This window comes from Arachis ipaensis, chromosome B6 (assembly GCF_059453495.1).
Source record: "Arachis ipaensis isolate K30076 ecotype BB chromosome B6, ASM5945349v1, whole genome shotgun sequence".
Classification (NCBI taxonomy): domain Eukaryota; kingdom Viridiplantae; phylum Streptophyta; class Magnoliopsida; order Fabales; family Fabaceae; genus Arachis; species Arachis ipaensis.
In genome coordinates this window covers 18,639,468-18,710,136 of record NC_142441.1, presented here as the reverse complement: position 1 = coordinate 18,710,136, position 70,669 = coordinate 18,639,468, and the positions used below count along the sequence as shown (strand labels likewise).

Sequence of the window (70,669 nt, the reverse complement as noted above, 5' to 3'; positions counted from 1 at the left end):
CTATCATTTCTTCTTACCAATTCGAACTGCGGGTTGTTTGTTTCCAAATCAATAGCACACAACTTCCAATTCACACTGGAATCTCATCTCAGTGACTAATAATTGCTCTATGTGTTGAACTGTTACTTAGTTTAGGTTAGGTTATGTTACTTGTGTAGTGTGGAGTGTGTGATTGTGATTGGTGCAGTGTGGTTCTACGTTGACTTGTTTTGGTGAAATTGCTGCAGGGTGGTGACAGGAAAGATGTGTTCTTCTATCAGGCTGATGATCAGCATTACATACCACGAGCTCTGCTCATCGACTTGGAGCCTCGAGTTATTAATGGCATTCAAAATAGTGATTATCGTAATCTCTACAACCATGAGAACATCTTTGTCTCAGACCACGGAGGCGGTGCAGGAAACAATTGGGCTAGTGGATACCATCAGGTTTGCCACTACTAGTCATAACATTGTCCCACAATCATGATTTGCATGCATATCATCCTAGAACTGAGGATTCTTGCTTCCTGCGATTGGTTTTCGTCTCGTTGTTTATGAGTAGTTTATAGCAAGTATTAATTTTGTGGGGTGAAAGAATGCTTAGCTATTGTTGTTGTTGCATTTGATCAGGGAAAGAATGTTGAAGAGGACATAATGGACATGATTGACAGAGAAGCAGATGGCAGTGACAGTCTCGAGGGTTTTGTTCTGTGTCATTCAATTGCTGGAGGAACAGGCTCAGGTTTCTTTCCATCTCTTCTCTATCTTAAAAAATCCCATAGGATCCATCTTTTATTCCTTTTTGTTATTGAGCATTTGTGTAGTTGGTTCATCTGAAAAGCTAAAGATTTGTGAAATGTTTGACTTAATTTTGCCCTTGATGCATAGTTTACATTCAAACAAAAGTTAAACTAATCTCACCCTTAAGAAAAGAAATTGAACAAGTCTGCACCTTTTAGGTTATTGTGAAAAACTTGCCTGTACAACATAATGTTTGGGTTCCCTGATGATCCTTGAACTTACTTCATAGCAGAGAAGACTGGATATTTTTCAAGTACTTCTCAGTGGTGTACCTTTTTTTATTATTATTTCTTAAAATATCCTTGCTTTTGTACTAGTTGCTTATCTTACTTGAATGCAGGTATGGGCTCATACTTGTTGGAGACCCTGAATGATCGCTACAGCAAAAAATTGGTTCAGACATACAGTGTGTTTCCTAATCAAATGGAGACAAGTGATGTGGTGGTGCAACCATACAATTCGTTGTTAACACTCAAGCGACTAAAGCTTAATGCGGATTGTGTTGTAGTTCTTGACAATACTGCATTGAATAGGATTGCTGTGGAACGGCTTCATTTGTCGAACCCAACATTTGCTCAAACTAATTCCTTAGTTTCTACAGTGATGTCTGCCAGCACAACCACTCTTCGGTATCCGGGATACATGAATAATGATTTGGTTGGTCTTCTTGCCTCATTGATTCCCACGCCAAGATGCCATTTTCTAATGACTGGATATACCCCTTTGACAGTGGAGCGTCAGGTGAGACCATTGTATCTGTTTTTCTTATATAAGTTATCTTTGAAGAATAAAATATTAGTCTAGTTAATGTCTTCTAAATTTTTCTGTTGTTAACTTGTTGGACTTGAAGAATCTTACAGAGAATCATTGAATTAATCTCACTATCTTACACACTCTATCTCTCCTCTTTCTTCCCATTTTACCCTCCTTTTGTAATTTAATTAGGATATAGATAAGTTGCTGCCTAATTGTGATTTCCTATTACACTTCAATGAAACATTTAAAAGTTTGATGATATCTACTTGCAGGCTAATGTAATTCGTAAAACCACTGTACTCGATGTTATGAGAAGACTTTTACAGGTATAATTACTACATGAACAAAGCGTCAAACAAAATTCCTATGTGTTCTACCAACTAAAACATTAATTCAATTGACAGGCAAAGAATATTATGGTGTCTTCATATGCTCGGACGAAAGATGCCAGCCAAGCAAAATATATATCAATTCTGAATATCATTCAAGGAGAAGTTGACCCAACTCAGGTATGATAAGCAGCATTAATAGCATTTCCTGGATATTGTCGGTTTGCAAAGTGAAATTGTTATTAAAACAATAGAAAAACAAAAATAAGAATTGCTAGTCATCTAGCTGTTTGGCCTTGTGATAAATTTTGCTTTCCAAGATCAAATTTTCTTAAAAAAGTAGTGAGAGCGATTTTGTGAAAGTCAGTTTTGTCTAAACATCCTTATCCTTGAGAATTTAAAATGAGCTTATTTGAAACTTAAAATGACATTTCTTTCTGATTTTTTCCCCCTGATAAATGAAATTTGTAGGTGCAGCCTGCTTTGATTGACTTGTTCATAGATAAAAATATGGTTCTATACAAGTATTTTAACAGTTTATCTCTCTGGATTTAGGTTCATGAAAGTTTACAGAGGATTCGTGAAAGAAAGCTAGTGAACTTTATTGAGTGGGGTCCTGCAAGTATTCAGGTCTCTCTCTCTCTCTCTTGTGTTGTGGCAGTGCAAATTGAAGTTTTAGGCTTTTAGCAGCTGCATCAATTTGTCTCGTTTATATTACACACATGATCTCGTCTTGTTTCCTGAACATCTGATAGGTTGCTCTATCTAGAAAGTCACCATATATTCAGACTGCACACCGGGTATGACCTCTTTAATTTCAAGTTTTCAAACCCCCCCCCCTTCTCTTCTCTCTCTCTCTCTCTCTCTCTCTCTCTCTCTCTCTCTCTCTCTCTCTCTCTCTCTCTCTCTCTCTCTCTCTTGTTATTGTTGTTGTTGTTGTTGTTGTTATGTGTGTGTATGATGTTTCTTTCAATTTATGTGATTGTATTGGAGAAAAACCAATATACCTTTTGAAAATGCTTAATAGTCTGAAGTTAGATAACAAGAAATCAGTTAGGAAATAACATAATATCATCCATTTTATAGGTCAGTGGTCTTATGTTGGCAAACCATACTAGCATCCGACATCTTTTCAGTAGGTGTTTGAGCCAGTACGAGAAGCTGAGAAAGAAACAAGCCTTTCTAGATAACTACCGGAAGTTCCCAATGTTTGCTGTAAGTGCCAATTTCATGTGTACAATCTGATCAGTCTTTTGAACTACACTGCTGCGTCTGTTAAATATGCTTTTGGTTTGTACCACCTTCTTGTAGATTCTTGTTATTCAAATCTAATATCAGTGAAAAATGTACAGGATAATGACCTCTCAGAATTTGATGAATCAAGGGATGAAGTTGAGGCTTTGGTTGATGAATATAAGGCCTGTGAGTCCCCAGATTATGTCAAATGGGGAATTGAGGTTGATTCTCTACTAGCCAACTTCCAATTTTAAGTTCATGTAGCATATTGCAAATGGTTTTATTTATTTATTTATTTATTTTTCTTATATAGGACATGAACAATATGCTAACAGCAGAAGGCAGTGCTACATGATCCCTAGATCCAATATTAGTAGTGTGAAGACTCCACGCAACCCAAGGTCAGTTAATTTTTTAGGATTTGACTTCTTGTAAAATCATTCAACAATTTACACTTGGGGAGAAGAATACAATGTCAATGATAATTTATAAACACATGCGTTCCCGCGCATACACTTCCTTGTAGTGCAAAATAAGAGGCCAACAAATGTCTAAAGATACTTCTCACAATCCTGAACCAAATTATTGCAGGCACTACTATAAGGGAGGGAACTGAAGACTTTATGTAAGCTGGGAGAGGTTTCAAATGAGCATTTTCAACTGTTTTGGGGCTTCAATGGTTTGCAGTGTGATAATTTTGGTTTGTATGGTCTGTTGATAATCATTTGGACATCCAACCAAGCGAGAATTAGTACAGACTCTCACTGTATTAATTCGTTTTAGGAATATATTATATGATTGATTGATCACTGATGCTTAGGAAATTAGGAATCACATTTTATTATCTGGATCGCTACTTTCGAATGAATGTTGAAATATTTAAATTGATGTGGTGCATAGATTTACGTGATTCAGATTTGCATATTATACGGTCCTCTTGAACTGGTCTTGAGTTCCTCGATTATGAACACCGTGATTGGTGGTGTTTGTCTCTTAAATAATTAAATTTCGAAAGGGACTTCAATTCCAACTTTCAAGTGAAAAAGGAAAAAGAAATCCATTCTATTATGGTGAACCAATAATACCCCGTGTATTTTTATTTAGAAACCTAACCGTTATATGTACAAAAATATAGTTCCCAAAATGTACTGCAACTCTGCAAGAATATTGAATACTTGGATTCGGTGGCGTGATTCATTCCCGAAAGGTCATATCGTGAGTTATGGGCACGTGGCATGTTTCTCCTTGCATGTTCACTGCTCAGTTCACCGTTACACATGCCATTAGTTATGGTGTATTTTCACGTTCAAACAACATTTTGCAATAAACCAGATTGGAGAATATAAAAGAGTCTTTCCTTTTGCTTACATGGTGAAGAACACGTAAGAACAGAGATATCTCGGGATACCACTTGCAATGTTATTCATTTGCAGCTTTGGTTGGAAAAAATTTCAGTCCAACATTAATTGCCGACCCTGATCCATCCTAAGGTTAATAAACCGAAGTAGTTGACCACCAATTTAAGAGAAGAGAAAAATGGGTCAAAACTGCCAAAACGCTAGAAAGCGGAGGAAACAGGGAATCCAAAGCAACTTAGGCTATATACTTTTTTCTTAAACAGACACATAAAAGACTACATCAAAATCAGTCAATTTAGGAAATATAAATCAAGAGTAAACGAAAACTCGGTGAATATTCTAATATAAGTTTGACTGATGGGGAAAACAGAAGAGGTAACTACCGCATGGCCCTTGTTAGCGGCAATTCAAAAGAACGTGCCGTAGTTGTAAGTGGTCCCCATATTAGAAGGAAGAAAGACACTCAAGTATTTACCAAATCAGTTCACTCACTACAATTGAGTTTCTATATAAATGTGATATCATATCAGTGTATGCTAAATTGCTAATCACATAGTATCAAATTGATACTTGGTTTTGGGGTTCTGAAGTTTCCACATTGTCTCAGCCTCTCTTGACAGTATTGGTTGTGAAAGCACCCAAGAAGAGAAGAAAAGAAAATGACATTTCTCATAGCTCTTGCTTCTTCTTCGTCAGGTGTTTTGGCCTTATATACTCTTCTTGCCATCTTTCAACCAGCTATTATTGAAGCCCAATCCCTTTCTCCTGCACCTGCACCTGCTCCCACCAGAGATGGTGACTATCCCTTTTTCTTATCTCCTTTTTCATTTGATTTCTGAACTTAGGCATATCATAGAGTGTAAGGTTGCCTTCAAACGCATTGCATTTGGAATTTCGTGTTAGAAAAATGTTGTTATTAATTAATGCGTTTGCTATTAAACAGGTACTTCAATAGACCAAGGAATTGCCTACGTGCTTATGCTTGTGGCATTGGTTCTCACATACCTCATCCACCCTCTTAATACCTCTTTCTACAATTTGTGAATTATCCGTTTCCCTACTCTTGTATTTTTACCCTCATAGAAAGTGAACATAGTAGGGATCGATGGTTTTTAATTTCCCATGCTCTTAGGCTGAATTGTTGATGCAGGGGCTGTTATCAATGTGTTTGATGCGATGCTAATTTTATTCTTTTTTAGTTTCTAATACCGTTCAGATCGTTTCAATGTTTATAATTAAAATAATTAAAAATCCATCAGCATAATCTAAGAGAGTAAAATCTAACATAATATAGTTGAAAGGTTATGATCTTCCGTACATTTTTTGCTCTTTGAAATATTTCACATTGGAAAATAACCAGCTTCAAATTTTAAATGTTACTACTTCCAAATTCAAACGCATGCTACCACTTCAAAATCGTCCATATGTGTCTCATTTAGAACAAACTTTTTCATTGACGAAAAACGAGTTGGAAACTCAAATACAGCTAATTTCATGTGAAATTAATAGTTAAAAATTGTTTGATAATTTAACATGTTCAACTAAATTATCTTTAACTACCAACTTTACATGAAGGCCACTGCACCAAAATTTCCAACAAAAAAAGAACAAAGTCTATGAAAAATTGTATCTTCTACAACATTCACAAACAGATTTCCAGATCTTAAACTTTCGGCCAGTAAATGAATTGGATTTATGATAACGTGACAAAGATGTACTATCACAAGAATTTTGTGAATTCGTAGTATTTATTCTATAAAAAGAAAAGAGAACCACCTATTTTTCACTGCAAGCTTATCACTTTCCGGTTAGAAGCCGACTCATGGTCTCAAATTGTACATAGGCACTTTATTGACTTTCCTTTAAAAAAACGTTGCAAATGCAATAACTAAAAATGTTAAAAACCCTGTATCCAAAAGAAAGTCCTATGCATGTGGAGGACAATTAATGGATCATTCCATCATCACTTATTAGGAGGTGCCAACTGCAGCATGTTCTGTTTTGCCAGTTGACCCTAACTTATTGATATGTCAGAAACATCTTTGGTCTTCTGGGATCTAGTTTGGTGTCTTTGATGTATTCTACACTATTACGCTATAGCTTCAAAAAGTAGAATTCGAAGTTTTGAACCACTCCAGCAAATAAGACTCAATGATGAATGCAAGTATATGTTACGATGAAGTCTTCTGTCTACGATGCAAGGCATGCTTGACAACTTCATAGAAGGAGACAACTATACCAACTGATGGACCGGCACGGCCTACACGGGGACCAACACCTGTGAATAGCCCTCTCAATCCTCCATCCCTGTCCCAAGAAGAAATGTTCCAATGTCAGTCCAAAGCTTATGTGCTAAATGTAATGATATGGGGAACCAGTCATCAGCTTATAAAAATGCACCTACCTCCAAATCTCTATCAGTGTTGTTCTTGTTGTCATCTTTAATGCCCTTTCACGATCCTTCTGTGAAAATGCAAAAAGGATCATGTTAGAGAACATGGAATACTCAAAGGCTCAAACTATGAGTTCATTATTAATGTGCAGTAATTAAATGCATACCTTCTAAAATAAAAATTAGTAATCAGGACGGGGAAAAAGAATTACAGCAAACCATTACGAAAAGTTAATGCAAAGAATAATTTTTAATCATCATGCATTAAAGAGGGTCAATTATGCAACTATACAGGTTTGTCTGAGACAAACCAAACCTCAACAACTTACTAATGCATAAATATTCCAGCTGCATTCCACTTACATTCAAATTTTCATCATTTTCTAAATCCAATGAACATATTAGCATATAAAGGCGGACATTTGAAAAGTGTCCCCACAGACCCAAAAATAATCATTGAATAAGTCTGTATTACTTGTATACATGGCATATCTAATTGTGTCTACTGCTTAGCTAATTGGAGTTAAGAGCCAAATCAGCATAATGATGCTGCAAGTTTGATTTTAGCCAGCAATTTGTGCTGTATCTAATTTCAGCTAGTTAACTACTTCTATTGATGATCTACCCAGCCTCACCGGTCAGGAGCCTGTCTTGGCTGGTCAAACAGGCAAACACTAGTGCCAGTCTGCCTGGCAGACCTGACTAGAGGTCTGTCCTGGCTGGCAAGACACTAGGGCCAGTCTGCCCAGCCTGACTTTGCTAGAGGCCTGTCCTGGCCACCCAGGCTGTAGGGCTACTCTGCCTGGTCAGACCCGACCAAGGGTGTGTCCTGGCCGGCCAGACACTAGGGACAGTCTGCCTGACCTTACTCGGCCAAAAGCCTGCCTTGGCCGGCCAAACACTAGGGCCAATCGGCCCCGCCTGACCCAGGCAGGGTCCTGTCCTGGCTTAGTTATCATCTAAAAGCTTAGTTTTAGGAAACCACCTCTATTTGTCGTCGAGTTTTTGCCACATCAAGTGGACATGTGGCAGCAGCTGCGACAGTTCCTGCAACAAAACCAGCAGTAAAATTTGCCCCAAGGATAGCGGCTGCTGTTGCTTCATCACCCACAAGGCCAAGAAGTTTTTTCCTTATCTGTAAAGAAGCTGTATGGTCAAAAATAAAATAAATCAAATAAGCAATACATTTTATTCATTGAATATAGAAATCCTACTGGCTCAAGGGTTAACCAGCAAATTCCAGAATAAGGAACATCGCGAGAAAGTTGAGCTCCAAGGCCAGTCCACCAATAACGGTATCTATGTACTGTTAGAAAAACATAATCAAAACCACAATAATTATTAATTGAGGTAACAAAAATTATAACAGATATAATCATGTGCAACAGTAACAGCATACGAACTCCTTTGTAAAAGACATGTTGGAAAAATCTACCATAAAATGTATTAACTCAGAATGAAATGAGAGAAAGATGCCAGAAGAACACTTACAACTTTGAAGTCTCTCTGTACCCCTGATTGGGTTGATGGCTCCAATCAATGTCTTAAAAACCCCTGGAGGCTTCCCACTTCCAGTTGTTTTAAATGCCTAAACAGAGAGATATATAACACGCAAGAAGAGCCCGGGGGGGGGGGGGGGGGGGGGATGAGTAATTCAATTCAGCTTGACAGAAAAAACTCAAATACTTTAGAGGAGCTATTAAGAATCTGTAGCAAAATCATGCAATGAATCCACATTTAAGGATTTCAAATCAACTACCTGCATGCGTGTCCTTGCAAGCTCTACAGGATAACACAAAACACAAGCCAATGAACGTGCAACTGATCCGGCAACTAATGGAACATAAGGTGTTAAGTTTGGAGCATTCTGAGTAGTAAACTCCTCCATGAAGTTGCGAAAGATGTCATAACAAGGCATATAAATCCCAACCTGTTGGACAAGGAAAATATGAGGCCATTAGCATGTAACTATGTGTTGGACAAAACAGATTGTAGGCAAAGTATGAAGGAGAAAACGGATTTCCAAAAGGAAAGGGAGCTTACAGTTGGCACAGCCAATGCTAAACTTGCACTTGTGCCTCTCCATAATCTTATAAACCCTTCCTGCATAAATTCACTCCTGTGAACCCTCTTATAGTAAGTTATTTTCATGGAAAGTACCAGATAAATACAAATAACTTCAATTCAAAAACGAATCCATTTCAGTGTTTGCTACATAGCTTTTATCATACCTTTTTTGGCGATGATATTATCAGTTATATCAAACAATTAAGGCAAATTTAATTGAATTGAATTGAAATTATAAGATTGGAGGTAGTAACTAACCTGACGCGCAACTTTGTGAAGGACATCTAGCGTGCCTTTATAGCGGTTACAGCCGGAATGACATGGCGGCGGCGCGGCAGCAGAGGTTGAAAGAGATTGACAAACGGCGTTTGGTTGAAGACAGATGTAGTGGTAGGGATAGGGAACCCCGGCAGCCTGTGCTTGCAGCCTTGTCTTGGCAACATCGAGGGGATTAACGATGATGGCGGAGATGACAGCAGCACCGGCGGCGGAGAAGGCCCTCTCTCCAATACTCAATTCCGCATCGGAAGAAGATGATGACGAGGGTGACATCGGTGAAACGTTTCTTTCAAAATCAACAACATTGGTTTGTAATTGTTCTTAGCGAAAGCGCGATATTCGATTGAGGGCGGGCGCCTAATTAAGTCCTAACATTTGGTCACGCACCTACATATTCCATTTCCTGCCTCACGTTCAGAATATACGAGAAACTTTGTTATATTCTACATCTTGAAATTTAGAATTTTTTTTATTTAAATTAAATAAATATAGTATTTACAAAAACAAACAAACCGTAAGATAATTATAAAAATACATTTTGGGACACATCTCATGTAATAAAAGGGTCACGATAAATCATATTACGAGTGCATTCGTAATATATACACATGCGGATATCGAATATTGAGCATGTGAAATAGGCATGTTTTGTGGAGGGAGGTTCAGCATCTAAGATAAATATAATTTTTGTGCATGGAGACTCGACATTTGAGATAAGCCCGGATGTATATTTAAGCCATATCATCCAGAAATTACGTGAATTATAACCATTTTTTCAAATTTTGTGACCTTTTAGACACGTGTATCTGAGTTCTTTCAGAAAATATAGCCCCCGATAATATGTCTGCGAAGGAGACATAAACAGGTTGAATGCTACTTGACATATAACTGAAATTTTAGATTTTGAGATTAGTAGTTTAATCTTTTTTTATTATTGTTAGTGAATAATAAGTTTAGATATTCAGTCTTAAGTAACTTAGTTAATGGAGTAGGTATATTGAGTTGACAAAATTAGAAGATCTACATTGGTTTATTTGGTATAACTAGGATTGTTGTATATTTTGTATAATTGATTGTAATTATTTAAGTTAAATAAATAAAATAGGTACCTAATTGTATGTTAAGTTAAATAAATAAAATAAGTAATTCTCATTTAACCTGTAAGTCCAATAAATAGGTATATGTTATATTTAATATAAATGCTTATTTAGGTGAATTATAAGTTTTAGTAATGTTTAGTAACAATTAATGGTTTAGATGTAATTAATATGTGCTAGTAAATGTTTTGGGAATTGCAGAGACCACGGTTACTGTTGTCACTATGTGTGACCTTGGGTCTTTCACCGTCGGCCATCCTGTTGCCCTATATAAGGGAGATGGGATTTGGACATGCAGTAGAATTGAGGATTTTATGTTTGACAATTCATTGATCTCTGCATTTGTCGAGCGGTGGAGGCCTGAGACCCACGTGTTCCACCTTCCATGGGGAGAGGCCAGCATTACGATCTAGGATGTTGCCTACCACATTGGTCTGCGCACTGCTGGAGAGCCCATTGAAAGTTGTACCAGAGACTTACAGTGATGGCATGGACACCCGACGAGAGTGGATTGAGGATTTATTGGGCGTCAGGCCGCCACCACAGCTGGAGGGAGGGAAGTAGGTTTTTGGGGGTGAAAATGATGTGTCTCAGGGGCCAAGTTGCACACATTCCCGATGGAACAGTCCCAGATACACTCCGTCAGTATGCCCGATGCTACTTGATGATGCTGATAGGAGATTTCTGTTCACAGACAAGTCTGTTGCACTTGTGCCTTTGAGATGGTTGCCACTGCTGGATGATTTTCATCGTTGCAGCCAATTGTCATGGGATCTACACTACTCTGTCATATCTACCACTAATTGTGCACTGCGATATCGCGTGATGTGACGGACAATGCAGGGTGTATGCCGCTTCTTGTCTCGTGGATCTACCATCGGTTCCCATCTTTTAGTCCGGTGGGATACGACATCGTTAGGTTCCCACCTTCTTCTAAGTTCGTACATATTGTAAATTATTTTTTACCTACCAAGTAGTCAACATTGAACACGTGTTTTGTTATGGAACATAATTAATTAAATTCTGTTAAACTATCTTTGTTGTGTGTAGGTTGGCAGGACTAGAACAACTAGGCAGAGATCATCATGATGGCAAGATATCTGCATATTCAACGCCTTGCACCTCGATGTTATTTTCAGTCCTGCAAAGAATTTTTCCTGGATGTGCGCATTAGACCATGAATGCTTCCTTGCATACATGCAGCTATCCACGGATGGTGCTCTAACCCGAAATCTACCACGCTATCCGTCCGTATTCTCTCCAATTCGTCAATCTCTAGATCGCCCATTAAGCATAAACGGAATTTTTAAAGAAACCCGGGCCGTCCAACCTTAGCAGTGGCATTCCTTAACAAATGCCAGCTGCACAACCTATGATGTGCACCAAGAAAAATTGCACCAACCACACTCTTCATTGCAAGATTTCCGTCCGTCATGACGGACTTCGGCTGTTTTCTTTCATTGCCTCAAGAAATGACTGCAACAACCACACACAGCTATCTTCTCTCTCATTGCTCAAAATTGCGCAACCAAACACCACCATCCTCATATAATGGTTCACCCCTGAGAATATTACCAAATGACATTTGTATTTGTTCCGACCATACGCTGCATCAAATCCCAGGACATCCCCGAAGACACTATAGTCATAACGACTTGTACCATCGCACTAGAAAAGATTTTGAAGCCTCTTCTCACCATCCAGCAAGTACTTCCAGAACATTCCACAATCATTACTCCTTAAACTTGACAAAAACTTCAACGCGGCCTCAACATCTATCGCGTCAACCCTCCTTTGCTTCTCTATTGCATTATAGATATCTTTTATCTCGAACCCAACAATCTCGAAACCCCTGACTGATTGGCAAAAGTGCAGAATATCGTTAGCACTCGTAAGCTAGCTTTCCTCACTGAATTGATTTGGTGCAAATCACCTTCCTTGACTAATCTGTGTGACCATATCAGACCCCTAAACCTCGCATCCAGCATGGCATGATTGTGGTTATCACAAAATTGTTCAACATACCAACGCCCACTAGTATCATCAACATGCAACTTTATCCGAGCTTCACACCCGCACGTGTGATAGATCGAGGATCCATCTTCCTGTCTTCCTGCTGCATGTGTTTCGCCTCTCGCTCTCCTTCCCTCGAGCACATGAATATCTGCCAAATGATTTCAACCTCCGACCCTTGCTTTGTTCTGCGACCTACCTTCAACATCCTCATCGAGAATCCCTTAATGCGACCGTATTCGTTGTAGTAGTCATAAGCGGCTTGCAAATTTATGAACTCCGTCATAAGGATGTCGTTCGTTGTCAGGGATGAAAAATCAATTGCGTCAAAACGACCCAATCCCACCAACAATCATCACTGATTCTTCTACTTCTATCTCTGCATCTCCTTCTAACAAATCCATCGCTTCTGTTTTCTTCTTAGGAATGGTTTCGCCACTCATCCCATCTTTTCCAACCTAAAACACATAACATAGGCCATGGGTTACACTAAGCAACGGGGCACATCAACATAAATCGGACAATAACATATTATAAACTTCACAAATGAGCAAAACACACACACACCCCTGTAGCGCATGGACTCGATGAAAATCAAATGACACCTTGTAGCTTTGTTCTGCAAACCCATTCGCCTGACACAGTTCATATATCACACTAACTGAAACTTGACATTATCAATCATAAATATCAACACACAGTTATATCACACACCTCAGAAAAAATCTCGTACATATGTCGGATCTACCTCCACTTCATAAATTATAATACACAACAATTTCAATACAAATTTTAATAACTTTCAATTCGTGTGTATAACACATGAGGGCCACGTCAAACATGGAAAACTTCAAACTCTTGTCATCAGAGTCAAATAAACTACACACATCGTACCGTGTGGAGAAGAATTAGAAATGGGTCTAAATATACTCTTCTCTTATTTCATTAGTTTATTCATATCAGATAAAAGTTTAAAAGTTGAACACATTTCATTAATAGGACGAAATTTTCTGTAAAATTAATTTTTTTCATTTTAATTTTAATTTCGACAACTTAATAACAGCAATTACCAACGTTACATGCTTAACAAAATCAAACATTTAAATTCTGTATATTTGCACTCACATCACACACTATAAACATTGCAACATCAAATTTGTCGTCAATTTAGAGCCACGGCTAAGGCACGATCCCCCAATTGAAACCAATTTCGACAATATAGGTTCACCAATCTCCAGAGACATTATCGAATTGTAAATAATTCAAGGTGATCGACACAACGTACTAGATCTCAATTTTTGCTACGGTGGCGTTCAGACGTGCGGTGCTGTCTGTTTCTAAGTGGTCCAAACGAAATTTTTTTGTGACCTCAATTCAATTTAACCCTACCTATTAATAATCTTCTATCTAGAATATTGATAGACTTAGGTGAGTTGTAATAATCAAAAGTTTTTATTTAATAAATAAATTAGTATACTTTTCTCAAATTTACTCTGGCTGTTATTATTCATTATTTGTGAATCGATTCCCGTATTTTTTATTAGGGTATAAAATCATATTAAATCAAATAGAAGAAGAATTTATACAATTCTACCAAAGCAAAAAATGTGACATGGATCACCCAAAAGTATATTTTAATGTAATTCAAATTAAACTCATTTGAACTAGCTAAAGCAATAATAATTCGAATTAATAGAAAAGTTTAATTCGAATTTATGCATGCATTTGGTCCTAGGTAGTTCGAATCAACACGATTCAAATTATGCATGCATCTTGTATTAAGGTAGTTTGAATCATACCGAATTAAGCAAGGAAGCCACACAAAACATAAATCTAATTCATGCAATTATTTTAATACACTAACAATTATATCTATATGGAGCTAATTCTAAATCGAATTCAATTAGTTTGATAATACGTGTCTATAAAAAAATTACATTTTATAAAGTTTAAAAATTTTTATTATGTAATAGGTTAGTAATAATAACGAGTACATTACAAATTAATAATTGTTATTAAAATTTTAGTTGTACTCGTTACAAAGTAAATAATTACAATAATTTTTTTTTATAAAACTTCCTTAAAAGATGCCATGAGTATTATAAAAAGTATCTTGAATCGATTTACATAAATTGACTTATTAATTTTTATAGTACTCATAAAATTTTCTAAAAAATTTTCACATTTTATAAAATTATTTACAATAAGAGAATATAGATAATAATAATAAGGTTTAAGCATACTTTATTATATTAGATTAGATAAAAATTAAACTATTTAAATAAATAATTCGATATTTAGAAGTTAAGTATTAGAATAACTTTTTGGAAAGTATTTATCATATTATAAATTCACAATTATGTAAGTATGTGAAGGATTTATTTTTTAAATTAGATGGCTTTCAATATTATTAGATTGTCCTATTTTTAAATCGGTCAATTCATTTTATATTTATATATTGTAATTATTTATTTTGTAATGAATACAACTAAAATTTTAATAACACTTATTAAATTAAACATTGTTATGATGAGTACTATAAAAATTTGTAATGTAGTTGTTACTAATCTATCAAATAATAAAAATTTTTAAACTTTATAAAATACAATTTTTTTTTCATAGACTCGTATTATCGAACTAATTGAATTCGATTTAGCATTGGCTTGTTGGTGTATTAAAATAATTGTATGGATTAAATTTATGTTATGTGTAGCTTCCTTGCTTAATTCGAATCAATATGATTCAAACTACCTTGATATAAAATACATGCATAATTCAAATAGTATTGATTCGAACAAATTAAGACCAAATGCATGTATAATTCAAATTTATTAAATTCGAATTAAACTTTTCTATTAATTTGAATTTGATTAATTCAAATTACTATTACTTTAGTTAGTTCAAATTAGTTTAATTCGAATTACATTAAAATATACTTTTGGATGATTCATCTTACATTTTTTATTTTGATAAAATCGTGTAAATTTTTCTTTCATTTGATTTAATATGGTCTTTTACCCTTTTTATTAATTTCGTTACTATCTGATACTTCAAAATTTAGAAGATAGTTTCCTTATCGAAAAAAATTTCTCATAACATACATTCTTTAAAGTCAAAATGGATAGTTTTTTTATTTTATTTTTCAGTTCCTCCTAACGTTTGCCCCCTCTTTTATATAGAAGGTTAAAGTAGAAAGGGTTCGTGGCATACTATTAGCCTCTCCTTATGTTCACAAGTGTTGGATAAATAATGGCTTAAGCCTTAAAATGACATACCTTGAAGTTTATTTAATGAATTCAAAATAATTTATTGTGATTATTTAAGTATACATGTTGTAGATTGTTCAATACAGCTTAACTCACAAACAAGGGAGAAACAAAAATATTCTTATTCAGCATTGGTATAAAAAAGAACAATAAATCAATCAAAGAATATTTTACAGCAGATTAAAAATAAAAAAAAATACATCATAAAATAAGCATGAAGACCAAAATCACGATTATCTCATTCCATCCCTGTGCATGCAACTTCTATGACTGCCACACTATTTATATTTGGAGAAACTCTCAAAGATTAATAATTTTTATTATTTTTTATTATTATTTGATCATCATAAGTATGAAATTATTTTTAATAAATAAATTTTATTAATTTATATATAAAAATTCTAAAAAATATAAATATAAATTATATTAATTTATGTATATAAATTTTAATAAATATAAATATAAATTAATATTGATTAAATATTTATAAGAAATATTTATTAGTCATTTAATATTGTTTTTGTACTGATTATATACTAATCATGACTTATTTCTCCTTGCACCCAATGTATCCGTTAGTTGCCATTATCCATCACCATTTGTTTCCATCATTTTTTTTTTATTAAATTCATTCACATATTTCATATTTGTACACCAAACACAAGTTTTGAAGCATCTATTCCATAACATATATTAAATAATTTTAGAGTAATATAAAATTTTGCGAGTAAATTTTATGAAAAAAATTTTCAAGTGACATTTTTAAAGTTTTAAAAAAATAAAAATAATTTTATATTTAATAAAATTTATTTATTTATTTATTATGTTAAAAATATATTTTTTAAGTAAAAATATATATTATAGTTTTTTAAAAAAAATAATTTTTTATTTTTATAATTAAAGTTTTATTAAATATATTAAATAAATACTTTATTTTAATAACTCAATTAGAACCATTCATAATATCTGCAAGCAAAAAAGAAATATATACACATAAAACGTTGAACTACACATGTATCTTCCTTTCTAAACCCTCTTGTTTTTAGTTGTTATGGTTTAGGATTATCAAAGTGTTGTCATTTGCATTTTAAAATAAGGTTTTTTCGGTTCAGATGAAAAATTAGATACCTAGCATGCTTGCTTATTGCTGCAGAGAGGAACCAACTAATTATTTCTGACGTGCATTTTATTTATTCTATTTAATTTTTATTATTATTATTTTCAAACAAAGTAATTATGCATGTAAATTTTACATCATCAAGACTATATACATACTTGTTGGACAACTCCAAAATATCAGAAAAAAAATATTAAAAGGTTAGAAATTTCATTTTATTGTCTCAATTGAAAATTCTTTTTAGAAGATTATTTTTTGTAAATTTCTACCATCAAATTATTTACCATATATATAAAGAGCCAACTTAAATGGTTGCACTAAAAAAAATATTATTTATATATTAAAATTAATGATTATATATTTATTTAATTTTAATGTATATTTTATATTTTAATATATATTTTAGACTAATAACTAATTTTAATATATACGTAATATAATTAAAAAAATTTAAAGAAAAATAATAACACAACAAATAATTATCTTATATGTATAAAAATTAAACTAGAATTCAAAAATAATAAATATTAAATTTTACTTTTTTCTTTTTTATTAAAAAACTTTTTTTGTGTGTTAATTAGTAATAGTAGCAGTGAGTAGATAGCTTTGGGGTGTGTTTCCAAATGCAGATGGATTGCAGAAAGGAGTTGGCCCGACAAAAGTCAACTGATTGTAGCTCTTCTGCTATTTTTTGCAGCTTTTCTAAAATGGAATGTGGTGACCTCTTCTCTTTGATTTTCTTTATGTGGAGGTTAAGATTGAACTTCTTCACTTTTATCTTTGAAATTACAAATATTGTAATATACATAGATTCATTTCCTTGGGAAAATAAATTAATTTTTTTCTATAAATTAATTATTAATACATCATTATTCTAAACTCAAATTTAAATTAACTTACAGTAGGAGTACTCGACTCAACCTTTAGTCCTTTACTCCAAAAAAAAAAAAAAGTAAAAAAAAAAAAAGGATAGAAAGTGAAAGGTAAGGGCAAAAATTCCAAAACCCCATAGCAAAAGGTGATCAGAAATGGACCAATGGCAGTGTTGCATTTGCATAGTATAGCATGGATATCAATTTGGTTTGAAACACCTTATCAGCATAGGAGGACCATGCAAGTTGCTTTGAATCTCATTCCTTCACATGTACACATGCATTAGACATGTCAAAAAAAAGTAGTCTGCAACATCTTCACACTTCCCACCATTTGCTTCTAAAATGTTGACTAAACAAAAAAATAATAAACCAATAATCTCAATGGGCAGAGGACAGATGCCAGAGAGGTAGATATTAATCATATTATAGAAAGAGGCTAGTGTTTCAATTCCACTACAAAAACTACTTAAATTTCATTCATTCTCTCTTCATTTTAAGATTCAAACTCTACATTCTCTTTTCATTTTAAGATTCAAACTCTACAGTCTACAGTAGCTACTAGAAAAATCTCCCTTTCCCAAGATATATACTTATTTTTATTGTGGGAATTAGTAAAAGAGTATCTTATATGAACATTGATTAAAAAGGTTTAAAATATTTTACATCTTTAAATAAATATACAAAAATATTATTTGTACATAAAAATGAGTTATTATGTGTATTTTAAAATATATATTTTATATTTCAATATACATTCTATTCTGATCATTGATTTTAGTATATATTATCAAAAAATTTAAAATTTTATATGATTATTTAATTAAATTTATGTGTTTAAATAATTTTTTTTACTAACAACATATACACATTAAATTTTATTATCATTATTTTGAAAATTTAAAAGATTTATAATTCTATGGTTAGAGACTTAGAGGATGGAGGAAAAAGAGGTAGATATTATTAGAGGTGTTCAAATTTAAACCGATCTAAATTAAACCGTTCATTCAATCTAATCCAAACCAAAAAATGATTAAAACCGTACTAATTCGGATTTGATTGGATCTTATTTTTTGCAAACCGATTGATCGAATCGGATTTCGGATATACTTTTCACAACTGATCCAATCTAATTCAAACCGCACAATGTGTTATAATATTATTATTTTATTATTATGTTTACAATTATACTTATAACATATTCAATTTGTTATACATTTTTATATTTTTCATGTATTATTATTATTTAATAGATGTTTTATGTTCAAAATGTGATTTATTTATTTATTTTAACTAACCTATCATTTTATTTCTATTGTTATGTTATCGTTGGTTTTTTATGATATTGTAAGACTTGCTATGTCATTGTTGATTATTTGAAATGTGATGTTGAGATTTGTTATATATATTTAATTTTTTTAATTTACAAAACCGCAAATCCAATCCAATCCAAACCGCACTGCAAATAAACATAATGTTCGGATCGGATAAATTTTTTACTCAAAATCGATTCAAACCGCACTGCGAACACCCCTAGATATTATAGATGGGTGCTGGGGTTTCAATTTCCCTCTAATGGCTAACACTCATTCATTCATTCTCTTCTAATTTTGAGATCCAAAAGTAGCTACTCTTTAGATATCTCTCCCTCCCAATTAATTTATATAATGAAATTTGATTAAATTTCTTTTTGTTTGCAAATAATGAACATGAAGATTTGGCCTTTTCTTTTTCTATTTGGTTTAATGTTGGGTAGTTTAATGAAAATTATGAGGCTTATAGATAGGTTCTGGAGTCGTAACAAAATCATTTCATAGAACCTACCTTATCATACATATAAGTATATAAATGTTGTATATATATAAAATATTTAAAATATAAATATTGTGAACTAAGACATATTATAGAGATATTAATTTAAATTTTGTAAAAGAAATCTCAACATATGCGTTAGAAACAAGAGACTAAACTGGAAAAAGAATTTGTATATTATTGAGTGTATTCAAGTTGTCTATAATAATACAATATAGAAGGGTATTTATAGGTGTTAAGAGAATCGAAATAATAAAGACGTAATATCCTATAATAAATATTCAAATATACTAAATAATGCTAATTGATCCTAATTATATTCTAACATCCCATCAAAAACTTATTTAAAACAATGAAATAAAGAGAAAAAAACTGCATAATCTGATAAAACGGGTGCAGACGGAACTGTCAGAAGAAAGCGTAGACGGAACTGCCGTAAGGAAGCGCAGATAGAACTGCCGGAAGGAAGCATAGATGGAACTACCGCTTGTCTGAAGGAAGCGCGGAACTGCCACGAGGAAACAGAGATGGAACTGCCTCAAAGAAACACAGACAAAACGCAGACGGAACTGTCGCGAAAGAAGGCAGACGGAAGTGCCACGAGAAAACGCAGACGAAACTGTCGAAAGAGAGCGAAAACTATATGATTTTTTCATGAGAATAGGTAAGCAGTGGATGACAATGGTATTTGATCATTCGACTCAGGAAAAATACAAGACAGAGAAAACAGGCTAGTCAGTGAGGTGAAAAAAGTATCAAATGAGTGACAAATGGTAAGAAAAAATTGCATAGAAAAAAAAGTGCAAAAACTACCGTAATTTTACCGCAAGGAAAACAACCTATCATCTTCAAGGAGGATATTATGACTCTGATACCATGTTAGAAACAAGAGACTAAACTGAAGAAAGGATTTGTATATTAATATTAAGTATATTCAAGTTGTCTGTAATAATACAATATAGAAAGGTATTTATAGGTATTAAGAGAATCGAAATAATAAAGACGTAATATCCTATAATAAATATTCAAATATGTTAAATAATGCTAATTGATCCTAATTATATTCTAACAATATAAATTGAATAACTTACTACTTTTTTATTTTTAATTTTATTAGTTTTAAAAAATAATTAGATATATAACAAACCTATTTTATCTATTTTTTATATAACAAAAACCATAAATAACATCCATGTTAATTCAAATACACTTCTACACTAGTCACCAAAAAAAATACACTTCTACACTTGTTCTCTTCTGATTTTAAGATTCAAAGTAGCTACCCTCTAGAAACCTCCGGTTACAGTTACCAACATACCATACCTACTTTTCCCATTCCAATTAGCTAACAAGTTTCATATAAACATTGGTTAAAAAAGTTTAAATAAGAAACAACCATATAAAATATATATGTTAAAATATAATTAAAAATAAGTTAAATAAATATATATTTATATATAAATACATAATAAATAATTTTTGGTGTGTGATTAGTATTTTTGAATAAAATTCTTTTATTCTTTTAATACATTATCAATGCTTTGAAAATTTACAAAAAAAATTATAAATTTTACTCAAGTTTCATGTTTATGATATTTTTAAAATCATATACTTAAATAAGTTTTTAAAAAATTTTGTGTCGGACAATTTTATTCCAAAAATTTTTATATTAAAATTATTAAATTTTATAAAAATAATATATATAATTCTCTACTTTAATCAGAGCGGTTATTTTTATTTGGACAAATAGATTATCAAAAATTTGATGAAAGAGCTTATATATCTTAACGTAATAAAATTTGTTTGAGGATTAAAATATTTGACGCAAAATTTCTTAGATATCAATTTGAATATATATTATATTTTTAAAGAGTTTTTAAGATATTTGTTAACAATATATTTTTACTGTTTATGTTAATTAAATAATTAATTACAGTAGCCAATAAATAATAACTCAAATAACATAGATTTTTCATACTCAATTAAAAAATTTTATGGTTTGTAAGGCTCGATGGAGAGAGAACAGAATCAAGCAGATTGAGATATTTACTTAATAATCTACAGTCATAAGTCAGTATGTTATGTTGCATGGTGCATTTAAAATTTGTATCTTGTTAACAAGTTTGTTTAGGATATTTATTAAAAAGAGAAAGTGTAAGAGTCAGGATTTTTATTAAAATTTAGTCAGTATTTAATTAGTAAAAAAAATGAATAATTTTATACTATTGAATAAAATTTTACATCATTAAAAATATTAATAATAACTAATTAGTGACTATAAATTATAAAATTTATTGACTTCTTAATATTCCTCAATTAAAAATGTACAAATTAAAAGTACTAGTAAAAGCTTATTTTTTTTTAATAAGGAATTATAATAATCAATAACCGACTCCTAGAGTGTAGAGTCCTAGCCTCCTAGGTCTATTCCTGAATACATATGGGTCCCCCAAATGATTCATTCTTAGTACACACAATCTCTGTTGGCCATGTAAACACAGCATATATATGTTGTGCATGTAAAAGTGCTATTTATACATGTATATTCTTTATGCCTAGTGCCCAATCATAAACCCACTTGACCTTATAATTGTCATTGAAAATGCCATATATTTACTATTGGAGACATAATAGAACAGAAAAAAAAAATGGTGTACAACCAAGAGGGTCTTACCTCCAAAATTATGGTGATTGGGAACTAAGATGATGCTGCATGTGTGGATGTAAGATGTCTAATGTGGCCAACCATTGAAACATGAATAGTGAGACGTGAATAGTAAAACACCCACAACTTTAATCTTAGTAGTGCATATTCCATACACTTTCATTCTCTCTGTCAATGACCAGAGAAAAAAAATATCCCAACAACCCATCAAACACTTCATTATGAGTTACAGAGAAACAAAATAATATTGTATATATATTAAGTTTCCAAATCTAATCAAATACATCTTATATCAAGCAATAGATTGAAGAAAGCCAACAAAAAAACTGCAAATTAAAGTTCATATATAGCATCAAAAAATCACTAGAATTAGCATAATAATAATACTAATAATAATTAATAACATCCTTACAAAACAAATATGAAAAAGATCAAAACTTAGGATAAATTCACACATGCTCCATCTCTAATTACATGTCCCATCACTCATCAGCTAGCCTAAAAAAACATAGAAAAAAAAGGAATAAAAGTCCAAAACACCACTCCCTCACTAATCCACTATATATTCCGGTTTCTAAACATAAAAAGCTTCCTATTGATCATCTTAATTTGGCGTGTGACTGCAAAAGTAATCATCTACATCCAAGTTACATAATTCAATAGACTGCTCAATGGTAGCATCACTGAAATTGCTGTCACTAAAAATAAAATGGGGTAGACAAGTTTCATCAAGAAATATTGGGGGAGGAGTCTCAAAATCCGATAAACAAAAATCAAGAGAAGGTGAATCTAAAAACAATGCATCCTGAAAATAAGAAGAAGGAGATTCATCTCTGAACTCGCTTTGATCCTCTCCTAAAACCTTACTTCCAGATCCATCAGACTGAAATAGAAGAACAGAAGTGGGAGAAGTAGGAGAAGGCATGTTCTTCATATTGTTGGTATCAAAAACTTGTTCATATTCTTCCTCCTTAGGAGGCTTGAGAAAATTAGTTTGAGCATGAGAACCTCGAAGGCGAATGGCTTCTCTGTCATAAACCATGGCGGCTTCTTCGGCAGTGTCGTAGGTTCCTAACCACAACCTCGTACGCTTCACAGGGTCTCGGATCTCTGCAGCCCATCTCCCCCATGGCCTTTGCCTAACCCCGCGTAGCTTCCTACCCTCTTGAGAAGAAGAAGCAGCTTTCATGGCAGCCACAACCACCTTTTTACCCTTGTTCTGTTGTTGTTGCTGTTTAGATCTTTGCACCTTGGTGGTGTTGTGAGATGGCGGATACAAAATTCTTATCTCGTTTACAATGTGTTTCACTTTGCTTCGTCCTTGATACTGTTGATATTCCTCCTCGTCACTCGAAGAATCAGTAATCTCCGGATCCATTACTGAAACACGAACAACCTTGGGTGTTGTTTCTGCATTGAGAGTATCACCAACACCGGGTTCGCGAACTTTGCATATCACAGTTTTTCTGCACATCGAGCAGAGAGTGAGAGGGAGAAAGAAGAAGAGAGAAATATCTTTGCATTGGAAAAAAATCAATGAGATTTTAATCTTTTATACTTGTATTAGTATTTGCTAATCCTTAATAACTAATTATGGCCATGATTTTATTCATTATGATTCTTTTTATTCTTTCTCCAATTGTTTATTTTCCTTTTATTTTCTATTATTCTTCTTATTTTAACATATAAAAAGACGAAGAAGTCGTAGATTCCAAGGCCAGGGTGAGTGACAAGTCACAACCATACGACTCGCCCCATTTAGGAAAAAAACCGTTTCAATTTTAATTTTTTATTATAACACATGTCTCTTTGTTCTACAAATTATTATATTTTCTTATTTTTATTTTAGTGCCTTCAAAACTCTTTAAGGTTACTTGATGTGCTCATTCTGTAATTTTGAAATTTAAAGTGAGTAAGATGGATGAATGATACGTGTTACTATTTGGTTTAAAATAAATTGATTTATTTTATACAAATGATTTAATTAAAAAATCAATTGATATAGTTATAATGTTAAATTTGTTATCGTATTTTATTTTAAAAATAAATTGATTAATTTAAATTAAAAAATTGTAATTAATTGTTTATTATATAATTTTTTTAACTAAAATTTAAATTAATAATTTATAAAATTGTATGTATTCGTATTATTGTACTTATATAATTAATTATATTTATTTGATTTATAAAAAATCGTAGTTAATTTTTAACTAACAAATAAATATACTTATATTATTTTTAAATTAAAATTTTTTAAATAAATGTACTCTTATTATTTTAATTTTTTTAATTTAAATAAACATATTTGTATTATTTTAAATAAAATTTAAAATTAATATAAGTAGATTTATTTAAAATTTTAAATTTTAATATTTTAAATAAATCTACTCTTATTATTTTAAAATTTTTTAAATTTAAATAAACGTACTCATATTATTTTAAATAAGTATATTCTTTTAATTTAAAAATAATATGAATGTATTTAAATAAAAAAATTAACCGTTATATTTTTTTAAATCAAATAAATATAATTATTCATATGAGTACAAGAATACGAATACATATAATTTTATAAATTATTAATTTAAATTATATCTATTCAAATTTTAAATTAATTAAAAAATAAAAATGTACTAATACCATTCAAATTGTATTAAAACATAAACAAGTTTACTGAGTCCATAAACAAAATTTACGTAAATAAATAAGTTTAGTCAATATGATAGATAAATTTTGTGCAAACTTTATGAAAACATAATAAAAAAATTAAATTCTAAAAAATAACATGATTTTTTTTAGAATTAAATTTTTTTATATTTTATAATAGAAAAAAAACCTAATTAACATTGAGCTGGACTAATATATTAAATAATTTTATTTTTTAATTATTTTTAATTATAATTTTAGTTAAAAAATTATATAATAAATAATTAACTATAATTTCTTAATTTAAATTAGTCAATTATTTTTAAAATAAAATACGGTGAAAAATCTAAAATCATAGCTATATCAATTGGTTTTTTAATTAAATTATTTATATAAAATAAATCGATTTTTTTTAAACCAAATGATAATACGTGTCATCCATCCAAAAACAACTTCATATGAAATCGACTGCAGATGAGTTTCTGCCTTAAATATCCAAACATAAGGGTCCGTTTGGGAAACTTTAGAAGTAGCTTTTTTTAGTAGTAGTATTAATGTCTGGTGCAATTTTCAAAATCAAATTGCAACTTTCTAAGAAGCTATTTTGGAGCTTATAGAGAAGTTAAAAAAATGACTTCTCTCATAATACTTCTACATTTCATTACATTTCTATAAAATAAGCACTTTTAGAGTTAAAAATTCAAACACAAAATAACTTATTTATAAGTTACTTTTAATAGAGCCATTTATTGTTTAAGTTATTTTATCAAAAAGAGTTTAATTAAGTTAGTTATCCAAATTGGACTAAGTTTTTTAAATAGTTAAATATTTTTGGAAACGGAACATGAAAACCAACTGGTGATAAACATGTAAAACCTATATGTATTTTCACTTATAAAAGAAAAAACACATTCATGGCATGTATTTTGGTTGAGTAATGTGTCATTCAATTTTACCAACAAAAAGTCTTCTCCTTGATATTTGAATTTGCGTACTCATTTAAATGCATGGAAGCTGCAAATTATAGAATTTTTTTTTTAAATATTAGATTAGAAGGATATTATCCCCAAAATGATCCATTATGTGGGGTTGTACTAAATTATAGGAGTGCTATAATTTTAATTTTTAAAAAATTTGTTAAAATAACAAAACAGCGACCCCTTTTTGTATTTTCATAATTTAAAAAAATAAAAACCAAAATGCCATTTTCTATTTTAATAATTAAAATTAAAAAATAAAATAACAATGCCGTTTAGTATTGTTAAATTTTTAAAAAAATATTTCTAAATGAAAACAATTTCTTTAAACAAAACGTTGATGTCGTTTTGTGTTTTTCGAAAAGCAAAAAAAAATCTATAACAAAATAAAACTCACGTGAAGTGAGATAATACAGTATAACACACATAACACATCTTTCATCGATATTAAAAAAAATTAACACTTTTTTTTCTCTCTCAAAATATTACTCCAAAAAAATGTTATATTTCAAAATAAATGTGCATTTATTAAGATTGAATGAACATTAATTATGCATGTTGATTTGTTTGAGAGTAATTTTGTGTAGAAGAATAATTTAAACCCGTAATTCATTCTTCTAATTATTTTTTAATATTTAAAAATAAAAGATTTAAATATGTGTGTTATTTTTTAAAAAACATACAAAATATAAAATTCAATTTTTTTTATTTAGAAGTTGAGAGAATAATCACGAGGATTAGTTAGAACTCCTAATTTTTTTTATCTATTTATATCATTTAAAGCATGACTAAGATTTATTTAATTATTATTCTTGTTTGTTTTTCTGTTATACTTATTTCGAAATAACTAGACTAGAAAACTAGTTTTTCGTTTTCTTTTTCTTGGTAATGAACTAATGATTATATATGACTGTTGACTAGAGTATGAACAAAATTAGAGTAATTAGGATTTTGTATAACAAAATTAAATATAAATTGTTTTCTCTATTTTTTTTAGAGAATACATAACGAGAATTTTTTGTAAAATGGAAAAAAAGTCTGGGAATACAATCTCTCCTACAAGGAAGATATTTTGAAAGTCAAAACTTGGCTATCAAGTAAAAGTTTTAATATAGTACAATAAAGCTTGGCCACCAAGGCACTTTGAAATTAAAAATGGAATGACCTTTTCATGCTATTATGATGATTCACTAGTCGTATCAACTATCAAGCATACCTTGTAGGAAATATGAATTTCGATGTATGTATTATAGGAAATTTTGAATCTATAATATCTTCTATTATTCATTAATGCAATATTTTAGAGTAGAGAAATATTATTTGTACATCAAAATTAGCCACTAAAATTAGTCATTAATGTATTTGTATATAAATATATATGTGGTTTAATTTATTTTCAATATGTATTTATATTTTAACATATATTTTATACTAGTGACTAATTTTAATGATTGATTTTGGTGTACATGTAACATAACCCTTTAGAGTTTGAATGAAATAAAAATAGCGCTTAGATAGATGCATTCTTGATTTTAGGATTTTTTTTAAAATCTAGTTTTGAGGCGAGTGAATTTTATAAAGTTTTTTGGAGAACAGTGTGTTTTTTCTTAAAAACAAGCACTTTAATTTATCTTTGACAAAAAAAAAACTTATATATTTGCGTTTTAGTTTTTAGGCTCAGTTTGAATAAATAGTTTAATTAATTTTTTTTAAAAAATAGTTTAAATATTAAATAGTTATATTAAAAATAATTTATAAATAAATTTATTTTGTGTTTGAGTTTTTAGTTCTAAAAGTGTTTATTTTATAGAAATATGATAAAAAAATAATAGTATTATGAGAAAAATTATTTTTTTAACTTTTTTATAAGCTCTGAAATAGTTTCTTAGAAAGCTGCAATTTGATTTTGAAAATTGTACCAAACGTTAATACTACTACTTTTCATAAGTCAAAAGTTTAAAAAAAATTATTTTTAATGCTTTCCAAACTAGCCCTTAATACTTTGACTTAATTTGATAAAATTTTTTAAAGTGATATTTGTTTTTTTAAACGGTATAAATTTTTTATTTTGTATTTTAATAAATAAAAAGTTCCCGTATAGTTTTTAAAAGATAAAAATATTTTTAAAAGTACCTAAAATAAAATTTTGTAAAGTTAGCATGTACTTAATATAACTTCATACATTAATTAATTTACATATTTAACTCTTATATTTATGTCTAGAGTGATGTTACGCGTATAAATATTTTTATAGTCAAGTCCAATGAAATTGATACAAATCCAAAAAAAATAGTGTGCATACGTTATCATTTTTTTTTTCTCCGTGCTTTCTCAGCATATAATTTTTTATTAGAAAGAACAAAAATTTATTGATGTAGTACATAAATTCTTTCACATAGCACAAAAAATCTTGCACATAACAAAAATTTTATTGGAATAGCATAGAAATTTTTAAATTGAAATTTTATCGCGACAATTAATGAATGTTAAATAAGGCAAGTTCTGCCTGTTTTTTTTTTTGTTTCTCTATAAATATCGTTTTTAAACATAGCACATAAATTTTTGGTTGTGAATATATTTTATTAGTTGGATGCGTTAATTATGGTTCTTACAAAATTTCACCAAAATTTTTGTGTGGTATGTATTTTGTTGGTTACGTGTTAATGTTTTGGACATAATTCTTAAAAAAATTTTCTGTTACACACCAAATTTTATTGTACGTATCAAAATTTTTATACTGTGCGTATTTTTTTGGTTAGGTGTCAATATTCTAGCATTGCCTATCATCCCCAAAGCAACGGCCAAACCAAAGTCACCAACCGCTCACTTGAACAATACCTTTGTGCCTTGTCTCACTCTCAGCCACACCAATGGGCATCATTCCTACTTTGGACAGAGTTTTGCTACAATAGCTCATATCACTCTACTATCCAAATGATTTCACACAAAGTCTTACACGAATTTCCCATAAACCTTCCCCTGGGGTACACATCGGGAGCCTCCCTTGTGCTGGAAGTCGATTCTTTTCTACGAATTTGAGAGATTCCGAATGATGAGCTCGGTTTTTATCTGCATCAGGCACGCACAACAATAAAAATCAAGCAGACAAGCATAGGAGGGATAAAGAATACAAGAAAGGAGATTGGGTGTTGCTCAAAATGAAGCCTTACCAGCAGGTTTTACTTTTTCAAAGGGAGCACCCCGAAGCTTGGAAGGAGATACTTCAGGTCCTATCACATATAGAGCAGGGTGGGTAAAGCAGTGTATCGGCTCGAGCTTCTAGTGGATAACGCTATTCACCCCGTTTTTCATGTCTCGATGCTGAAGGAGTTCCATGGTGAGTAGCCAACGGATGTGCCTATTCTCGCGGCAATGCCAACATCGTCTCAGTCGGCACTGACAGCAATCCTGGCACGACGCACAGTAATACGGGATGGGGGAAGAGTTGCGCAAGTGTTGGTAGATTAGGAGAGATTACCTCAGGACAAAACTATTTTGATTGATTGGGAGGAGTTACTAAATATATTCCTTAAACTCAACCTTGAGGACAAGGTTGTTGTCAATGAGGGAATAATTGATGCAACTGATCAACCCGATCCGGAACTAAGTTATCAAGACCAACTAATACCAGAAGCAACTGAAGAACCAAGCCTAACTAGTAGGAGGACGACGAAAGCCCCATTTTAGGTGAGGAACTACTATATGAAAAAATAGCAAGGTTCTAAAAACCGGACCGATAATTGAACCGCTCTAGTTACTGATTTACTGGTTTACTAGTCTAACTGGTTCAACCGTAGTTTAACTAACAAAACCGTTTCATAATAAATAATTTTAAAATTATAAATAAACACCCTAAAAAATACAAACATCAAAATATTATTCAAACTTTAATGGCATTATCTATATCATTTGATGACTAAGATTAAATTATTATTGCATAATGACATGATACTCATAATTTATATGGAAAAATAAGATAGTAAATCAAAAGCAAAATTTTTTAACATATCACTATTTAAAAACTCGTGTATTCACCTTAAACTAAGACAAATAAATTAATATGAGAATTAAGACAGTTATAATGCAATATAATTTGTGAAGCTACACACTCTTAAGACCCAAATAAAAGGGTGCTTGTAGTATGAGTGAACAAATCTTTCAATACTTTCAATGAGCGGAGGAGAGAGCGGGGGAGAGAGTTCGAGGGAGAAACATAGTGAGGAAGCTGGCAATGCCAGTGGCAAAGATAAGGGGAAGAGTGCGGGGAGATTTGTATCTGGGGACAAGGAGGAAATTAATTTGGGAGAGACGGTTAAACCTTTAAAGGTGTCCTTTAGAGATAAAGTGGTGGGCGCTAAGACGACTAAGGCTTTCACATGGGTAGAATCTCTTTCTGGAGATAGCATGGCTGCAGTGACTGAAAAGTAGAGAGACTCCACACCACCACGTGTAACTTTTTCGGAAAAAAGCTAGATCTTCTTTGATTGAACCATATATGGATGCAGTGGTTATTAAGGTGTTAGGAAAGTATTTCAGTTACACAGCATTTCTCCACAGGCTGAAGGTCGTATGGCACCTCAAAGGTGATTTTGAATTGTTAGATGTTGGGTTTGAATATTTCATGGTTAAGTATGATCTCTTCGAAGATAGGGAGAGAGTTCTCTTAGGTGGTCCTTGGCTGATTGCGAGGTTTTAGGTAGCTGTAAAACCTTGGTCCTATGATTTCAGACCTTGTGAGGCCTCTTTTGGATCCACCATGGTCTGGTTTTGCATCTCTGGACTTCCCATAAGGTACTACCAAGAGGAGGCAATGATGCGCATAGCAGTGACAGTAGGGAAGCCAAAAAAGTTGACTTAGCTACAAAATCGATATAGAGAGGCAATTTTGCACGTGCATGTGTCCAGATCGACCTCGGTATAGCGGTGATAAAGAAAATAATTGTTGATGACTATGAATATAAGGTAGAATACAAGAGTCTCCATCTTATTTGTGGGACATGTTCATGCTATGGTCATGTAGCAAGGGAGTGCAAGAGTGCTTCTTCTTACATTGATGAGGGTGTGGAAGGAAAGGAGTCGCCGGAAGCCGAAAAATTGCCAGAGATGAGGAATGTAGTAGTTGATAAAAAATGGCAAGTTTTTTAATTCGGAAATAATAATGGTAAGGAGCAAAAGAATAGGGAAGGTCCGGATTCTTTGGAGACAATTTCTCATGCAAATCACGTTAATTTGGCAACAAGTGATGAAGAGGAGGGGTGGGCTAAGGTGATTAAAAAAAGGAAAGGCTAAAGTGGGTTTAAAAAAGGGTGGAGCTTTATATGGGCCATCTTCCAGCAAGGCCCACAAAGCTAAGAAAGGAGTTATCTTGAAGGGCTTAGTGAATTTGGGCCAAAACAAACAACAACATACACCCAAAGATGATATTGCTAAGAAAGGCAAACTTGAAGAATCTTCTGCACTAAAAATCACAGAACAAAACCTGAAGAAGGGCGCAACTCCTCGAATGTATACTTCTCTCTTCGAAACTGGTAGAAAAAGATCAAGATCGGCGTCCCTCCAAGCATCCCCAGTGGACAATGACTGAGTTCATGAGGGGCCTAAGAATGGCGAGAAGCAAACTGAGGTGGAACAAAGAGATGGCCAGATTGGGGCGAAGGCTGAGAATTAGAACCCCTATTCTTTATTTTTCTTTGATGTTACTGTTTATGGATAGTCTTAATATAATAGTTTGGAATATTAGAGGTGCCTCTAACAAATTGGCACGGGTTCATTGCAAGGAGCTGGTGAGAAAATATCATCCTACCTTTTTCATTATTGTGGAAACTCATTTACCTTTTCAAAGTCTTAAAGTATTTTGGGAGAGGCTGGAATTTTATTCTATTGGTGTAGTGGAGGCTATAGGTCATAAAAGAGGTATTTGGTTTCTCTTTTATTCCAAATATTCCTTGTAGGCATATTAGTAATTTTGATCAATGTCTCACTTTTGAATTTTGCCATGGCAATATGAATTGGAGATGCAATGCGGTGTATGATAGTCCCCATTTTAATAGTAGAGTCTTATTATGGGAATATCTTTTATCTTTGGGTTCTTCTTTTGATGGTCTGTGGCTTGTGCTTAGGGATTTTAATGAAATTCTGAGAGAAGATGAGGTCAGAGGAGGCTCCTTTTCTGTTCAAAGGGCTGAGATCTTTGCCTTTGTCCTAGAAGACTGTGGCTTACTTGACCTTCGTATGATTGGTAGGAGCTTCACCTGGTATAGAAGAATCCAAAATTATAGAGACATAGCAAAGAAGTTGGACAAAACTCTTATTAATAGTTCTTGGCTTTCATTCTTTCCAGAAGCTTATGCAAAAATTCTCAGTAGACTTTATTCAGACCACTGCCCAATCTTAGTGAGATGTGAAGGTGCTCCTCAACTCAAAGGTGCTCGTCCCTTTAGGTTCCAAGCTGCTTGGGCTACTCACCCAACATATAGACAGGTTGTGCAGCAAAATTGGAGGCGTGGGTCTTGGTGTGTAGCTGAAAATCTTCACAAGGTGCAATAAGGTTCTTTGGATTTTAATTCCAAAATTTTTGGTAATATTTTTATGAAAAAAAGAAAGCTAAAGAAGCAAATTGAATCCATCTAGAAGAGGCTTGACTTGGTTGATTCCATTTCTCTTAGAAACAAAGAAAAAGAGCTTATAGATGAGTATAATTGCATTCTTTTACAAGAAGAAATTTTTGGTTTCAAAAGTTCCAAGAACAGTGGGTGCGTTTTGGATACAGGAATACAAAATTTTTTCACCTCCAATCTCTGAATCGTAGGAAACATAATAAGATTAATGGGTTATTTTTAAACGTTGGTACTTGATCTATGGATCAAGATGCTCTTCAATAGAGGAAGTGGATTTGGATTGTCTTGGAGATATTTGCTTACCCTCTTTAAGTGATGAAGCTTGTCAGAATCTCACTGCACCAGTAACGCTAGCTGAGGTAAAAAAAGCTATTTTTGTTATGAATTCCTTCAAGGCTCCAGGCCTGGATGGCTTTCAAGCTTTTTTCTTTAAAGAGTATCAGGAGATTCTTGGTTTGGATATCTAGAGGCTTGTTCACAATGCTTTCACAAGTGGTTACATTGACCTTCATTTATGGAAACTCTCATAGTGCTTATTCCCAAAGTGGAGGTGCCTAATTACATGAAAGATTTCAGGCCGATTAGTCTGTATAATATGGTGTATAAGATTATCACCAAGGTTTTGGTGAACCGGCTCTGACCTTTTTTGACAAATATCATTGGACCTCTTCAAGGCGGTTTTATCCAAGGCAGGAGCGCACCAGAGAACATTATCATTGCTAAGGAGATTCTCCCTTTCATGAAGAAAACAAAATCACGCAAAGGAACGTTGGCCTTTAAAATTAATTTAGAGAAGGCTTATGATAGGGTTGACTAGAGGTTTCTTGAACATTCCCTTAGGGGTTTTGGTTTCCCCACTGCTACTATCAAACTTATCATGTCCTGTGTCTAAGCTTTTTCTCTTTCAATTCTTTGGAATGGCAGCAGGTTACATAAGTTTGTCCCTAACTGGGGTCTTCAGCAAGGAGATCCTATGTCCCCTTATTTGTTTGTTATTTATATGGAACGTTTAGCTTGCTATATTGCTAATCAGGTTGATATGGGTATATGGGATTCTGTGGCTATTTCTAAAGGGGGACCTAGGGTCTCCCATCTTATGTTTGTTGATGATCTGCTACTTTTCTACAAAGTCAGAAAATCCCAAGTCCAAGTTGTTATGAATTCTCTCAACTTATTTTGCAAAGCTTCCGGGATGAGAATGAACTTAGATAAATCAAAAGCTCTTTGTTCCAAGAATGTTTCTAATCAAAGGAAAGAGATGTTCACCGGAGTTTCTGCTATTAGATTCACCCAGGATCTTGGAAAGTATCTCGGCGTCAATCTTAATCACTCCAGGGTGTCCAGAGCTTCCTTTAATAGTGTCGTGGATAAAATAAGGAGTTGGCTTGCTAATTGGAAGGGGCATCTCTTGAATAGGGCCGGACAGCTCTGTTTGATTAATTCAGTAATGGCCTCTTTACCAGTTTACCAAATGCAGGTTTCGTTCTTTCCTATCAATGTCACTAATAAGATATCTTTGCTAATGAGCTGATTTCTTTGGAAGGGCCATGTTGAAAGAAGGTATATGAGTCTTGTTAATTGGAGGACAGTGGTCACCCCAAAGAAGTTTGGCGGGCTTGGGATTAGAGACCCTGCTTATGCCAATATAGCACTGTTAGGCAAGCTTGTCTGGCAGTTTTTTAAGTGTCCAAAGAAACTTTGGGTTCAAATGCTTGCTATGAAATACAAGAGCAGAGGCTTGTCCTCCTATAAGAATGCTTCTTATGTTTGGACAAGTATTGTGAAGGCTTATCAAGTTTTGAAAAGGGTTTTTCTTGGTGTATTGGTTCTCTAAATGGTTCCTTTTGGTTTGATTCTTGGAGAAGAGAAAGTGCTGTTGCAAATAAGTTACCATATGTCCACATCGTAAATACTGACCTTGCTATTGGTGATCTTTAGAGAGATAGTTGTTGGAATTTCAATGAAATTTACATTACTATACCTGATGTTTTGTCTCTAAATATTAATTCTTACAATCTTGATGTGGAATCTGGGAACATAGCAGGTTGGAGATGGGATGCATCAAATTAAAAAATTTACTCTTCTAGTAGTGGTTACTTATGGCTTTGCAAGCACAAATATGGATGGGAGAAGACTGAAGAGTGGCTCTGGCTTTGGAGAACCCAGGTACCTGAGAAATTTAAATTTTTTGTTTGGCTTTGCCTCCATAATGCTCTTCCAACTATTGTTTTTAGACATCACCGTGGGCTTTCTTCTTCTGATTTATGCCCACATTACTCTCTAGCTCCAGAAACCATCCTTCATTGTTTGTGTGATTGTCCAAAAGCTAGTGCAGTTTGGCAAACTTTACAGTTTAATGATGTTCACTGTCCATCCTTTAAACAGTGGGTATTTGAATGAAAAATGTCAATGCTACTCTTTTCTTTTCTGGTCTTTGGTGGATTTGGAGAGACAGGAATAATGATGTTTTCAATCCTATGAATTCTTGGCCTTTTAATAAAGTGCTATCATTAATCTCAGCATCTGATAAGGAATTAAAGTCTTTGTTCACTAAGCTTAACGGTGTCCATTTATCTTTTTCGAGCTCATCTTGGTCTCTTCCTCCTTGGGGGGATGTTTAAGATTAACAGTGATGCTAGTATCCATGGCGATTGTGTTGGTTTTGGCTGTACTATTAGAAACTTGGATGGTGCCTGGCAAGGTGGTTGTATTGGGGTTCTGCCGCTAGGAACAGTTCTTCGTTGTGAACTTTTTGCTATTTGGAGGGAATTACTTTTGCCTTGGGAGGCAGGGTACAGGCAGGTTTCTTATGAGACAGACTGTTTGGAAGTTTTTCTCCTAGTCCAAGACCGTTTTACTAACATCCAAAGTGCTGATCATGATTTGGTTTCTAAAATTCATGATATTTTGATTTGGAATTGGAGAGCTGATGTCAAGGTAATTCAGAGATCAGCCAACCACGTTGCGAATGCTATAGCAAAGTTTGCAGTAGTGAACATTATCCCTCAAACTGAGTTGTTGGAGTCTTGGGATGAGCTTCGTGTCTTACTTACAAGGGACTTAGCTATTGGTTTTTAGGAGACCTTCCTCTCCCTTTTATTTCTTTTGTTTTCTTTTCTTTCTTGTCTAGTCACAAAAAAAAAGGATGCTTATAGAACATAATTTATATTTCCTAGCACTAGTATAAATATCCTAAAATATAGCAGCATGGCAGAACAACCATCCTATATAAAAATCACAACACAAAGTAGTAGCATAGCAGAACAATCATCCTAATCAATAATCAATTAATCATTCAATTTAAACACAACTAAGTCACAAAACACAAAACAACAACACATCACTATATATAAAAATCACAAAATACAAAACAACAACACAGCAAAACTGTCACGACCCAAAATGAGTCATGACCGGCGCTCAGAAAAATAATCCTATAGCAAGCCTAACATAGTCAAATATAAGTTCAATAAGCAAGTACAAATATTTTACAAGTTCTAAAATAAATAGTTATATATTTTTTTTTTCAAAAATAAAATAATTACAAATTGTTGGATCCTGCCTGTGACATATGGAGCATATACTTCTAGGAATTCGACAAAGAATAGGTACTCATTGTAGACCGTTACTCTTGAATAGAAAGTCTCACACAGTCAAATATTTGTTCCTGAAAAATATTTTTAGAAAAACGGGGTGAGTTTTGCAACTCAGTGACCAGACAATACATTTATAATCGACATGAGACTAAACAAACTTTATCATCAAAGTAATTTTAATTAGAAAATAATAGTTGATTATAATAAGCGAATCAATAAGGGAGTTCTCATACAGAAATCAAATCAAAAGTCCACACTTGGGCGGCTCCACCTCTATGGGTAGCCCTTTTCTCTTGTGTGTCCTAACAGAATAACAGATCTAACGTGTGGCCTACACGTTAGGCTAGCAACACCCCTGGTAGCTGGAGTCTGAGTTAGATGCATCTAAGTTAACGTTATAACCGCCGTTAACTACGATTTTCTAATACGAGTCTCCCAAACCAATGCAAAACATATAATTTCAAATACAAAAATTATTTTATCTTTCAAATTTATAAGATATCGAATAAATTCAAATCAGATAATACTTTCTCATCAGAAATCTTTTTCAATCATACTTTCTCAATCATAAGAGATTTCAAATATATTTCACAATTTTTAAAGTAAGTGAATACTAACAAATACTTCAAAAACAGATATTCAAGTAAAATCAAACATTTTGGGATAATGCAAAATTTCATCAAAAATATATATAGTCTCATGTATAATTCTGAAAGTATAAACTTCATAAAAATGAATTATTTAATTTTAATAAATTAATTATTTTAATCAATTTAAAATCGTTCAAAGCAAATATAATGAATATAATTCAAAGATCATAATAGATATATGTCAAAATAGTTATAGATGCACAGTCAAATAATTATAAATGTAAAGCCTACTCACAACGTGGTCCCAAGGGACCGAAGATACCAAATCCAGAGTGCCAAATTCAAGGTAAGGAGGATTGAAGTGGAATGGAACGAATGAGCGTAGAATTTGGACTGGAGTAGCGACAAGATGGAGCTCGCGATAGTTCTCGATTGTTGAAACTATAATCCAAACGTGTCGACGGAACCTTTCCTCTCAACCTGAAACTTCGGCAGCCGCAACCTCATCTCCAACCCACTTTCTCAGCAACCACAACGACTCGGACTTAAGGGAAACAAGTAGCAGCAGCACCGGTGGTGGTTCCGACAACAACACTGCCATACCCATTAACCAGAAACCCCGGCAGCGGCGACGACAGAAGAACGGAGACCTCAATGTTACTTTCTGGCGGCCAGAGGTGTGGTGGCACTTGCGGCAGCGGCGAGCCACTCCAGCAACCCCTTGTGCAAGCTCTCTTCCTCCGGCAGCGACCCAGACGACGACGACTCTCCACGGACGGCGATGGGCCTTAGCTGGCGGTGAGCTCGTCACAGCAGCTCCTCCGACAGCCAGCCCTCCAACATGACGACAACAACACAAAGGCTTCCCTCTCTCTCCTCGTGTTCGCCTCTTTCTCTCTCCTCCATCGTTGTTGATGATGGCGGCAACTGGCAGCGAGGTGTGGCTTCGGCGGCTCGGTGGGGAGGGCAGCAGCAGGACACATAGTGGTGATCCTCTCTTCTCTCTCGCAGCGCAGCTCTCCCTCCATTCTTCTCTTCTTTGTTCATGTGACTTGTGTGTGTTGTGAGTTTGTGTCCGTGTGTGAGTGAGGAAGGGGGGTTTGGGGAGGGTGACGGCTAGTGAGGGACTGAAGATTGAGAGAAAGTGTTTGTGTGTGATTAGGGTTAGGGAAAAAAGAAAAAGAAGAGTGGCCCACAAAATTTTTTTTGAGATTACAAAAACAACCATAGCTAATCAATAATCAATTAATTATTCAATCTAAGTACAATTTTAAGTCATTAAGACAGTCACAATCTAAGCACAATCGAGTCACAACACCAAAACAAAAGACAGCAGCACAGTTTTAATGAAGATTAACCAGCAAAATAAATCAACTAATCATTCAATGATTCAATCCAAAACAAGAAAATAAAGTATAATACATCTAGATTCAAATTTCAATCTGAGTAGCATTAGTGAAATCCAAAAATAAACAATGTTTTGAGTAAAGAATGAAGAATATAGAACGAAAATTAAAAAAAAATGAAGCCTTTGCCTTTGTTCTAAAGGTTTTGAGCCAATGGTCAGAAGCGCGACGGAGACGGATACTAAGCGACGAGCAAGACGACGGACGACACAAAAGAGAACGAAGATTTCGAGCAGTGAGCATTGACCTTCGAAGGATGACTGTGAGCAGATGACGTCGACAGTAGAGAACGAAGACTAAGAGCTAACATGGGTTCTTCTTTGGAGGACGCCGACGAAACGAAGAGAGGAGCCCTTGACTGTGACGGACGACAGTGAGGCTACGGTTTCCGTTTTTGTTTTGTTTGGGAAGAAAGAAGGAGATAAAAAAATCGGAGAAGGGGCTCTAGGGTTGGGAGGAGAGGCTTCTGTGCTTCACACGTGCCCCTGACTGCGACGGACAGCGGTGGTGGCTCACTTCTTGTGGCTTGCAGCGGTGAGGCTAAGGTTTCCGTTTCTTTGGAGAGAAGGAAGGAGATGGAAGAATTGGAGAAAAGGTTGGTTGTGGCTTCACGTGTGCTTCTTTTTGGTTTTGTTTAACGTGAAACCACATTGTTTGATGAGAACCGGCCGAGTCTCAATCCGGTCTGACCGAACGTTTTTTGATCGGTTCCATGGTTTAAATTCGATTAAATTAATAGTTTTGCATAGTAAACCGAACCATTTTAACTAACGGTTCACAGTTGAATCAATTGGACCGATCAATCCGGTCCGATTTTCAGAACATTGAAAAATAGAGTGAATAGAGTAGAGAATACTGAGTGAGGAGACTTTACAGTTAGTTAGAATCCTAGAATATATATTGTAAGGGGAGTGAGAGAATAAGGTTAAAAGAAAATTAGTTGATGCTCAAGGAGTCACGTTCCGAGATTCAAAAGAAAAATAGGGTGTTCTTATTATATTTTGTTGCATTTTTTTTCCAATACAATCTATATTCATCTTTGATTTATGTTCACTTAATTGTTGTTTGTAATTCAAGTGTGAGGCTAACGTCTCCAGTTTTTATATTTTATTTTTATGAAATTAGAATTATATGTTAAATTAAATTGAAAATATATGTTCATTGTTGATAATATAAAACTAATAATCCAATTTTGTGATGGATATGAGTTTTTTATGGCTGATTGTTGTGCTTTAATAAAATAAAATTAGTAAATTACTGAAGTTGTGATTAATAATTAGTAACATATTTTTTATTTTGAAGATGGACACAAACTATAGTTATCAAATTTGACTTGATTCGGTCAGTTCACTAGAACCCGACCACCGAGTCATCTGGTCAGGTCGAATTACTTATCGAATCGGACAAGTATGAGATCTGGTAAAAACCGGTTTCACCCGGCCAGTTAATGCAACCCGGTCCGGGTTGTGTTTCTTACTTTTTTTTTTTTTTTTATATTTTCCAGACCGGGTTGTGTTTCTTACTTTTTTTATATATTTTACCTGGAAACGACGTCGTTTCAGGTGCCCCTAAATGAAACCCTGCTCTGAATGGAACCCCCACCCCCAGCCTCGTCTCTCTTCTCTCTCGACACTCCACGGCCTCACTCACGGCCTCACCCTCACCGCGTCACTCTCTCGTCTCTCCCCTCATCTCGGTCTGGCACTTACCGTTTCGGACTCGGCCACTCGTCTCGCTCTGTGTCCACACAGTCTCAAGCGCAGTCGCCGCCTTCCTGCGCTCGCTTCGCCGGCGGCAGAACCCAACGGAACCAGCTTCCTCACCCGTCACCGTCTCGCACCCAACTAGCGCGCCTTCCCCGCGATTGTCGTCGCCGCGGCAGAAGCAGCAGGTCCCGGGGCCGGTCGTCGTCACTCTCGGTCTCGTCACCATCTCGCACTCAGACGCACGCCTTCCCTGCGTTCCTTGTCGCCGGCAGCAGAGGCATCAGGTCCTGGTGGGCTGGTCTTCGTTTGTCTTCTTGCTTCGAGCCTCGCCGTCATCTTCCTTCGCGCAACCGATTTGGTGAGTTCCAACAAATTCCCCCTTTCTTTCAGTTTCAATTTTGTTGCCGTAATTCATCACTGCAACTCTGATTTTGTTGCTGAAAGTTGAATTTGTTGCTGAAAATTGAGTGTGTTGTTGAAATTTGTTACTGAATATCATGTCACTTAACATAAATTTGTTCATTGCTGAATGAATTTGTTACTGATTGAATGTTGAGTTTGTTGATGTCTTGCTGAATAATCACTTCGTTAAATTTTTTGTTGCTAAAAATCATTTAAATTTGTTACTGATCTTCATCACTGAAGATTGAAGCTATTGTTGTCTTGCTGAAATAATCACTTAGCTATATTTTTTGTTGCTGTAAATCTGTAAATTATCTTTTGAGCTAAATCTTTTGCTGCCGAAAATTATTGTAGTTGAAAATGAAGTTCATGTTTTTTGCAACTCAGGATAAAATTGTTTAGTTAAATTGTTCTGTTTGTATTATTATGAATTATTCTTGGTATTGATTTGTGAAACATACACAAACGTAGATATAGATGCAAATCAAAATGAAGGAAATGTTGGTCAAGCTTTAAATTTGTCCTATGAAGATATAGATGCCGACTTTCAGATCATTCCTCGGATTTGATTTACTGATTGTGTTATCTTTTGTTCTCTCTTGTTCATTTAAATTGAAAAAGTATTTTGTACCAAGTGACTAGTTTATTATCTCTTTTTGCATTATTAGTTATGTCTAAGAATTGATACTTGATTGGTATTAATATGTTTGTGAAGAAATGTATTTTAAGTTTTAACTTTTGATGGTAATTTTATTTTTATGTAATTATGACCGGGTCAACAGGGTGAATTAGTGACCCACTGGTTGACCCAGTGATCCGGTCGTATGACCGGATCAATTACGGGTTCGTTTTTGATAACTATGATACAAACTTGTTTGTAAGGCAGAGGTTGTTTTTAGAGTTGATATGGGACTAAGACTTAAAGATTGTGTTTGTGGTTAGAGACTGCAACGGCTAATGGGACACAATTTTAATTTCTTTGGTAACTCTAGATAGCGGAAATCTGAAATTGATAGGATTTTTGATATTGAAACTTTAATAATATTTATTTTTAAAAATTCGCTTATTTAATTTTTCAAATTCTAAATCTGCCTCTCAATCTTTATATTTATCTTAAACGGAATATAATAATTAGACATAATTTAATCTAGTATATTTTACATGAAATACAATAGTTTCTATCTCTCAGTTTTTGTCTCCATTCGAAACACAACATAATTGACTAATTGTTACTCTTGGTGATAGAAAATTATGAATTTGAACGTAAAATTAGCATTGACGCAATGATTTATGTACATTTTGTTTTTTTTTTTATTTATGAAATCTGATATTTAAAATAAATGTAAAATTTTAATTATGAAATACAGATAAATTATTATATAAAAGTGTAAAATTTTAAATTTTATTATTATATAAATGATTAAATTTAAATATTTAAAATTTTATTCTGTATTTTTAATAATTTTTATTTTATATTTAATTAAAGTGATTCATCTACGATTTTTGGACTATTAAACTGTTGAATCGTTCATTTAACAAGTTGGATGACCGGTTTGATTAATTTGCCCTTCTCTAATTCCGGTTACAGTGTTACTCCAGCAGCTCAGAATAGCTGCACCAGCTCAGCTTCCTGCGCCACCACCTCTTGCCACCCACTTGGTTCTTCTCCTGATTAAGGAAATTGAAGGAAGATGGAGTATGTGAGCCCTGAAGGACTTCGCTTGGATGGTCGCCGCCCCATGGAGATGCGGCAAATTCGAGCCGAGATTGGTGCTGTTTCCAGAGCTGATGGGTAATTCTTTTCGTGCTCTTCAAACCTCTTAATTTCCAAATTAGGGTTTGGCTAATGCATGTTTTTTGTTTTTGGAACCAGTTCTGCTATTTTTGAGATGGGTAATACCAAAGTGGTTGCTGCTGTATATGGCCCCAGAGAGGTAAATAACCTTTCAATTTGCATTTCAGCATTATCTGATATGATTGCTGTATTAACTTGTATGCCTTTCAGGTCCAAAATAGGAGCCAGCAAATGAGTGACCAGGCTCTGGTGAAAAACATTTTTTTTCTTATCAAGTTATTATGCATTTTGTGTCTAGGTAGTGTATTTTGCTGGATACCTAATTGCTGTCTCTCTATCTATCTGCTTCTCATCATCTCTGCAGATTCGATGTGAGTACAGCATGGCTAACTTCAGCACTGGAGATCGCAAGAGGAAACCAAAGGGTGACAGGTTTTCTCATATGCTTTTGCTTAAATTTAATTCCTAGTTCTTTTTTGTTTGGCACTGTTTTTAGTTATTTATAATTGTTGAAATAGTAGCTCAAGACTGAATTGGATGATGCAAATAATGCTAATATTATGAAACAGAACACTGACCAATATGTCAGCAGTACATAACATTCTAATTTCAATCGGTAGCAGTAGAATATGTAATGTGTGAACTAGAACAGTGCAATGCTGAATTTGGAGAACACTAGAATCTTTGTCCCACAATTAAATTTAGCAACCAAACGAAGGAGTCACTGAGATATGTAAGTAGCCAACTTGAGCAACTAATCACTGATGTGTCCAAGTGAAGGGTCTTTAAGATATCTCGGTTTGAGAAGAGTTGACAGTACAGAAGAGAATTTGGAAAGGAAGGAGAAACTTAGGACATACCATTCCCCACCAATATACATCTTATGACACTTCAATTTTTTCTTTTAGATTGTGTTAAACTGGTTCTTATGGCCAAATTGCCAGGTTCTTATGGCCAAATTTTTTCTCTTGCTACAGGAGATCAACTGAAATTTCTATGGTTATTCGACAGACTATGGAAGCATGCATAATGACACATTTAATGCCTCGTTCCCAGGTTCCATTATACACAGCTTCTGGAATCTCTTTTTCATTAATGTAAATTGTATATTTATTGTTTGTATGATTCATATTTATCATTTGCAGATAGATATTTATGTCCAAGTTCTCCAAGCAGATGGCGGTAAGTTAAAACCTTATAATGGGATCTTGTTATCACCATTTTTCCTCATGATAAATATTTGTTTATCTTGTGCTCTTCTAATAATCTATCTTCTGTTAACAAATGATTCTTTAGTTTCTTTGAAGCTCTTCATTATTGACCATTAACTAACTCTTTTCCCCAATATTCCTTGTGTAGGAACTAGATCTGCATGTATCAATGCTGCAACTTTGGCCCTTTCTGATGCTGGGATCCCCATGTGTGATCTTGTAACTTCATGTAGTGCTGGATACCTTAATAGCACCCCTTTGCTTGGTATGCACCTATTTTACTTGACTTTTCAATTGGCTAAATGCAAGTTTGTGTTTTCTTTTAAACTGCTCAACTTTTGTTTTAGCTTTGCGGCTTTGTAATTATTGAAACTTGTTGTATGAATATGGACAGATTTGAACTATGTAGAAGACAGTGCTGGAGGTCCTGATGTAACTGTTGGAATTCTGCCAAAGTTGGATAAAGTGACACTTCTTCAGGTTAATTTTCATTGCATCATTTTGTTTTTCATATTTCTTATAGTCAGTGTAAAGTTAGTTTCAGACATTTTTTTTGTTATCCCAATATGTATTTTTTCTTTTGTTGCTGGCTGTAGATGGATTCTAAACTACCGATTGACATTGTGGAAAATGTTATGCAACTGGCAACTGAAGGTTGCAAAGCAGTTGCAAATTACATCCGTGAAGTAAGTGTTGTACCTCAATTTTGTGATCACCTTCAAAGGAATCAAATCATGGCCTATTAATTTTTTAGCTTAATTCCTTATCTCTGTCCTGCTTAGCAGATTCTATTGGAGAACACAAAGCAACTGGAGTATCGACGGGGTGTATAATTCAGTGGCTGAAGTGATGTGTCCTTTTTGCTATCTACCTGGAAAGATTTTGGCATGTGGGTTGTCTGTGAAACAAGAAATGCAGAGCTTGATGTTCCTATAAATTCATTTGTCTTTGTACTTTCAGTGTTCTGTATCATTTTAGCAAAGTCTGAATTAAATGTTTGATTTATTGACTGAAACAAAATAGAGAATTAAGTTTCCCTGGATTCTGATTCTTAGGCTGTAATCTTTCCAGCTGAATTTGTCAAAACAATTTTGATGTTGCCTTTCATTTCTTCTTTGGCCAACATATTCAATTTTCCCCGTCTTAATAAATAATAATGATTACGAAAGCTATTTGTAATTTATATTTACATATAGTTTATTTATTTTGAATAAAAACTGGTCAATAGGGTTGAATAAAAATCAATATTATCCTAGAGTGACAGTTATTTAAAAAAAAAGAAAGACAAGAATAATGTTTAGAGAAACCCAATTCCTCCATTTCAGAGAAGTTAATCAATACATCAGATAAATAGAATATTTACCAGCGAAAATGATTAATTGCTGGTTATAACTTTGAATAAAACAGATATACCACCATTTTCACAGAATCAGAAAGCAAGCATAGAACTAACTTGAGTTGGTTGAGTGATTCATTCGTTTGCTTAAGCAAGTGTTTAGGATTCGAATTCTGCCTTGTGCATGCAACAACCAATTGGCCAGCGACAAATCTTTAAATGGAGCTCAGATATGTGGTGGATTAGTCCTTAAACCAAAAAAGAAAGCATGCATAGTTTATGGTGGCTTGTGAATCTTGGTTTCCATTGATATCACTTAATTAACACTTAACACCTCCATTGAATTCATTACATTCCAAGGTCAATAATGTCACTAACAATACTAAGTATTATTAACATCCTAAGCAACAATTACATAATCTGCTGCTATGTTACTATTAATTAATAGCAACACATCCAAAACATATGTGGCGCATGTTGCGCCTGCTATATATATGATTGCAATTGATATTGGATTATTTATGCATATAACAAGAGTGAGTATTGGGGCCATAAATTTTTTACCCGTTGTCTCAGCAAGAGAATAAATTGGTTGCCGTGTTTCCATGTATAGTACTGCTGCCTCTCCATTATATTTATAGTAGTGTACACATCCTTAACCTTAAGCTAATGAACAAGGTAGCTCCGAAAATGAGTTGCATCAATTTGGCATCAGTGATGGCCTTGTTGTTATGCTTGGTGGGTTTAAGTCACACAAAATGTGATTTTGAGGCAATCTTCAACTTCGGGGATTCAAACTCAGATACTGGTGGTTTCTATGCAGCTTTTCCCGCACAGTCTGCTCCTTTTGGAGTTACTTTCTTCAAAAAACCAGCTGGCCGGGCTTCCGATGGCAGACTCATGATTGATTTTCTTGGTAATCTTTCATATTCTTTCTATATTGGTTTTTTGTCATCAACCATTTATAAACCAAGGGCAGACATATAGATTATAACATCTCATTTTGTTTCATTGGATTGATCTTACCACTAAACCAAAAGCTATATCTGTTAGTTAAGATGTAATTCTTGTTGTTTTAACTTATTTGGTCATTATTTATTTGGATCCTGCTAAAGCAGAATACTAGCCTATAGCCGACATTATCCCATCCTTATTGATTATTAGATTTGTATCTTTCTTTTTCCTTAAGCAGTTCTCACTATAAGACAAGATTTTTATAGCTGGAAATATTTGTATGTATAGTAATGGATAGATTCTCAATCTTTATCTTTACGCCCCACCAATAATTTCAAAATGACTTTCCTAAAGCTAACTCCAAATCAATGTGTAATAACTAATATACAGTATTTCTATAGGAACCACTCAATTATGATAAAGAAGAAATCTGGTTATTCATTGACACTAAATTACTGATATTAACAATTATATTTTACCTTTGATTTGGCAGCTCAAGCTCTTGGATTGCCATTTTTGAGTCCCTATCTGCAATCAATAGGATCAAACTTCAGACATGGGGCCAACTATGCAACATTGGCATCCACTGTGCTTATTCCTAACACTTCTTTGTTTGTCAGTGGAATCAGCCCTTTCTCTCTTGCTATCCAGCTCAACCAAATGAAGCAATTTAAAACCAGAGTCCTTGAATTTCATCAAGAAGGTGCAAAATGTACAAACTTTCTAGTTCCCAAATTTTATTTATTATTTCACCCGTTCGACTTAGACAAAGTGGCATATTAACAAATCCATGTATCTAGATATACACTAGCTCTGAATAGAACACTTTGTTCAAATAAAGTTATTTAAGAATGGAAGCAGTATTATAGGAGCTTACTAGTTTTCTTTTCACAATGCCAAAACTGGCACCCCTTGTGATTTTTCTTGTGCTATCAATATAATCATTATAAAACAGAGTAATAGGAGTTATAGGATTAGTATTGTTTAGAATAGATGATGTGTCCTATTAATAGAATATTTCAGAGTATCTGAGTCTTATGAACAAGAGTATTTCAGTACAATTAATTTTACTTTTCTTAGCTTTAACCCTTTAAGTTCTCTCTTTTAGAATTAACCTTATTTTAGTTCATAACATCTTGCAGAAGCCAAGCTTCCTTCACCGGATATATTCGGAAAATCGCTTTACACATTCTACATTGGCCAAAATGACTTCACTTCCAACTTAGGTGCCATTGGTGTAGGTGGAGTGAAGCAGAGACTTCCTCAAGTTGTTTCAGAAATAGGTGCTACAATTAAGGTGAGACTCAACACCAACACAGATCTATTATTACTGAAATAACAAAATAATCTCACTGATTTGAATTTCGCTCCATTTCTAGGAGCTATACCATGATGTTGGAGGACGTACATTTATGGTGCTCAATCTTGCACCAGTGGGATGCTACCCTTCATTCTTGGTGGAGCTTGAACATAATAGTTCAGACATTGATGAATTTGGATGTATGGTTTCCTTAAACAACGCCGTTGTGGACTATAACAAGATGTTGAAAGAGACATTGAGACAGACTAGAGAGACTCTTTCTGATGCTAATGTCATTTATGTCGATGTACACACTGTTCTGTTAGAGCTCTTTCAGCATCCAACTTCTCATGGTTCAAATCAAGCACTTCTCCTTCATATCTATATATAAGTTTAATCACTTCTCAAAACGGTTTATATATTCTTTGGAACAGGGCTCAAGTATGGCACGAAAGCATGTTGCGGATATGGAGGGGGAAAGTACAATTTCGATCCAAAAGCTTACTGTGGCAATTCCAAAGCAACAGCATGTGATGATCCTTACAACTACGTAAGCTGGGATGGAATCCATGCAACAGAAGCTGCAAACAAGCTTGTTACCTATGCCATTCTCAATGGTTCCTATTCTGATCCCAAGTTCCCTCTTCAGGAACATTGTGATCTTCAACCTATAGGTTGATCCACTTTCCGAATTAAAGGCTAAACTAGCTAGGAATAATATTTCTGATCTATGAGGTTAACTAAAGCCAAAGTTTGCTGTTATATTAGCACAAAGCCACAAACTAACGTTAATAAAGAAATCGATTTGTATCCCGTTCATCTTTAGTTTCGATGCGCCACAGTTTTTGCAATGAAGCCACTAAAACTTAAGAGAAAGTGACAAAATGTCATGAATTCAGGCCGTATTATTCCTTAAGCATAATATTATTTGATATAAATTAAAGATGAAAAAAAACAAAAACAAAAGAGTATAGAAAAGCTACGTGCTTATGGACTACTGGGTACTGACAACAATCTTGTGTTGGGCAAGTCAGCAATCCCCTCAGCCACCAACTTATGCTTGCTTAATTTAATTAGTCCCTGTAAAGATTCCCAAAAGAAAAAAAAAGAAATAATTTCCATTACACATTAAAATGTTTTTATAGTTTCAGGAAATAGTTAAAAAAGCATATATTAAAATTAAAATTAGAAAAAAATAGAACTAATTAATTAATTGTCGTTTTCACTTTTTTTAGTACATTGAAAATTAATATATCCAAAAATAAAATATATTCAAATATATAAATTTACATTACAATAAATTAACACTTATTATATATATATATATATATATATATATATATATATATATATATATATATATATATATATATATTACAAATTAACAAATAATTCAGTTATTTATATAAATTATATATTAAAATATAAAATATATATTAAAAATAAATTAAATAATATATATATTGATACATAAGTATATAATAATTAATTTTTAGTATCTACATATAGCATTTTTTATAAACAAATAATAAATTGAATAGCTAGCCATTTTATTGGATATATGAACTATGAAGCATAATCATTTATCCATTCCCTCTTTGCATGAATGTTCATCATAGAAAACTTAAATTTATGAAGAATACTATACGATTATTAGAATTTATTATTTTGAGAAAATGACAAATAGGTCCTGACCTTTCGTCTCGCGGACATTTTCGTTCCTAACCATTAAAAAATACTTTTAAGTTCCTGACATTCACAAAACTTGGACGGATCAGTCCCTCCGTCCAACTGTCTCCGTCAGGGACTGACCCGTCCAAGTTTTGTGAAGATAAGAGACTTAAAAATATTTTTCAATAGTCAGAGACAAAAATATCTACGGGACAAAAGGTCAGGAACCTATTTGTCCTTTTCTCTATTATTTTTAGCTATTATTTTTAGTTATTAATTCAATTTCTTTAGTTTAGTAATCTAATATATAGCATATTTTAACCCACACTTTTAAACATTGATATTTAATTAATGGCTAAAAACAATAAATTTTAATAGCTATCTAGTATTCCTCTAAATTTATTATGTTATCCGAATTTGGATCCATAAAAACAAATATTAAAATATTTCATAAATATTATATTTTTCTTTCTAATTTTTTTTAACTACTCACTCGAATGAAATGAAATAAATGAATCCAATTTTTTGATACACACTATAGTATTTGTTTAGGAAAGAAACTCAATTGAATCTCAGAATTTAGCCATAAATTGTATATCTTGTAACTTTTAAATGTGTTTAAAAAGAAAATGACAAGAAATATGATCTTATCATTATGCTCTGGCTCACATGATAATGAATCGCAAATTATTTTAAAGATTAATATGAGTTATATTTCTAAAATTTAGAAATTAAATAGAGCTCATTAAAATTTTAGAAACCAAATTAAAATTTACGTATAAATTCAGATACTAACTTAAATATTATCTCAAAAAAAAAAAAAAAAACACACACTAATGATAACTAGTAACGTACCAAACAAAAAATTAAGTGCGGACCATCCTCGTTAAAACCTCTATGATTTTTTCTCAATTTCCTTTTATCAGTTATGAAAAACCTTCACAGCTCACATCTACCCTCCTTGCATTGTCTTTAGACCATATAATAAACTAAATAACAAACCTAAAAACAGAAAGAAAAAGAGACAGTGGACAAAGTTGAATAACAAAGAATGGGTTAGGGTTGGATTGAAGTTTTAAGTTCGAACCAAACCAAGACACCAGCTAAACTAACAGATATTGTAACTAGTAATTAAACAATAAAAAAGAGAACGAATATATTCTTTACATATTTATTAATCATTCAAAATCTGCTTCTCTAATAATTAATAATAAAAAAGGAGAAAGAATTTTCTCTTTCTGAGTTATTATTCTTATGTCCCAGTCATAAAGGGATTGTGTACAATAATTTAGGGTCTCTTGTTCTCCTTCAATCCATAGTTGCAGAGTAAGGAGGAGGATTTGTATTTGTTACGTTGGATCTGTTTAATTTGAGTCCGTGACAATAAGAATGGTGTTCAATCACTCTCGTTCTACTTCTTCGTGTAGCGACGTTGATTTTAGCTTTGCTTTTAATGATAGTAAATTCTCCGATAGAATTCTACGTATTGAGATCGTGGAAAACCTAGTTGATGATGAGCATTGTCTTGATTCCGATGGTGATGATTATTGGAACCGCCATTACAAGAGGCAAGGTGACGATATCCACCACCATAATTACCATGGTCTTTTTCTCTTTCCCACTCACCAATTATACATTTTATTTGAAGGGTTATAATACTTTGATCTTGTTTCCTTTTTCTGGTGATGATTAAACATCTTCTCTCTTTGTTTAACTGATTACCATCTTCTTTTCGAGGGTTATAATATTTTTGTTACATCTAGTTTCATATTTTCATATAATATCCAAAATTTACTCTCTTGTTTGCAGTCGAAGATCTTTACGATGAACGAATTTTGAATACAAATCAAGCCGATATAGATAATTGTGTCCTTTACGAAAATCAAGAGAAAGAGACAACTTCAACAAATGAAGAACGTCTTTCAGGTATTTAAATATATAGCTAAAAATCTTAAATTCAAGTTCTTAGTTAAATGCTTTTGTTAAAAGAAACAAAAAACATCAAATAAAAGCCCATTGTTTTTCATTACTGGGATCAGCTATAATCAATGAAATTCTTGAAATTATTATTAAGGAAATGCATGGATATATAAAACAAGAACATTATTATTCTTTCACTTGGAAGTAAATACATCCTTTGTTGTTAGTGTTTACACTTTATTTGAGTGGGGTTCCATCTATTGTCGATATAGGTGATGAATCTTCAAATAACCATGATTGGAGTTGTGATTGCTCCATAGATGTGAGAGTTAGAACATTATATATTAGTTCTCCTATCTTGGCTGCTAAAAGTCCTTTCTTCTATAAGGTAGCGACATTTATTCTTTAATTTATTCGTTAGATCTGAATATTCTTCCCAATATATTCACTAAATTATTAGTGTTATTGTTTATTTTGTAGCTTTTCTCAAATGGGATGAAGGAGTCAGAACAGACATATGTTACACTAAGAATTAATGCCAGTGGTATAGACATATACATATACAAACAGCTTCTCTTTTTCTTCTTTTATTTTTTTCATATTAATTATTTGATTAATATTAAAGCTAATTATATGTTCTTGTCTCTGCAAAAAATATTACAGAGGAAGCAGCAGTGGTGGACCTTCTAAACTTTATGTACACTAATACGTTAAGCGCTTCTTCAGCAACTGCACTGTTGGATGTGTTAATGGCTGCAGACAAATTTGAAGTTGCTTCATGCATGAGATACTGTAGTCAATTATTACGGAACATGCCAATGACATCTGAGTCTGCGTTGCTTTACCTTGAGCTCCCTTTTACTCTCTTAATGGCCGATGCAGTTCAACCATTGACTCGTGCAGCAAGGCAGTATCTTGCTTCAAGATATAAAGATATATTAACGTAATAATTTTAAGATTTCTTTTCTCATTCAATTTGAAGGCGCGTGTCTCTGTCTAACAGTTTAAACTTTTGGGACAAACAGGTTCCAAGAAGAGGTCATGAGCTTGCCCCTAGTCGGAATAGAGGCAATTCTATCAAGTGATGATCTACAAATAGCATCAGAGGATGCCCTATACGACGTCGTTTTGAAGTGGGCTAGAAGCCAGTATCCAGATCCAGAAGAGAGGAAACACGTGCTTAGCACGCGCCTTGCACGCTTAATCCGTTTCCCTTACATGTCATGCAGAAAGCTAAAGAAGATCTTATGCTGCAACGAAATGGAGCGAGAAATTGCGACGAAGCTTGTATTCGAAGCACTGTTCTTCAAGGCGGAGGCTCCACATCGGCAACGGATTCTAGTGGAGGCAGCGTCAGCTAGTAAGGGAAGTAGTAACATGTTCGTGGAGCGGGCATATAAATACCGTCCGTTGAGGGTGTTGGAATTCGAGGCTCCAAGGCAGCAATGCGTGGTTTACTTGGATCTGAAGCGAGAGGAGTGTGCGAATTTGTTCCCATCCGGTAGGGTTTATTCTCAGGCTTTCCATCTGGCTGGACAAGGGTTTTTCCTCTCAGCGCATTGCAACATGGACCAGCAAAGCTCGTTCCATTGCTTTGGATTGTTCCTTGGAATGCAAGAAAAAGGGTCAATAAGCTCCGTTGACTATGAATTTGCGGTGAGGTGTAGGCCTACGGATGAGTTTGTAAGCAAGTATAAAGGGAATTATACATTCACTGGGGGAAAGGCAGTTGGCTATAGGAACTTGTTTGCCATTCCATGGACTTCTTTCATGGCTGACGATTGTCTATATTTCATTAATGACGTGCTCCATCTTAGAGCTGAGCTCACTATTAGCCAAAACCATTCACTCCACTCTACTTAATTTCTCTATGTAAAATTGTAAATTACTCCTTATTCTACTGTTAATATCTATTTAACATATAAAAAGAAAAATTAATAATGTACATAAGAATTATTATTCTCAAGCACCTAATATTTCTCTATTGTGTCCCATTATATTTTTTTCCAATGTGGCATAATAATATATATAGTTTTCTTTCTTTATATTATGAATTAGATTTTTTTTTTCCAATTCTATGACATCTTTTTTTTAATGATTTTATACTTTTAATGTTAACGTTATTATTTTTAGGTTAAATATATTCTGTTAATTATTATATTTTCACTAAATTTATAATTGAATTTTTACACTTAAAAAATTTTAATTGGATCATTACACTAATTTTAAATTTATAATCACATATTGTTATTTTAAAAATGTTTAATTTAACAAAATATGCTGTGGTATATTTGCTAGTAGTGCCGTGTGAGATAAATAAAAGTATTTGTATAATATTGATTGTTAAAAAAATTTAATCACAAATTTAAAATTAATACAAAAATTCAATTAAAAACTTTTAAAATATAAAAATTTAATAATAAATTTAGAGAGATTAGAGAGACTAACAAAATAATTTAACTTTATCTTTAATTAGGGACAGATTTATTAGTAACAGTAATTTATTAGGTATATGAAAAATATATTTATTACAAAAAAAATTAGTAATAGTAATTTATTAGGTATATAAAATTATTATATATTATATAATTTTATTTTTTGTTTGAAAATATATTTAGTATTTAGCCTATTGACTACTATAAATAAAAGTCCAATCCAAATATTAATGATCTTTAATATCTAAAAAGTAAATAATAATATCAAAAGCCAATAAATTATAACTCAAATAGCATAGTCTTCCTATATTTATCTAAGAGGTTGCGGATTCGAGTCTCCTAATAATAATAATAATAATAATAATAATAATAATAATAATAATAATAATAATAATAATAATAATAATAATAATAATAATAATAATAATAATAATAATCTTCCTATACTCATCTAAGAGGTCGCGGATTCGAGTCTCCTAATAATAATAATAATAACAACAACAACATTAAAAAAATCTAAAAAAATATTTTGTCAATCACTTTTTAATTAAATAAAATTTTCAAATCCGAAATATTTGAATTTCTTTTATCACTTAAATTAAAACCTTTCAAATCTCAAAAAGTGGATCTCTTTATTCCTAGAAAAGACCGAACTCGTAAAATTATTGACCAGATTTCAGTGGAACATTATTACCGTGTTAATTTTTTTCTTGCAACAATTGACACATAATTGCAAGAGTTTAATGGAAGATTCAATGATAATATGGTGAAATTGCTTGCTTTAAATTCAATTTTAGATCTCAGAGATAATTATAAGTTTTTCAATATCGACAAAATATGTGAATTAGTAGAACAGTTTTATCTAGATGATTTCAATAACTAAGAGAAATTTCACATTTGCAAGCTCAATATTATGAACATGATGTTCCTAATCACGTTGAATTAAGTAAGTTGTGCACAATTTTCAAGTTATGTCAAAGGTTAATGAATACAAAAAAATCTTTAACATATTATTTGATTGATCATTTGATTCACTTGGTATTAATTCTTCCAGTTTCAACTACTTCAATTGAGAGATCTTTTTCAGCTATGAATATTATGAAAAATAGATTTAAAAACAAAATAAAATATGAATTTTTTGCTAATTATCTTTTGATTTACATTGAAAAGAAGATTTTTCAAAAATTTAATACAAATTTTATTATCGATAAATTTTATGATATAAAAAAATTAACGTATACCACTTTATTAATAAAAAATACAGACATAATTTTATATTTTAAAATATATTTTCTATTCATATATTTTTATAATGTATCTTACATCATATAATTTATTTATATAAATTTTATTTTAATATTATATATATTATTAATCCTCATAAAAATATTTTTGAATCTTCTGTGCCTGTCTTTAATATGTATAATTGAGTTATATAATCTATTTTATTATCTCTTTTCACTCCTTTTTACTACTTATCTTTCTTCTGTGAAATTACATTATTTACATTCATTTGATTTTGTTTTTCCTTCTCCTATAACTCCTTTGATTACTCTATATTTTTAATATTAATATTATTATCTTTAATATATGTAATTAAATTATAAAACCTATTTTATTATATCCATCTTTTTACTCATTTTTATTACGTATCTTTCTTATATGAAGTTACATTCACACGCTTATTTACATTTTTCTTCTCCCATGATCCGTTGTCCCTCAATCTTTTCCGTTCCCTATTTAAGTAAGTATAGAGTAAATTATCAATTATGTTCTCGAATTTGTAAAACGCTGACAATAATAATTCTAATATTTGTTAACGATAATTATATCTTCGAAAATTTTAAAAACGCTACAAATTTGTCCAATCGTGAGGAGAATCCTTTTCCATCAAATGAAGCTTGGTGATGTGGCAAATGGAATTCCAACGTGGCATCTGTTAAGAACTTCAATCCATTTTCTTCCTGTATCCTTAATTTATGAAATCTTAATTGCCCAATTCAAATGAAATGACCAAATTAACCTTAAGTGAAACACCATATTTAACTAAGACTAAATTGGACGCGCGAAACTGAAGAGTTTCTTGGTGGTGGTCTCTGTTTGTCTTCGTCTCTTGTCTTTTTATATTCGTCTCTTGGAATTAGTAACGTCACATGCAGTCTCACGTTTGGCGTTGATATTCAATGAAGAAACCGCCATCGAACAACCAAGGTTTGGGTAAGCATTTTATGTTTCTGTTGTTCTTATTATCAATCGGTTGGGGTTTGCAATGGAGGTTTGATGATGTTGTTTTGATGTGTTGTGTTATCTGATTATGACTTTTGTGATAATTTTTGTTAGATGGCAACGAATATCACGTTTGTTTATCACCATCGGGGTTGGTTAGAGAAGGATGCGGATGGTGTGCTGAAGTATAATGGTAGTTTAGTGAGTATCATCGAGAGGGTGCATGTTGATACATGTAATCTATTCCTTGTTGAAGGCTTGTTTTTAGATTTAGGTTACACTAGGTATAATGAAGTTTATTGGTTGGAGCCATGGATAGATTTAGCTAACGGGTTACGGGTGCTCAAAAGGGATGCCGATGTGGTTAAGTTGTGTGATGCTGCACTGAGAAATGAAAACAGGGTCCACTTGTATTTTAAGCATCCAGTTGATGCGGATCCAGAGTATGTTGATGAGGCTGAGGTTTTTAATGATGAAAAAGTTGAGGTACCTCCTTCAGAAGATCAGCAAAATCATCACCAGGATCCCCCACAAAATGAAGAGCATGGAGGATCTGATAATACAGAAGTAGAGGGAGCTCCTTCAAAAAATCAAAGAAATCATCAAGATGATCCCCCACAACACGAGGAGCAGCAGCAAGAAGAGGATGAACCAACGTTGAGCAAAGGGGGGAATGATAAAGCATTGCAAAATGACATGGCTACTGAAAAGCTATCTAATCAAACTCAGGCTGCAACAATTGAAAATGAGGCCCCCAATTTAGGAGACAACCATGAGACACATGTTGAAGACCAGGAGGGACAATCTAATCCTGAAGAAGCTAATGGCAGGAGAAGGAAACACAGGAAGAAACATTCGAGGCCCCAACCATCTGGTAGAGCTCAACCCGCACCACAAAACAATAGTGATGCACATGTAGGTTAGTATATTTATTGTATATTTTTTTTTATCAAAACATGCAGTTATTCATAAATATCATGTTAATAAATTGTAGATCCTAGGAGTAATATTGTTTATTGTTGGGATTCTGTTTTACTTGCCATAAGTTGTCGGTTAATTAATAACCTAATCATATGAATGCATAATGTTGTTGAATTAGATGAGATGCCTTTTGTGGGATTCAAGGTCGGAGGCATCATCCAAGATCCCGTCCATCCGGACAGAGGATTCTGCCACCTAGGAAAGAGAATCAGGCTCGGGTGGTTGTTCCTAACCCAAATGACCATGCATGATGAAGAGCCAACTGAATATCAGTACCACTCTAAGGAGCTGCACACCCTGCCCGTTTCTGATTCTGAGGATGAAAACCCGGTATTCTCTCAGCACAATCCTGATACAAAGTTTGGCAAAATTAGATTGGAGTTAGGAATGGAGTTTGGCACGATGCAACAGTTTAAGGATGCAGTCAGGAAGTACAGTATTCAAATGGGCAAAGAGGCATTTTTTCTCAAGGTTGAACCACATAGATGCAGGGTCATCTGTTACAACGAAACTTGTCCATGGGAGGTTTACTGTACAAGGAGAAACCAGCCACCTAGTTACCAAATAAAAATATTGGTTGATGAGTATACATGTCCTATGAGTAATAGAAGTAGGTCAGTCACTTGTAAATGAGTTTCGGAGGAGTTGATTAGCAAGATTAGGATCTGTCTCAACTTGTCCCATAGAGAGGCTCGAGATATGTTCAAGGTTGAGTTTGATATATGTGTCGGAGAGAGGATGATGTTTAGGGCAATGGAAAAGGCTAAGGATGTCATTGAGGGCACAGAAAGGGAACAATATTTGAAGTTAAGGACTTACTTGAATGAGCTCCGTAAGGCCAACCCAGGATCCACTTGCCATATGAGCACAACCCCACAACAGGAAGGGTTGCCTAAGTTTAGAAGTCTATACATCTGTCTAGATGTCTGCAAAAAGGGATTCAAGTAAGGATGTAAGCCTTTTCTATGCCTTGATGGAGCATTTTTGAAGGGTTATTTTGGGGGGTAGCTGTTGACAGCCATTGCTCAGGATGCCAACAATCATCTATTCCCAGTTGCATATGGAGTAGTTGATGCAGAAATAAAGAAAAACTGGAAAGAATTTCTAGAATATTTGTTGGCAGATATCGGGGATCATAGACAATTTGATTGGCACTTCATGTCAGACAAGTAAAAGATTAGTCTTTAACTTGTGTGTTCAATTATTTTATAGTATACGTTGTCTAACTAAGTCATTGATAGGGGCTAATTTTTGCTCAACAAGAAGTTATGCCAGAGGTTAATCACAGGTTTTGTACTATGCATATGTGGAGGAATTTCAATAAGCGCTGGAAAGACCTAGAACTTAAACAGTTGCTATTTCAATGTGCAAGGGCATTGACTGATCAGAAATTTAATGAAGGTATGGATGCAATCAAGAGAATTAATACTTCTGCCTGGAAATATTTGTCTACGTATGAGCAAGAAACTTAGTCAAGGTCAAGATTCTCTGCTTGGCCTAAAATGGATAACATAATGAATAATAATGCTGAATCACTTAATGCAACAATGGTGGGGCTAAGAGGCAAGAGCATCGTTACTATGCTAGAGGAGATTAGATATTACCTCATGAAGACTATGGAAACGCATAAAGATGCACTAATGGCCTACACGGGCAAATTGGCTCCTATCCAAACAAGCAGATTGGAGAAGAAAAAGAAGGAAGAAAATTATTGGGAAGCTCAATGGGTGGGAGATGATGACCACAATGTCTTTGAAGTTAGAAGGCATGGTCGAACAGTTCGAGTCAACACTCAGGAAAGGACTTGCACTTGTAGAAAGCGGCAACTGATAGGTCTGCCATGCTGTCATGGAGTTGCTGCAATTCAAAGAAAAAATCAATGGCCAGAAGATTATGCCCACCATTGGCTGACTATGGAGGCATACAATAGAACGTACCACATCAACACTGTCCTTAGTCAAGAATATTGGACTGATGCAGAGGGCCTGCCATGTCTCCCACCACCTTACAAGAGGCCAATAGGAATGCCTACAAAGAAGAGAGCTCGACATGAATCAGAGAGACAGAGTGAGAGCTAGTACAAAATTAAGAGGAGCTATAGAAAAATAAATTGTAAATATTGCAAAAAGGTAAATAAAAACTCACTTGTTCCATAATTCTTGCTGTTGACTGTTCTCATCTATTGATGCCTGGAATGATGTTGTCTTCATAAGTAGGACATAATTTCAGAACCTGTCCTGATAAGAAGAATCATGTTGCAGATGAGGAAGATGCAGATGCACAGCAAGCACTTCAAGCAGGTCAGCCAGCAACAGGAGCAAATGTGCTACTCATGGGCTTAGAAGACATGTCAGACTCAGAGTATGAGATGTTTTGGGAGAAAACCATGGATGCAGTAGAAGAGGAGCTCACACAAGTTCACCCACACTCTAAAGTTGATGAAGAGGTAGCACATATCTCAATAACTGCTGTTTACAGTAACTTCACATGTAGTAATTAGATTTAATTTATTGTAGGCCAACATGAACATATCCGGTTCAACAAGTCATGGTGCTAGAAGGATAGCTGCTAGATCCAACCTTGCAAGGAGAGCACCAAGATCTACCAAAAGTGCTACAACAACTCCTAAAACTCCCTCCAATACTGTTGCTGCTGCTGCTGCATCTACTAGCAGGAAAAGAATCAGAGTAAAGATGCCTATTATGAGGCCCCCATTAGCCCAACCCCATCTGAGGCCCACAGCTATAGCTCCAGCAGCCCAACCCCATGTTAGGCCCAACAACCACTCCAAGGCCCAACCCACCATTTAGGCCCCCACAAATAAGACCCGTTGCACGTGCTTCAAATGCTGCTACTGGTTCAGGAGTTCCAGACTCCACAAGGACTCTAGTTGTGTCAAATGAAACTATGAATGGAGCATCTAAAACAATCACTTCTAGGTTCTCTAAGTTCATGCTAAATCTGTCAGCTTGAAGGAGACTTGGCTGTATAATTAGTTCATCTTTTGGGTTATAAGTTAATGTTTAGTTGCAATGGTTTTTTAACTTTTTGGGTTGTATGTTGATATTTAGTATGAATGGTTATTGCCCTTTGTTGGACAATTTGAGTGTTTTGGTGTCTGGTATTAAGACTGATTAGCCAGTATATAGTATTTTGGTTGGAACAATTTGTGCTAATGCTTAATGTTATGCAGACCAATTATTTTGGTTTTAATCTTGTGCTTTTAGCAAATTTGATTTCTTAAGTCTATTTAAACTTAGTTAACGTCTGAGTTACCTGTTTAGTTAGTTGCACTTCACTCCATTGATGCTTTTGTTAGTGATGCAATCGAATTCAAGACACAGATCCATTTCATTAACAAGTAAGTAAATAGCCACAACAATGTCAACATAACTTCTATGCAACAATAACACATAACATTCATCAATAAACCCTGTCCTGCATGCATCCTTTGTCCTATCTAACCAAATAAATTAAACTCATAATCAAACTCAGTACAAGTCCACCCAGAATGATACGTAGAAGCAATTCAACTCTCTTCATCTGCTCTATCATCATCTTTCGATCTCTGTGTATCGTCTCAGTCTCAACACTGGTAAATTTTCCTTTCAAGACTCCACATACATTGCATACTAGTGAGCCATTCTTAGAGCATTCCTCCACCCCAACTGATTCCTCATTAGTTTTGTCCATCCATTGAAAATAACGACACCCAGTGTTCTTCGTCTGCCCAGCACAAAAGCCATTCATCAAGCTCAATTGTCAATAGGGGGACAAATGAAGCAGAAAATTCATACATACCTTCCACAGAGGGCACCTGAAAAACCATCTTCCTGGGTTTCTCCTCGTCTTCGACTTCAACGCCACCACCTGAAGACGGCAGAAGCATATCCCATCATATGGCTTGCTTACATGTTCTTCGAGCCCTTCAGAGCTACTATTTTTCATAGACTGTGTCCTTCGATTATTATTGGACATGACTCTGCTTCCACCATGCATGGCAATGGTTAGGGTTTTGCTTTCTGGTGAAATTGGGAAAATGTTCTCTCTCAAATCTATATAAGGGAGAAAAGGGATTGAAGCCCTTAACGGATGTCACATTGGAATTCCGTTTGCCACATCACCAAGCTCAGTTTAACGGAGAAGGGTTCTCCTCACCGTTGGGCAGATTTGTAGCATTTTTAAAATTTTCGAAGGTACTACTAGAAATAGAATTTTTTCAGACGAAAATTTCAAACGAAATTTATTCCGTCTGAATGACTTTTTCATTTCGGACAAATTTGAGACAAATGTTGAACAATTTTTAGTGGAGATATTGGAATAATATATTCTGTCCTAAATTGTCTAAATTTTGTCCCAAATTTTGGCGCCAAATTTTTTTTAGATGGCGCCAAAATTTTCATACAGATTAGCAACACATTTTGGACAAAAACTATAATTCGTCCGTATTCCATCTGAATATGCGCATTAACTTCAGACGGATTTGAGACGCATTTTGAAAAATGTTAATTCTATCCCAAATTTGTCTATAATTAGTCTTAAATACTTTTATTATAACTAATCCTTCGAAGTGGACAATATTTTTTCTCACAAATTTGGGACGAAAATAGCATCATTTGTAAAATCAGTTTGAAAGTTCATCAATTTTCAAACAGATTTCAAATATTTATTGAAAACTTTTAAAATTTAGTATAAAAATATTATTTATATTTTAAATTAGTCTATGATTTGTCCCAAATATTTTTACTATTCCAAAATAAAGTTTTTTTTCCTAAAATAATCTTAATTATATATAACTTATAAAAAGGTACCATTTTTGTTTGCACCTTTCAATTCCAAAACCTCTTAATCAAAATATGAAATAATCATCATACCAATTAACATCTTATTTATTATTATACATATTTTTAAAAATTGGATTAATAGGTACATTAGAGCTTATTAATGCAGGTTTTTTTTTAAATAAATAAGTAAATAAAATATATTAATTCCCATAATACGCATGCAGAGAAAGCTTTACGAAAACCCGCAGGGCCATTGTTCGCAAAGCACCCGCGAAATGGATTTAGTCGTCATCTCAGGAGGGGCGCACACGAATTGAAACTTCTGGTGGGGAAAGCCATTGTGTGCTTGGCGCCAACGAAATGGGTACTTTTGGTGGGGCAACCATCAAATTTAGTTGGTTTATTTTTAAAATATATTTTTTAATATTTTAAAAAGGGTATAGTATACTTTTTGTCCCTGAACTTTGGCAAAAGTTTCAAAAATACCCTTAAGTTTTATTTTGTTTCAATTTTGTCCAAGAAATTTTCGATTTGCATCAAATATACCCCAACCGCTAAATTTTCAAAAAATTTAAGACCAATCTAACAATAATGCATGAAAATGATGCTTGATTTGCTTGTGTTAAGGGTTGTTCTTATGAAACTGTTGTTGAATTGGTCTTAAATTTTTTGAAAAATTAGCCGCCAAGGTATATTTGATGCAAATCGAAAACTTTTGGGACAAAATTGAAACAAAATAAAACTTAGGAGTATTTTTGAAACTTTTGTCAAACTTCAGGGACAAAAAGTATACTTTACCCTTTTAAAAAATAAAAAAATTATTTAATTTTTTATTAAGTTAATAATTATTTTTATATAATATCAAATATGAAATAAATTACAATCTTAAAATAATTAATTGAATCATTATAGATCAACCATTAAAATATAAAACTAGTAAATTAATCTATTATTCACCATAACTCTTTTAATTCAGGTAGTACGTACTCAGTACTAAATAAAAAAATTTAACAAATATACTTATCCAATCCTAAATTTTAGAACTAAATTGACTATATTTTTATTAGTTTTTTTATATCATTGTATATTATATTTTATTTTTTTTAGTTAAACTTGGAAGACTCTATCTTTTTATTTTTTTATATATTCTATCTTCTTATTTTTTTTATTCTTTTATTTTTATTATATTTAATATTAAATTTCTTATACAAATTTTTATATACCATCGTATATTTAATTTTGACTTTTTTAGTTACCTCATATTATTTTTTAATTTATTCTTTTAATTATTTACATTATAATAATTCAAAATTTAAATATTTTAAAATTATTATTAAATATAATTTTTTTAAAATATCTATCTTTTAAATATCAATATTCTATTCTATAACTTATTGAATATATTTTTGTTGTAATTTTATCCTTTTTAATTTGATATTAAAAATTAGATATAATTTTAATTTTAAAAAAATTGTTATACACAGTTATTTCAATGCCACTTATTATTTACTTTGCGCCAAAAATTAAAACTTTATCAAAATCGCCTTTTAGGTTCAGGAAATTTTAGTTTTTGAGTGCCTTCTCCCTCGTATCACAGCAACATACCTAGGTTAACTTGCCTTCTCCCGCCTTGTGCATGCAGCAACTCATTGACCAGCGGCAGACCCTTAAATGGAGCTCTGATCCGCGATGGATTAGTCCTTGACCTGTTGGGTTGGGGGATACCGTAGGCAACCAAAAAAAAAAAACTTGCCAAAAACCAAACCTTTTATCAGAACTGTCTTTTGGTTTCATCGTTTCGTGGTCAGTTCTTCATCTCCTTCTCCCTCCTTCTGCGTGCTCTGCCTCCGGTCTGTGGTTGCCGCTTGTGCTTCGCGCTCCTTCTGCGTGCTCTGCCTCTGTCTGTGCGTTGCCGCTCGTGCTTGGCCGCTCTTGCTCTGCCTCCTGTCTCTGGTCTCATACATCCACCACTCCAGCCTCTAATCTCACACCTCAGACCACCTCCACCATCGTCAATCGCAATCCCAGGTACCAGCCTTCACTTCTGAACAACCGCTCCGCCTCCTGCATGTGTTTGCCTCCGCCGGTCTCAGAACCCGCGCCCCTGCCAGCCTCAGACACTGCCCCTTTGCTAGATTGTTCGTGCCTCCTCTTCTCTTTGTGCATCCTCTGCAAGGTTCTAATTTTTGTGAACAGTATTTATTACTCAGCTTTGTTCTTTTTCCCTGTCTTTGCTTCAAGAACCCTAATCATCACCTCAGGTTCTCTCTTTGCTCTGCTTTCCAGTCTATTTTCTTTAATTAATTAGTTAGTTAAAATTTTCATATTGTTAGTGGATTTAAGTGGTTAAGATAGGTTAGGATTAGTTTATTAGATCTTTGTTAACTTGTAAATGTTGGATTATGGCTTTTATGAGTTGAATGCTGCTAAAAATTACTTGATTATGCTAAATTTCTGAATTGCACACCACATGTTTGATTGAATGCCTATGTGATGCTTTGTATTCGATTTATATGTTGTAGCTACTTAAAGATCAAATGGCTTGAACACTAATAAATTTCCTGAAATTTGCTGTAGTAGAAATCTAAGAATAATGGCTTAAAACCCCTTATATTTTCCGGTGTCATCACTCATCACCGAATCTCAATAACATAAGACCCATGAGGTTTCACTAGTAAAGAGCAAATCTCAATTTAGATGAGTGAATTATAAGTAACAAATTTATTTCCAGCAAAATATTATTATTCTCCCTTTTGACTAATAGTGAGTCTTAAACTTATTAATATGATGGAATTTGTTTTTCTATTAATATTTAATAGTAGATTACTAGATTTAGTTTGAGGTTTAAGAAATTTTATGTATTTATTATTAAGGCTTTTATTGTCTAATCTGCTGAATAAGTTCTGATGCTGCTACAAATTTTTCATAAGAACTTTTAACTTGAAATTCACATGTCTTTGACAAACATGGCTAATAGTTTCAATCTGTGTCACTGTTCTAAATCCTTCTTTGATTTGTGCTTGTATTATGTCCCTAACATTTTGAATTAATCAACATGATTATAGATAGAAAGAAAGAAAGAAATACTAACCATTACTAAGAAAAAAATTTGATTAATATTTTTCTCGTGCTAATTAACTTTTTAGAATGGAAATTTTGAATTACAAGTGGTTTATAAAGTCTTTCATTAATAGCCAATAGGACACAAATGCAGCAAATACAATTTTTCAATCTAAGTGGACCAGCAGCTCAATGCAAAAGTGGTGCTTGTGCTCAATTTCTATTTTTTATTAGGAAGAATAGAATGAGGATAATCGATTTTGATAAGTTATCTGCTTAATAATTAACTTCAATTTTAATAAAGTCATGTTGGTTACTTTACTAGTTGTGATTACATTTTGTTTTGCCAATTCTAATATTATGTTCTAAAACTGATCACATAATAAATAATTTGAATTTGGTTGGCTTTTCTCCAAAAATTTGAGGAGTTCAGAACTTAAGAATTTTTTCATGTTTACCAATACAAGCTAACAAAAACAGAGCGCTTGTTTTTCTTACCTAGGTTCAAAGTCCTTCAAAAATACAATTTTCAATGAGTCATTTAATCTATTTATTTGTGAATATAATTATATTGATTTGCTCTTAAAATTTGTTACTTATAATTCACTCATCTAATTCACTCAATCTATTCTCATATCTTTTGCTTATCTTTCAGTCCTCTTTTTAAAAATTTAATCAGTGACCTTTCTGCTTCAAACAAGACATTCCTTAGGGTGTGTATGCTTGTAAGTAAGATTTAAGAGAAGAGAGGGAAGAAGGCTTATACTTCCCCCAACAATTTCCATCTAATTACTTTTAGAGTTCACTCAAACTGGAGATTTCATAACCCAACATCAGTCTATTTTAAACTCCCAAATAAGTGCCATGTTAATTCCTAGTATAATTCATCTTACCCTTAACCTTACCTCTCCTTTCCTCATAACTCCCAAACACACTTCATGTCTTAATAATAACAGAGAAAAAGAATCATGCAATTTGTACTTACACTTATGAGAAAGTCATTGTATGTGAGGCTAGTTTGTTCTTCTTCTTTTGTCGTTTTCAAAAATAATTTTCACTATATGTTAGTATTTGTTCATGGCATATTTAGTTGTGATTAAAATTAATTGGTTTTGTAGAGCGAATTTAAAAAGCGAAAGACAGAACTTTCTCAAGTAGCTTTATCCTTGGATAATGAGGGAAATGTTGAGGCATCTAAGGAAGGCCTAGATATACCAGATGATTATACTATTTGGAATGAAGTTGTGACAAAGGAGAAAAAGAAAGCTGCTTTTGGTTTAGGTTCTTTTGGTTTAGATCTCTATTCAAAGTTGGATTCCAGAAATTGCTCAGAGACATCCAAAGACAATCTAAATATTGAGCAAGAACTTCACATATGGAAAGAAAAGGCAAAGGAGCAAGAAATGATCAATGAAGAGCAAAAGGTTAAGTTGAATAATGCTGAGCATAAGTTAAAGGATCAAGGACGTCAACTAAAAGTTCAACAGAAAAGAATTGGTTCTACTGAAAAGACACTTCATGCTTTGTATAAAAAGTTGAATCTCCCACTTCCTTCAACCATGTCTGTTCTTGCGGATGATGAGCTTGGGACAGGCTCTAGTGATGATGAGGATGATAGCATGAGTGATTGATGTCTGAAGTATATGTTTTTTCTGATTTAGATTAAGGAATTTTTAGGTGAATTAGTTAGTACATTTTATTTTATTCATGATATTTGACCATTTTAAAGGCTTTTTTTATTTGTTTTAGTTTAATTATTTTTTTATTTTAGTTTGATTACATTTATTTACAAGTATTTTAATAATAAATATTTTATTAATCTTTTATGGTAATTGGCTTTTTCATGACTTTATTATGTGTTTATAATTTCGATGACGTAATATGAAAAAATAATTATGATGGTCTTAATATAGAAAGCAAATCGAATACAATTTATTTTATAAAATATTTATATATTAAATAGCAAATTATTTTGTATAAAAATTATTTGAAATATTATATTAAATTTGTAGAAAATTTGTGCGAAAATAATTTTTTGTTTTGTATGAAATTTGTTTCAAATACGTAAATTCATGTAAATTAAATTTGTCTAAAATTTAATTGAAAAGAAATATTTGATTTGTCTAAAATTTGTTCGAAAAAAATTTGTTATATTTGACTAAATTCGTTAGAAATTTGTTTGAAATAAAGTATAATTTTTGTTTGAAATTTGTTTGAAATACGTTGTCTTTATGTTGGCTAATCTGTATGAAATTCGTCTAAAATACATCATAATAGTTAGAAATCTAGCAGATAACTACTAAAAATGGGGCTTTTTCGGACGAATTTTGAGACGAAATTGAAATAAATTTCGAACAAATTAGAGACAAATTTTTTTTCCAAACAAAATTGGGATGAATTTTTTTTGTCCCAAAATGCCTTGTTGCTAATTTACATTTTGTCTGAAATTTCGTCCGAAATTTTTTTCAGACGATTTTGTGACAAATTTTGAATAGGCATTTATCGGCTAGATTTCTAACTATTATGATGTATTTTAGACGAATTTCAGACAGATTAGCCAACATAAAGACAACTTATTTCAGACAAATTCTAAACAAAAAATATACTTTATTTCAGACAAATTTCTAACGAATTTAGTCAAATATAACAAATTTTTTTCGAACAAATTTTAACAAATCAAATATTTCTTTTCAATTAAATTTCAGAAAAAATTAATTTACATGAATTTACGTATTTGAAACAAATTTCATACAAAACAAAAAATTATTTTCGCACAAATTTTCTACAAATTTAATATAATATTTCAAATAATTTTCATACAAAATAATTTGCTATTTAATATATAAATATTTTATAAAATAAATTGTATTCGATTTGCTTTCTATATTAAGATCATCATAATCATTTTTTCATATTACATCATCGAAATTATAAACACATAATAAAGTCATGAAAAACCCAATTACCATAAAAAGATTAAAAAATATTTATTATTAAAATACTTGTAAATAAATGTAATCAAACTAAAATAAAAAAAATAATTAAACTAAAACAAATAAAAAAAGCCTTTAAAATGGTCAAATATCATGAATAAAATAAAATGTACTAACTAATTCACCTAAAAATTCCTTAATCTAAATCAGCAAAAACATATACTTCAAACATCAATCACTCATGTTATCATCCTCATCATCACTAGAGCCTGTCCCAAGCTCATCATCCGCAAGAACAGACATGGTTGAAGGAAGTGGGAGATTTAACTTTTTATACAAAGCATGAAGTGTCTTTTCAGTAGAACCAATTCTTTTCTGTTGAGCTTTTAATTGACGTCCTTCATCCTTTAACTTATGCTCAGCATCATTCAACTTAACCTTTTGCTCTTCATTGATCATTTCTTGTTCTTTTGCCTTTTCTTTCCACATGTGAAGTTCTTGCTCAATATTTAGATTGTCTTTGGATGTCTCTGAGCAATTTCTGGAATCCAACTTTGAATAGAAATCTAAACCAAAAGAACCTAAACCAAAAGCAGCTTTCTTTTTCTCCTTTGTTACAACTTCATTCCAAATAGTGTAATCATCTGGTATATCTAGGCCTTCCTTAGATGCCTCAACATCTCCCTCATTATCCAAGGATAAAGCTACTTGAGAAAGTTTTGTCTTTCGCTTTTTAAATTCGCCCTACAAAACTAATTAATTTTAATCACAACTAAATATTCCATGAACAAATACTAACATATAGTGAAAATTGTTTTTGAAAACGACAAAAGAAGAAGAACAAACTAGCATCACATACAATGACTTTCTTAGAAGTGTAAGTACAAATTGCATGATTCTTTTTCTCTGTTATTATTAAGACATGAAGTGTGTTTGGGAGTTATGAGGAAAGGAGAGGTAAGGTTAAGGGTAAGATGAATTATACTAGGGATTAACATGGTACTTGTTTGGGAGTTTAAAATAGACTGATGTTGGGTTATGAAATCTCCACTTTGAGTGAACTCTAAAAGTAATTAGATGGAAATTGTTGGGGGAAGTATAAACCTTCTTCCCTCTCTTCTCTTAAATCTTACTTACAAGCATACACACCCTAAGAAATGTCTTGTCTGAAGCAGAAAGGCCACTGATTGAATTTTTAAAAAGAGAACTGAAAGATTAGCAAAAGATATGAGACTAGATTGAGTGAATTATAATTAACAAATTTTAAGAGCAAATCAATAAAATTATATTCACAAATAAATAGATTGAATGACTCATTGAAAATTGTATTTTTGAAGGACTTTGAACCTAGGTAAGAAAAACAAGCGCTTTGTTTTTGTTAGCTTGTATTAGTAAACATGAAAAAATTCTTAAGTTCTGAACTCCTCAAATTTTTGGAGAAAAACAAAATGTAATCACAACTAGTAAAGTAACCAACATGACTTTATTAAAATTGAAGTTAATCATTAAGCAGATAACTTATCAAAATCGGTTATCCTCATTCCATTCTTCCTAATAAAAATTAGAAATTGAGCACAAGCACCACTTTTTCATTGAGCTGCTGGTCCACTTAGATTGAAAAATTGTATTTGCTGCATTTGTGTCCTATTGGCTATTAATAAAAGACTTTATAAACCACTTGTAATTCAAAATTTCCATTCTAAAAAGCTAATTAGCACGAGAAAATATTGATCAAATTTTTTTCTTAGCAATGGTTAGTATTTCTTTCTTTCTTTCTTTCTATAATCATGTTGATTAATTCAAAATGTTAGGGACATAATACAAGCACAAATCAAAGAAGGATTTAGAACAGTGACACAGATTGAAACTATTAGCCATGTTTGTCAAAGACATGTGAATTTCAAGTTAAAAGTTCTTATGAAAAATTTGTAGCAGCATCAAAACTTGTTCAGCAGATTGGCCAATAAAAGCCTTAATAATAAATACATAACATTTCTTAAACCTCAACTAAATCTAGTAATCTACTATTAAATATTAATAGAAAAACAAATTTCATCATATTAATAAGTTTAAGACTCACTATTAGTCAAAAAGGAGAATAATAATATTTTGCTGGGAATAAATTTGTTACTTATAATTCACTCATCTAAATTGAGATTTGCTCTTTACTAGTGAAACCTCATGGGTCTTATGTTATTGAGATTCGGTGTTGAGTGATGACACCGGAAAATACGAGGGGTTTTAAGCCATTATTCTTAGATTTCTACTACAGCAAATTTCAGGAAATTTATTAGTATTCAAACCATTTAATCTTTAAGTAGCTACAACATATAAATCGAATACAAAGCATCACATAGGTATTCAATCAAACATGTGGTATGCAATTCAGAAATTTAGCATAATTAAGCAATTTTCAGCAGCATTCAACTTATAAAAGCCATAATCCAATATTTACAAGTTAACAAAGATCTAATAAACTAATCCTAACCTATCTTAACCACTTAAATTCACTAACAACATGAAAATTCTATCTAACTAACTAATTAAAGAAAATAGACTGGAAAGCAGAGCAAAGAGAGAACCTGAGGTGATGACTAGGGTTCTTGAAGCAAAGACAAGGAAAAAGAACAAAGCTGAGTAACAAATACTGTTCACAAAAATTAGAACCTTGCAGAGGACGCACAAAGAGAAGAGGAGGCACGAACAATCTAGCAAAGGGGTAGTGTCTGAGGCTGGCAGGGGCGCGGGTTCTAAGACCGGCGGAGGCGAACACATGCAGGAGGTAGGCGGAGCGATTGTTCAGAAGTGAAGGCTGGTACCTGGGATTGCGATTGACGATGATGGAGGTGGTCTGAGGTGCGAGATTGGAGGCTGGAGTGGTGGATGTCTGAGACCAGAGACAGGAGGCAGAGCAAGAGCGGCCAAGCACGAGTAGCAACGCATAGACAGAGGCAGAGCACGCAGAAGGAGCGCGAAGCACAAGCGGCAACCACAGACTGGAGGCAGAGCACGCAGAAGGAGGGAGAAAGAGATGAAGAACTGACCACGAAACGGTGAAATCAAAAGACAGTTTTGATAAAAGGTTTGGTTTTTGACAAGTTAATCTAGGTATGTTGCTGTGATACGAGGGAGAAGGCACTCAAAAACTAAAATTTTCTGAACCTAAAAGGCGATTTTGATAAAGTTTTGATTTTTGGCGCAAAGTAAATAATGAGTGGCACTGAAATAACTGTGTATAGCAAATTTTTTAAAATTAAAATTATATCTAATTTTTAATATCAAATTAAAAAGGATAAAATTACAACAAAAATATATTCAATAAGTTATAGAATAGAATATTAATATTTAAAAGATAGATATTTTAAAAAAATTATATTTAATAATAATTTTAAAATATTTAAATTTTGAATTATTATAATGTAAATAATTAAAAGAATAAATTAAAAAATAATATGAGGTAACTAAAAAAATCAAAATTAAATATAAGATGGTATATAAAAATCTGTATAAGAAATTTAATATTAAATAAAATATAATAAAAATAAAAGAATAAAAAAAATAAGAAGATAGAATATATAAAAAAAAATAAAAAGATAGAGTCTTCCAAGTTTAACTAAAAAAAAATATATAATATAATATATAATGATATAAAAAAAACTAATAAAAATATAGTCAATTTAGTTCTAAAATTTAGGATTGGATAAGTATATTTGTTAAATTTTTTTATTTAGTACTGAGTACGTACTACCTGAATTAAAAGAGTTATGGTGAATAATGGATTAATTTACTAGTCTTATATTTTAATGTTGATCTATAATGATTTAATTAATTATTTTAAGATTGTAATTTATTTCATATTTGATATTATATAAAAATAATTATTAACTTAATAAAAATTAAATAATTTTTTATTTTTTAAAATATCAAAAAATATATTTTAAAAATAAACCAACTAAATTTGATGGTAGCCCACCAAAAGTACCCATTTCGTTGGCGCCAAGCACACAATGGCTTTCCCCACCAGAAGTTTCAATTCGTGTGCGCCCCTCCTGAGATGACGACTAAATCCATTTTGCGGGTGC

General features: G+C 32.8%; 8 protein-coding genes and 1 pseudogene across 9 annotated transcripts in view; 6 read left to right on the top strand and 3 right to left on the bottom strand.

Annotated features, from left to right (window-relative positions):
* Positions 1-3,992, top strand: part of LOC107645719 (tubulin gamma-1 chain) — a 4,367-nt gene extending 375 nt beyond the window's left edge. Inside the window, exons 2-12 of the mRNA XM_016349802.3 lie at positions 228-428; positions 612-723; positions 1,123-1,523; positions 1,811-1,864; positions 1,943-2,047; positions 2,423-2,497; positions 2,623-2,667; positions 2,954-3,082; positions 3,220-3,324; positions 3,417-3,504; positions 3,695-3,992. Of these exons, the coding sequence (XP_016205288.1) occupies positions 228-428; positions 612-723; positions 1,123-1,523; positions 1,811-1,864; positions 1,943-2,047; positions 2,423-2,497; positions 2,623-2,667; positions 2,954-3,082; positions 3,220-3,324; positions 3,417-3,458 (1,269 nt within the window). The 3' untranslated portion in view covers positions 3,459-3,504; positions 3,695-3,992. The remainder of the gene's footprint in view (positions 1-227; positions 429-611; positions 724-1,122; positions 1,524-1,810; positions 1,865-1,942; positions 2,048-2,422; positions 2,498-2,622; positions 2,668-2,953; positions 3,083-3,219; positions 3,325-3,416; positions 3,505-3,694) is intronic.
* Positions 3,993-5,003: 1,011 nt separating this feature from the next.
* Positions 5,004-5,633, top strand: LOC107645721 (arabinogalactan protein 41-like). The gene is made up of 2 exons (XM_016349806.3): positions 5,004-5,256; positions 5,405-5,633. Exons 1-2 carry the CDS (start codon positions 5,121-5,123, stop codon positions 5,503-5,505), a joined length of 237 nt encoding a protein of 78 aa, XP_016205292.1. The 5' UTR covers positions 5,004-5,120; the 3' UTR covers positions 5,506-5,633.
* A 481-nt stretch (positions 5,634-6,114) lies between these two features.
* Positions 6,115-9,658, bottom strand: LOC107645720 (Mitochondrial substrate carrier family protein). Its single transcript, XM_016349803.3, has 8 exons — positions 9,179-9,658; positions 8,897-8,956; positions 8,613-8,783; positions 8,345-8,441; positions 8,068-8,159; positions 7,839-7,988; positions 6,866-6,924; positions 6,115-6,768 (listed from the first exon to the last, which is right to left on the bottom strand). The coding sequence occupies exons 1-8, from the start codon at positions 9,470-9,472 to the stop codon at positions 6,633-6,635; spliced, it is 1,059 nt and encodes a 352-aa protein (XP_016205289.1). The 5' UTR covers positions 9,473-9,658; the 3' UTR covers positions 6,115-6,632.
* A 12,752-nt stretch (positions 9,659-22,410) lies between these two features.
* LOC107645722 (ethylene-responsive transcription factor CRF4-like) lies at positions 22,411-23,559 on the bottom strand. The gene has a single exon (XM_016349807.3). The coding sequence runs from the start codon at positions 23,513-23,515 to the stop codon at positions 22,646-22,648; it is 870 nt and encodes a 289-aa protein (XP_016205293.1). The 5' UTR covers positions 23,516-23,559; the 3' UTR covers positions 22,411-22,645.
* A 13,383-nt stretch (positions 23,560-36,942) lies between these two features.
* Positions 36,943-37,495, bottom strand: LOC148554771 (uncharacterized). Its single transcript, XM_088490487.1, has 2 exons — positions 37,260-37,495; positions 36,943-37,225 (listed from the first exon to the last, which is right to left on the bottom strand). The coding sequence occupies exons 1-2, from the start codon at positions 37,493-37,495 to the stop codon at positions 36,943-36,945; spliced, it is 519 nt and encodes a 172-aa protein (XP_088346613.1).
* Positions 37,496-39,416: 1,921 nt separating this feature from the next.
* On the top strand, positions 39,417-44,155 carry LOC107645723 (exosome complex component RRP41 homolog). Its single transcript, XM_016349808.3, has 11 exons — positions 39,417-39,937; positions 41,570-41,773; positions 41,855-41,915; positions 41,987-42,025; positions 42,141-42,208; positions 42,754-42,832; positions 42,922-42,958; positions 43,136-43,252; positions 43,382-43,467; positions 43,584-43,673; positions 43,773-44,155. The coding sequence occupies exons 2-11, from the start codon at positions 41,673-41,675 to the stop codon at positions 43,818-43,820; spliced, it is 726 nt and encodes a 241-aa protein (XP_016205294.1). The 5' UTR covers positions 39,417-39,937; positions 41,570-41,672; the 3' UTR covers positions 43,821-44,155.
* Positions 44,156-44,612: 457 nt separating this feature from the next.
* On the top strand, positions 44,613-47,396 carry LOC107645724 (GDSL-like Lipase/Acylhydrolase superfamily protein). Of its 2 annotated transcripts, none has more exons than XM_016349810.3 (5): positions 44,613-45,239; positions 45,771-45,980; positions 46,420-46,574; positions 46,657-46,884; positions 47,012-47,396. In XM_016349810.3, the coding sequence occupies exons 1-5, from the start codon at positions 44,993-44,995 to the stop codon at positions 47,129-47,131; spliced, it is 960 nt and encodes a 319-aa protein (XP_016205296.1). In that variant the 5' UTR covers positions 44,613-44,992; the 3' UTR covers positions 47,132-47,396. The 2 variants fall into 2 exon arrangements, with proteins under 2 accessions (XP_016205296.1, XP_016205295.1); XM_016349809.3 differs by having other exon boundaries at positions 46,657-46,930.
* A 2,241-nt stretch (positions 47,397-49,637) lies between these two features.
* On the top strand, positions 49,638-52,031 carry LOC107646391 (BTB/POZ domain-containing protein POB1-like). Its single transcript, XM_088490486.1, has 6 exons — positions 49,638-49,851; positions 50,058-50,174; positions 50,441-50,556; positions 50,649-50,712; positions 50,832-51,111; positions 51,194-52,031. Exons 1-6 carry the CDS (start codon positions 49,638-49,640, stop codon positions 52,029-52,031), a joined length of 1,629 nt encoding a protein of 542 aa, XP_088346612.1.
* Positions 52,032-55,906: 3,875 nt separating this feature from the next.
* On the top strand, positions 55,907-56,818 carry LOC148554770 (uncharacterized; annotated as a pseudogene).
* Positions 56,819-70,669: the final 13,851 nt, after the last annotated feature.

Bases quoted from the DNA above. Each gene is read 5' to 3' on its own strand.
- LOC107645721 (XM_016349806.3), top strand. From the start codon at position 5,121: ATGACATTTCTCATAGCTCTTGCTTCTTCTTCGTCAGGTGTTTTGGCC. The intron at 5,257-5,404 runs GTGACTATCCCT...GCTATTAAACAG, and splicing joins ACCTGCTCCCACCAGAGATG to GTACTTCAATAGACCAAGGA.
- LOC107645720 (XM_016349803.3), bottom strand. From the start codon at position 9,472: ATGTCACCCTCGTCATCATCTTCTTCCGATGCGGAATTGAGTATTGGA. The intron at 8,160-8,344 runs GTAAGTGTTCTT...TTTTTCTAACAG, and splicing joins TACAGAGAGACTTCAAAGTT to TACATAGATACCGTTATTGG. The intron at 6,925-7,838 runs GTGGTTTCCTAA...GCATTTTCACAG, and splicing joins AAACTCGACGACAAATAGAG to AAGGATCGTGAAAGGGCATT.
- LOC107645722 (XM_016349807.3), bottom strand. From the start codon at position 23,515: ATGTGCAGAAAAACTGTGATATGCAAAGTTCGCGAACCCGGTGTTGGT.
- LOC148554771 (XM_088490487.1), bottom strand. From the start codon at position 37,495: ATGGAGGGAGAGCTGCGCTGCGAGAGAGAAGAGAGGATCACCACTATG. The intron at 37,226-37,259 runs CTAAGGCCCATC...GAGAGTCGTCGT, and splicing joins TGTGACGAGCTCACCGCCAG to CGTCTGGGTCGCTGCCGGAG.
- LOC107645723 (XM_016349808.3), top strand. From the start codon at position 41,673: ATGGAGTATGTGAGCCCTGAAGGACTTCGCTTGGATGGTCGCCGCCCC. The intron at 42,209-42,753 runs GTTTTCTCATAT...CTCTTGCTACAG, and splicing joins AGGAAACCAAAGGGTGACAG to GAGATCAACTGAAATTTCTA. The intron at 43,674-43,772 runs GTAAGTGTTGTA...CCTGCTTAGCAG, and splicing joins TTGCAAATTACATCCGTGAA to ATTCTATTGGAGAACACAAA.
- LOC107645724 (XM_016349809.3), top strand. From the start codon at position 44,993: ATGAACAAGGTAGCTCCGAAAATGAGTTGCATCAATTTGGCATCAGTG. The intron at 45,240-45,770 runs GTAATCTTTCAT...TTGATTTGGCAG, and splicing joins ACTCATGATTGATTTTCTTG to CTCAAGCTCTTGGATTGCCA. The intron at 45,981-46,419 runs GTGCAAAATGTA...AACATCTTGCAG, and splicing joins CCTTGAATTTCATCAAGAAG to AAGCCAAGCTTCCTTCACCG.
- LOC107646391 (XM_088490486.1), top strand. From the start codon at position 49,638: ATGGTGTTCAATCACTCTCGTTCTACTTCTTCGTGTAGCGACGTTGAT. The intron at 50,175-50,440 runs GTATTTAAATAT...TTGTCGATATAG, and splicing joins AAATGAAGAACGTCTTTCAG to GTGATGAATCTTCAAATAAC. The intron at 50,713-50,831 runs GTATAGACATAT...AAAATATTACAG, and splicing joins ACTAAGAATTAATGCCAGTG to AGGAAGCAGCAGTGGTGGAC.